The sequence below is a fragment of the Arachis stenosperma genome, chromosome 9, assembly GCF_014773155.1.
Source record: "Arachis stenosperma cultivar V10309 chromosome 9, arast.V10309.gnm1.PFL2, whole genome shotgun sequence".
Taxonomy (NCBI): Eukaryota; Viridiplantae; Streptophyta; class Magnoliopsida; order Fabales; family Fabaceae; genus Arachis; species Arachis stenosperma.
The window spans coordinates 18899010-18964640 of record NC_080385.1 but is presented as its reverse complement, the minus strand read 5'-3'; the positions used below and the strand labels follow the sequence as shown (position 1 = coordinate 18964640).

Genomic DNA, 65631 nt, shown 5'->3' with positions numbered 1-65631 from the left:
CCTTGTTCTTTATTCTTCTATTTTTCGAATTTTATGCTTATGTTTATCCATGTTTGTGTCTTGTGATCATTAGTGCCTTAGTGTCTATGCCTTAAAGTTATGAATGTCCTATGAATCCATCACCTTTCTTGAATAAAAACGTGCTTAATTGAAAAACAAAGAAAGAATTGCATGAATTTTGAATTTTATAATAGTTTAATTATTTTGATGTGGTGGCAATACTCTTGTTCTCTGAATGTATGCTTAAACAGTGCATATGTATCTTGAATTTGTGGTTCATGAATGTTGGCTCTTGAAAGAATGATGAAAAAGGAGACATGTTACTGAGGATCTGAAAAATCATAAAAATGATTCTTGAAGCAAGAAAAAGCAGTGAATACAACAAAAAAAAACAAAAAAAAAGGGGGAAAGAGAAAAAGAAAGAAAAAGAAAGAATAAAGTTGTGATCCAAGGCAAAAAGAGTGTGCTTAAGAACCCTGGACACCTCTAATTGGGGACTTTAGCAAAGCTGAGTCACAATCTGAAAAGGTTCACCCAATTATGTGTCTATGGCATGTATGTATCCGGTGGTAATACTGGAAGACAGAGTGCTTTGGGCCACGGCCAAGACTCATAAAGTAGCTGTGTTCAAGAATCATCATACTTAACTAGGAGAATCAATAACACTATCTGGACTCTGAGTTCCTAAAGAAGCCAATCATTCTGAGTTGCAAAGGATAGAGTGAGATGCCAAAACTGTTCAGAGGCAAAAAGCTCAAAGCCCCGCTCATCTAATTAATACTGATCTTCATAGATGTTTTTGGAATTCATTGCATATTCTCTTCTTTTTATCTTATTTGATTTTTAGTTGCTTGAGGACAAGCAACAATTTAAGTTTGGTGTTGTGATGAGCGGATAATTTATACACTTTTTGGCATTGTTTTTAGTATATTTTTGGTATGATCTAGTTAGTTTTTAGTATATTTTTATTAGTTTTTAGTTAAAAATCACTTTTCTGGACTTTACTATGAGTTTGTGTGTTTTTCTGTGATTTCAGGTATTTTCTGGCTGAAATTGAGGGACCTGAGCAAAAATCTGATTCAGAGACTGAAAAGGACTGCAGATGCTGTTGGATTCTGACCTCCCTGCACTCGAAGTGGATTTTCTGGAGCTACAGAAGCCCAATTGGCGCGCTCTCAATGGCGTTGGAAAGTAGACATCCTGGGCTTTCCAGCAATATATGATAGTCCATACTTTGCTCAAGATTTGATGGCCCAAACCGGCGTTCAAAGTTACCCTCAGGAATCCCAGCGTTAAACGCTGGAACTGGCACCCAAATGGGAGTTAAACGCCCAAACTGGCATAAAAGCTGGCGTTTAACTCCAAGAAGAGTCTCTACACGAAAATGCTTCATTGCTCAGCCCAAGCACACACCAAGTGGGCCCAGAAGTGGATTTTTATGTCATTTACTCATCTTTGTACACCCTAGGCTACTAGTTTTCTATAAGTAGGACCTTTTACTATTGTATTGAGATATCGGGGTAGCTATCTTCGTGTTTTATGCTATCTTAGATCATTGGGAGGCTGGCCATTCGGCCATGCCTAGACCTTATGCTTATGTATTTTCAACGGTGGAGTTTCTACACACCATAGATTAAGGTGTGGAGCTCTGCTGTACCTCGAGTATTAATGCAATTACTATTGTTCTTCCATTTAATTCCGCTTGTTCTTGTTCTAAGATATCACTTGTTCTTCAACTTGATGAATGTGATGATCCGTGACACTCATCATCATTCTCACTTATGAACAAGGTGACTGACAACCACTTTTGTTCTACAAGTAACCACGGCTCTAGTGAATATCTCTTGGATTCCTGATTGCACGATGCATGGTTGATCGCCTGACAACCGAGTGCTCGCCTGACAAACGAGCCAACCATTCCGTGAGATCAGAGTCTTCGTGGTATAGGCGAGAACTGATGGCAGCATTCAAGAGAATCCGGAAGGTCTAACCTTGTGTGTGGTATTATGAGTAGGATTCAATGATTGAATGACTGTGACGTGCTTCAAACTCCTAGCAGGCGGGGCGTTAGTGACAGACGCAAAAGAATCGATGGATTCTATTTCGGCCTGACCGAGAACCGACAGCTGAATTCCGCGTGCTGTGACAGAGCATTTGCAAACGTTTTCACTGAGAGGATGGGAGGTAGCCATTGACAACGGTGAAACCCTACACGGGCTTGCCATGGAAAGGAATAAGAAGGATTGGATGAAGACAGTAGGAAAGCAGAGAGACGGAAGGGAAGGCATCTTCATGCGCTTATCTGAAGTTCCTACCAATGAATTACATAAGTATCTCTATCTTTATCTTTTATGTTATTTTCGTTCATCACCATATCCATTTGAGTCTGCCTGACTAAAATTTACAAGATGACCATAGCTTGCTTCATACTAACAATCTCCGTGGGATCGACCCTTACTCACGTAAGGTATTACTTGGACGACCCAGTGCACTTGCTGGTTAGTTGTGCGAAATTGTGTAATGCCATGGAATTGAGCTACCAAGTTTTTGGAGTTCATGACCGGGGATTATGAGAGTTGTGAAAAAGTATTGTTCACAATTTCGCGCACCAGTAAGCAACGTGTTGCTGTTCGAAATCTCAGCCCTTATTTTCGAGTTTCATGGGTGAAATGTTGAGATTTTGGGTTCTTTGATGTTATAGGACCAAACTCTCTTGAAGGAGAAGGTTAATCTTGTCTCCTTGGACCTTGGGTGTGGTAAGATTCTCAACCCTAGTGTATTTTGTTGTTTTATGATGCTTGGGTTTTGAGATGTTGTGTATGGGTATGATGGTTGTGGCTTAGGTTGTGTATGTGTGGATATTGGAGCTTGATTGGTGATTTTGAAAAGCTTGGAAAGGGTTTGGTGGTGAAAAATCTGTTCTTGGAGGTATTGAGGCCTTGAGAGCTTGTGGATATTTGGTTTGGAAGTGCTCCGGTGGAGCTTGGGAAAATCGGCTAAGGTTTGGTTTCGGTTTTCCGTATCTAATATGTAATGTGGTAGGAAATACTTAGGCTAGAGGCCCTAAGATAGGCATTGAATTGTTGATGTTGTTGAATGATTGAGATATATGATGTGGTCATATATGTGATGATGATTATTGATGCCTTGGTGGTATGATGTATGAGAAATATGCATGTTGTGATATATGCTTGATGATTGGTTATGGTTGAATTGTGGGTTGAACCATGTTGATGGTGAGTATGATGTTGATTGTGTACAATAATGATTTATTGGAATTGGTGTTGTTGAGAATTGGCATGAGGAATAGCATATGATATGTCAATGTGTTTGAGTTTGAGCCACTTGGGTGAAGTGGGATAAAATGATGAGATAGTGATTTTGGTAAATTGTGGTAATGTGTCAATGTGTGAGTTGAGGAGGCTTGATGTTGAATTTGATACATTTTGATTGATTCCAAAGAAAAGGGATGAAATTGGCATGTTTTGATTGATTTTGAAAGGAGTTGAAAATGGTTTGTTTTGAAAATGGCATATTATGGTTTTGTATGAAAATATGGTTTTTGGGCATACTTTGACGGGACATAACTTGGACTACGGATCTCCGTTTTGTACCAAATTTGTTTAGAAATGAAATTGGATCCGGGATGTCCATACCTTTCAAAGAACGGGTAAAAAATGATTTAAAATGAGAAAGTTATGTCCTTTGGAAGATTGGGGTGTAAATCTGTGAAATTCTGCAGCTTTTAACTTAGAAAATTTTTAGCAGAATGACCCCTTGCGCGTGGGCGCACCTGGCGCGTATGCGCCGATCTTCCGAGAAGTGCCATCCACGCGTACGCGTGATGTGCGCGGGCGCGCCGATTGTGCTGCACCCAATGCCCAGCCATTTTCCAGAGAGTTATGCCAGAACTGTGCCAGTGTTGTGCCTGGGGCACGAGAACACCCGCGCGTACGCGTGGTTGACGCGTGCGCGTCGATTGGCAAAGTTGTAATCCACGCGTTAGCATGCATGACGCTTGCGCGTCGATGAGTTTTTGAGGCCATCCACGCGTGCGCGTGGAGTGCGCGTACGCGTGGCCCTGTTTTCATCCCAAAGTTGATTTTTGAGTTTTAAAAGCCAAATCTCATACTTCTAAGCCTCCGATCTCACCATTTATGTCTTAAATCTTTATGGCATGCCTAGCTATTAAAAAGGGGCTAGTGAATGAAGTAACTTGCGAGTGAAGCAAGGGAAAAATGAATGATCAATGAGGATCAAGATGATTATGTGAGATGCGGAGGATGGTGGTGGAAGTGCTTGTTATGCCATGGGCCGAAAGGCTGTAATTGTTAATGAAATGGCTGGTTATGGATTTAACCGTGAGCCGGAATAGCTGTGTATGCTATGAATATTGGCTGGTTCTGGACTGAACCGTGAGCCGGATGGCTGATATGGATGTTGATCCATGGATGAGAATTCATGCATGTTGATGCTGAATTATTGATAATTGTGAATTGCACTTCCACTATCAGAGATACGAGTTTCCCTGGGTAGTAGCATTGGCTAGCCACCACGTGCTCCAGGTGGAGGCTCGAGACTCTGTTGACCCTATGTCGTAAGTGTGGCCGGGCACTGTGAAAGACCCGGATGAGCTCGCCCCCGAAATATTCACCAGTGAGGGTGATGGATATGGATCATGTTTATGATCAAGTTTATAACGAGTATAACTCGAGTTGGGGATGCGCGACAGAGGGACAGTCCAATGGTTAGCGACCAGGACTTGTCGGGTTGGCTCTATAACCGACAAGATGATATCATCAGCCACTAGGGACAGGCATTCATCATATGCATACTATGTGAATTGTTTGAGATTGCCTATTTGACTGCATATTACTTGCTAATTGTCTAAATGTCTTAACTGCTCCTATTTGTATATTCTTTGTCTGATATAACTGTGTTTGTTACATTATACTCCTGCTGGTGGTTGGGAGGTGAGAAGGAATTGGAAAGGGAAGTATTAGTTAGACTGAAGAATCTTTAGTCAGATGCCCTTATATGGTTTAGCTTGTTTATAAGCTTTGATATTATCTGGAGGAAGTTCTAGGATTGCCTTTGGCTTTCCTCTATTATTATGTATTATATATGTGGAAGCTGTTACCATGCTGGGGACCTCTGGTTCTCACCCATGCGGATTTTGTGGTTTTCAGATGCAGGACGTGAGGTTTCCCGCTGAGGCATGCTGGAGACTTCTAGATTTGCGAAGATTCCTTGTTCTTGGGGACTATGTTTTGGTTTATATGTTTTGCTTAGATACTCTTATCTCCATTAAATAATACAAACTGTGATGACTCTTCTTATGGGAGATTTTGGAGAATAGGTTTTATGTATTTGTGTCCCTTTGGGTTTCCTTTGGGGTTTTCCTTATTTCATCATATGTATATACTGCTATGCTCGGACCGGTTATCTTCGCAGTCGGATCTTGAGTCTTGATATTCCTGTTTTTGACACTCCTTTGTATATATATAATCTCGCGTTGGTTATCCTTGTTCGTTACGTTATCGATCGGAGTGTTGCGCTTTCGAGTTGCGATTTTTTTGTTTATCCCTTTTTCTACAAAGGCTCCTAGTTATAATTAATCATTCATACTACTATACGTACTAAATTTTTATTTTTTAGAGGTCGTAATACCTTGCCATCTCTGAATTATGACTTAAGCATAAGGCTCTGTATGGTAGGGTGTTACAACCTGTCTTGTGAAGCCGACATTGCGATATGTAACAAAACCGACTCCGTCATTGAACTGAGTTAGTGCGTGGTAATCAGATTTGACTTTCATGGGTATCATAGCCTCGTGAAACATCCTCTGGAGGAGATTGAAAGTAATTATTGATGATGCCTCGGTGAGGTTAGCACCTTCCCACCCTATCCAATAAAAAATTCCATCATTGACAACATACTTGGGTCCAATTTTCTGCATGTTTGTTTCAAATGTCCCGGATTGTGTCCAATCCCTTTCAAAAGATGTGTACAAAGACCATGATAGCGTTCTCTGTGAGAAATTCTTCTTCCAGGCGTAGAGAATCCTATACTCGATCGTGTCTTCAAGAAAACCAAATGCATAGACCGAAACAGCATGCGCAAGGTGCTTGATAGATTCATCGGATGCATATCGCTTCTTGCCCGTGAGAGGATTCCATATGAGTAACCTGGAATTAAGGCCACCCATTGAGATCCTCAAGCATATATTGCCATGGTCAGAGCCGATGACAGCATAAAAACCAAATTGTTGGTTCTCTGTGGGTACGTTGAATTGCACATGACTTCCGTCATTGACAAAGGCTCTAACGAACCATAATGAGTTTTGATCACTGGAAGGGTATCCTATCCCTATGATAACACTCCTATTTCGTTCTTTATTTTCTTTGTAGTTTTCCTTCACAAATGTTGGTGTGCATAGTCTAAAGTTTCAAGCTTTGCTTAGGCTCCTGCACTTACCCACTGTCTTGGGGTCTGTCCTCACAAATATTCTCCATAAAAGATCCTCACCAAGATGGGAAAGATGAGTCTTCATGGGAAGAAAGTCACTCATTGTTGATATGCAATAGCAGAAGTTTTGAGAAATAGTCTTTAGAGAGAGAGAGAAATATTTTCATTTGGTATTCACCGATCTCTTCTTAGCATTGTTTATATAAGCCATTATGAAGATGATTTTCTTAGACCTTCCTATAGATGTGCTTCAAATTATATAGTAGCCATACAATGTGATTCCTTAAAGGATGTATAGGGCAATCTATTTATTGGTTTCCTCCAAAACCATTTCTTAGGTCATACTAATGACATACCAGTCATTGTCACATAGAGTATTGTGTGCATGAGTATCTAAAATATAATCGCTTCGATCTCATCGCTCACATAATTTTGCTAACCTTGATGATCAAATTAATGTGTAACATTATAGTAACACCCATTGTTCTCCCGTAATAAAGTTAGCTCACATATAAAGTATGTAACTATGTATACACTCTTCTTTTCCCCCAATTGTAAAGCTCATTATCCCAAAATGGCACTTCTTTTTCTTTCTTTCGGTGTTATCGGTGTTTTTAGGGTCGATGCATTTTTTATTTGTTGATAGGTAGCTAGTCACCAATAACTATACACATATTACCTATTTATTATAATTTGACATTTTCTTAATATAATTGAAAGAAATCAAAACAACTGTCATCATTTTATTTAATTTTATTATGTATAGTTATATGTAAAGAATATTATAATTATATATTATTATAGCACGCTTATTCTAAATATTCTAGTATGAATTTAATATCATAAAATAAAAAATTAATTATAAAATAAGGTAGTTTCAAATGCTTTAAACTTATTTTAAATTTCCTCTCAAAATTATGTTTTTTTAAAGAAATAAGAAATCTAAATTATTAGCAAATCTATTAATCGATTCATCGGTGAAAAGAATAGTAATATGGGTATGTCTCATTGTGATCTGCTTTGCTGTGTGATAACACTTATTAAGTTAAGGTGACCATGTTTATATGGTTTTTTACATCTTGGACCACGAGACCTGATATTTCATATCAATAACCATTTAAAGGCTGCTATTAGTATAAGTTTTGATGAATATTTTTTAGTTTTTGACCAAAAGGTTATAATATTTACATTTTTAATAGTTTGCACGGTTTAGTCTATTATATTATGACAAAGCCATAATTTTTACTTTTTAGAAAACTATAAAATAAGCCTTAAAATTATTAGAATTCATCCAAAGGATATTATCCTATGTCTTTAAAACATTGCATCCATTTTAAAGCTGTGAAATGTCACTTGCTTCTTTCTTAATGTAATTCAAAGAAATTAAAACAAATCTACCATCATTTTATTCAAATTTTTTATAAATAATTTTATCTACATAATATTATAATCGTATATGTATATTTTGACTTTTTTATATGTATATTTCATATCAATTACCATTGAAAGACTGTTATATATTAGTATATACTTTGATGAAGACTTTTAGCTTTTAACCAAAAGGCTATTGTATTTATATTTTCATAGTTTGCACAGGTTTAGTGTATAATATGATGACACAGATATAGTTTCAAGAAAACTGTTACATAAGACTTAGGTTATTATACTATAACCAAAGGATATTATCCTATGTGTCTCTAAAAAGTTGCACTTATTTCAAATCCTGATTGGTAAGACCAGCAAGTCTTACCATATTAGGAAAATGTCCTTGTCATATTTCTGCCAAAGCAATCTTTACTTGATTTACCTTGTTAAGCATTAGATTTTGTACTCCAATCAGTCACTCAAAAAGAAAAACCTATCTTGTATAAGTGTGCAAATAATCTTCATGCTTCTGATTATGGTGGTCATGTTTTTTATTAAAAAAATATGAGTCAGGAACTATTAAACTTGTGGGTTTGGACATAAACAACTTGGTTAAATCTCTTGATATCACCAGTCTACGAAGACCTATTTTACTTGGGGCTTTGGACATAAACTACTTCCTCAGATCACTTCATATCACCAGTTTACTAAAACATAAAAATTATATGATGGAATATTCTAAAACTGAGTTATGGTTGCCTTATTTGACTAATTAACAACCTATGGCATTTCTTTAGCTTATCTTTATTAGGTAAACGCATATCAAGCTTCTCCATATTGACAAACACCCATTTGGTTAATCTCTCCTTTTGAGCAATCCTATACATGTATGGGATTTAACTTTTTGTGTCTATAAGTCAACATAGACCACATGTTTTGCTTGTTGAATATTATGATAATCATTTGCTAATAGCTTTTATTTATCTAATACATGTTTATGGCCACGGCTATTAATCTGATCATCACTCTAGTAGTAAATAATAGTAAAAGGTGAGTTTTTGTTTATATTAGTCTCATATCAGACATCATATACAAGCATGGACAAAATTTTCACTTCAGTAAGTTAATCTCTTGTATTATATTTTCAAAATAAACAGTTTCAACCATATTTTTTGGGTCTTTAGACACACATAAACTCTATCATGCCACTTTATGATAGTAATTAGATAATATATTATATTTATATAAAAGGCTTCCCTCAATCTTTGAGAAATCACCTTTTTTCCTGTACAAGTGGTCAAACTGTGCAGTTTTTTCCTCATCTTTGCAAATAATATCAAGCTTTTATGCAATTAGAATTGAAGCTTTGGGTCATATTTCCTTTGGATCTAGCCTTTGCTTGTAAACACGCTTAACCATTTTGAGATATGAGTAGACTTGCTATATATTTTCTTTTTTGATTGTGTTTAAAATCTAATACTACACCTGTCATCTTTGTTATCCATATTTGTCTCTACAGCTATTAGATAAAAAGTTACCCTTCTTTATTCATAAAACGCTTGAACCTCTTTTTAGTCTAAGTCAATCTATCAATAGTACTCAAACACTTATCCCGATGGATATCAACAGTACTCACACTCTTATCCCTATGGCTGCATGTATTCTTTCCATGTGATTTCTATTATTAATTTTTAGCTGGTATCACTATTGCTCCGTAAATTAAGGGATTTGTTCAGGGTGATGTAAAATGGTGATATGTTGTGAAACAAATATATTAGTTCAGCTTTTATGTAAAAGAAAAGCCCTTTTAATATGAGTTAGCCATGAGATGCAAGAATTCATTCCAAATTAAAGACCAAATTTTGGAGAATAACTTAAAAATAACATTAAAGTATAAAAAAAGGTTTAATAAAAATTAAAATAAGTAAATAAAAATAAGGTTAAACTAAAATAAAAAGGTTTAATAAAAACTAATATCAAGAGGTTTACTTTATATCTGTCTTTTCTTAAAAAGCTTAACAACTCACCTTATTATATACCTAATTTATGTAAATTATTGAAATTTCACCATGTGATAAAATTACCTATATTCCCCATTAATTTATCTATGTGCTAACTAATCTCTCCTATTTATCCTGTGTAGCATCGAAGCTAGGTTACTATTCTTTATTTAATCTGATACTGTGTTTATGTGCTAACACATTGCATAGCAAAGATTAGGCTTCTTTAGCATTTTGCACAATTTTTCTATGGCTATTGTTTCTCTCTAAATTATATGATGGGTTGATAACATTCTGAAAAGCAAGCTTGATTGAACACCATTATATTTACTGATCCAAAATTCAATTTCCTTATACAAATTGGATGCTTGTGTATGAGGAGTAAATTTATATTTGTGCACTTCTAATGACCTTATTATATACCTAATTGTTTAATATATCTTGAAATTTCACCAGGTATATATATTGACTATACAACTTTATTCATATACATATGTGATATATTTTCCCCTGCTTTGAGGTAATTCTTCTATGTGCTAACTTATCTTTTCTATCTATCCTATACATAAATGAAGCGAGCTTATTATTATATTTAACATAGTGATATCCCTACTGTTTTTAAATATGTGTTAAAGAACTAAAATAATTTAGGATTTTATATGGAACACCAACACTACTCAATACGAAAATTAAACTCAATGCCAGCAAATATGTAAAATAAAACACAACTCATAGATAGAAATAAATAATGCATTACAAAGTAAATTTAGTTTTCTTATATATTGCCATATATAAGATTAACCTACTATAATCATTAGCTGAGCATTTCATATTAGCTCTATTATTGAAACTGTCCTACAAAATAAGGAAACACAAAAGAAAACAACATTCCAAAGCATTGATCAAACTTAGTCTATTAATGCTAATCTGGATACTCATTCCAAAACCAAAACACCTAATGGTATCCAAACATATACTTTTAAGATTGTCAAGGTCAGTTATCACTCTCATTTATTTGAATCCTCTGCCTCTTTCCCGTTTTTCGGCTAAATTTGTTTGTTGAAAAACCAAACTCATCTTCAGTGTCAATATTAACATGCACGGACTGCTTTAGCCCCATGGGAACTCTTTTTGCAGGTGTTTTGGACTTCAGGCTTGTGACACTGTCTTCGACACCATCCTGATAACACAAACTCTGATAATTATTAAACTCGGTTCTTTCTTAAAAAATAGGTGAACCAAATTCATAAAAAGTTAGTATAATAACTCACCAAAGAAACCATAGATTCAGTATCATTATGCATATTAACCACCACTGCTGATATACCAATCGAGTCACTGCACCCGGTCTCCTACATTGATGCACAGAGGGGTGCTACTTATAAATTATAATACATGAACTTCACTGAATACAAACTAATCGGATTGTAAATTAAAACTTAAACAAAATACATACAATTAGATTAGCAGAAGCATTGTTTTGTACTGGTTTGGGGTGATTCATCTCCACAATATCTTCATCATCACATATTTTCATCACCGTGTAAACATGGTCATATTGCTTCATGTTCGATGCTTTGACATTTATTTTGAAGAGTAACCGCCTATCCATTATGCTATCCAATGTAGGAGGATAACCTTCTCCATCACTACTCTATTCAGATCCAAGAAAATCTAACATAAGTTAAGATGGCAATACACGTAAGAAAGCTCTGAACTATGATGCATATTTGACTTACTTCCTCATCCTTGATCTGCTCAGCTTGCCTCCCACACAGCTGCGCCGTCTCCCTATCCCACATCAGCAACATGATGCTCCCAGTTCCATCATATACTAATACCTCAACCTTAAACCTGAAACAGATGCTAACTTAAACTCAGTCCATACTAAAAAACAAAACATGCACCTGCTGTACTTAGTTTAAATAACACACCTAAGTGATGCACTTGCATGAGTGTGGCCACACTTGCCACACTCATATCTGTTGCCAATTGGAGTTTCTACTTTCTTCGGACACTTTCGACACGATTTATAGAACCAATCATCCTTTCCCGCATTAATTGAAACAATAGTACCAGCAATCCATATAGGTCCTTCCTGAAAACAAATTAACCAAAAAATAACTTATTAGCCAGATTTACTTTTTAATAAGATATGTTCCGTTATATATTATCTTCACCTGTGAAGAGCTCAGGGCTTCTTCTATTGTCTTGACCACGACGTCTCCATTTTTTATTTCGTCTGCACCAGATCGTGGACCATGCGATGTAACTTGACTTATCCTGGTCGAGTTAGACGGCTTTTCAGAAAGCCTCCTACATATTCTCAAGATTCAGACTTAATAATCTTATTCTTTAAGGTTTTGTTGCATACAAACTAACTGCATATCAAACTAACCTATTACGAAAATCTTTGACCTCATCCAAATCAGGGTTAATACGTAACTTTGAGACATCAAAATGACTCTGCACTGACGTTTTTCTTGCAACAAATTCAGTTTACAGTGACTCATATGAACATATCATTTTGATGAAAATAATTTCTAACCATAAAAAGCACATAATGATATAGAAATATACCGTTCCACCTGCTGGGTTTAAAAAACTGTGCTATAACTATCAATGGCTCAACCCTCCCTTCTTCAAGATATGGAAGTATCTGATCAACCATGTCTCCAAACAACACACAACCAATACTATTGTTTCTGAACAATATTCACAAATATAAGAAGGTTCCTTAGTGATATAATAATTTATGTTTAATAATATATGAAGGTTCCTTGAATCATATTGTCTTACTCAAGGTCCTCAAGAATGACAGCCAATCTTTTAGTCTCTCTTCCTTTGCTAGTTATGAGTTCTCTTGGATCCTCTTTGCCAACCACTTCCCCTATGACATCTACATCGCATTTGAAGTTGATATGAAACTAAATGACTAACACAACTTGGTTTTATTTTACAATTTATTTGAATATAACTGATAAGGTAAACTCTTACCGATTAGAACTGAATCTTCCAGCTTGTCAGCAGCAAGCAACTCCGGAATGGGCTTAAAGCTAAATGCTTCAAGAGGATAGCTTGGTTTAGAAACTGGCTGAACCGTGGTCCTATGTGAAAAACTTAAGGACCATCTATTGTTGGTTGTCTTGGTTTTTCCCTTCTTGTCGACCACAATGAAATGGGTCATGATATACATCTTGAACTCAACAATCTTACCTCTCCATTTTTTGAGTAGAGGTTTAGGGATTGAGGCTTGGATCCTTCCACCCTAAAGACCATACAGGCATAATGTCAAGAAAGTTCAGAAAAAAATTCTACAAACTAATAGAAATATATGAAAGTTTAACAAACTTGCCTGAACATCTTGAAGAACTATCTCTATGCCATTGATCTCTTTTTCATTGAATCTATTTGGAACTTCCCAAAGATGAACAACATAAACCTGAAAGTTCCATTCAAATTTTCTTGCATTCACATCCATTAACATATCAAATACTTCTGCCATTCTTATACGAAATATTTGTTCAAGCAGTTTTTTTGTATATGCTGTGTAAAATTGTTTGTTCAAGCAGTTTATCATGTACTGACTATGGCACCTTTATATAGGGAACTTTAAAATTTTGAACATCAGGAAAGCAGATTTAACCGCGGTTGGCTAGTCCTTCTTTATTAACAAATCCAATTTAGTTAGAACAAAACCACCTGTCAAGCAGCGGAAGCTACCACTTGTCGAATATATGAAGCTATCACGTGTCAAACAACCAACTACCCACTACATACTTATTATATATTAATAGATAAACCTCTACATCTTGTAATCTTATAGAGATTTATGATGGTAGCCAATTTTTACAGTTTGTAGTAATTTATGATGGTAGTCAATTTTAACATAAATCTCTATACCTTATAATGGTTTAGGTATAAATTTTAAAATTTTTACATCATGTAACAATTTATAGAAAAATAAATACAAGACCGAAATATAATTAGTTTAGAAAAATTATAATTGAATAAAACTGATTCATCTTTTATTTATTTATGTAATTTACTTAAATAAATGTTGATTTTACTTAAATGTATACCTTAAAACTAATTAGAATATCTTAGTATTATTTTAATATTTAAATAATTATACGAAATAAGTCTTATTTTCTTGTACTTATTTGTTTATTTATGTTTGTATTTCATTAAATAAAATAATACTACCTAACCGATCATGAATATTTTTAGAGGTATTTAAATTCAAATAATAAAATTTTTAAAAATATTTGTTTATGCGCAATTCGAAAAATTACATATAGAGTAATATCTAAATTCTGATGAATTTTTAGTTGGACAATTTAATTTTTAACAAATTTTAATTATGAAATTAATTTCTAACATTTTATTTTGATAGATAAATCAATTTTTATATCAAATATTGATAAAAAAAAGTTAAATAAATTAGTCTAACATAATTTAATAAAACATATAACAATTTCTATTTTTTTATTAGATAAGTTTTTTTATAAATAGGAAAAATATGATATAGAGACAGATTTGTCTTAAAAAAATTTAGAAATTAACTTAGCGAATAAAATTTAGAGAGTGATTTGTTCTCACCAAGAATAAAGTATTGAACTCACGTACTATATAATTGGAGTCAAACTCTAGTCAAATCACTAATTTGTTGGTTATGATATTATTTCTTTAAATTTTTTTAATAAAAAAATATAATTATATTTTTAATATGTCTCTTCATACAAAAAAAATGGGTTTAAATAATTTTTGTATAAGTTTTTTTTATTTGCATTATGTTAAAAAAAATTTTAGAACAATAAAAATTGAACTTTAAATTTTTAGGTGTTCTAAAATTATATCATGATATTATTTTTTTAAAAAATTTAAATTAATAAAAAAAGACATATAAATCATTATATATGTAACGGTATTCCTTCTCAATTTTCATTGGTAACGCAAGTAACACATTGTAAATTTTTAATTGCTTCTTTTTTAATTCCTCTTGGATAGGAAATATCGATGAAATTATATATGGATGCTTGTTTTTGTCCAGAATGGCGAAAACAATGTATCTTCGTACGCCCTGTCCTATCTATGCATGTTGAGCCCATTTAACTACACCATTATTGTTACAAGCATCTTTTGAAGATATCCAAAAACAAAATGCATCCTTTATTTTAAGAATTTAACTTTTATGTACTCTTAATTTTATACAGACATTTAATAATATATTATCATATTAATATAAGAATTTAATTATTAAATTTACTATTTAAAAAATTATTTAAATACATAAAATTTAATTAGATAATTGTATGAAATTTTTTATAGTGAATTAAATCAAAATTAAATCCTTTATTTAATAGTTAACACGGTAAGAAGGGAAGAGAGAAAAGAGAATGAGAGTAAAAAGTGTTTCTATTACTCTTTGATGCATAAAGATTGACACAGATATGAGACACGACATGATACACGATACGTAAACACATGAATTTTAAAATCTTATAAGACACAAAGATATGACATATATATAAAATATAAAGTATTTTTTAGATAAATTATAATAAATTTGTAATATTTTATTGGTATTAAAATGTAAAATAAATTTTTAATTATTTTTAATGTCTTTTTTTAATTATATAAAAGTATTTAAAATATTTTTTATTTTAATAAATATAATATTTATTATTTCTAAACTTATTTCAAGAATACATATTAAAGATAAAGTTGGATACACTAACACGTGATAATATTTATTGTGTCTAAATATATCCGGAGAAGAATTTTTTATTTTTTATTAAGACACGGTTGGACACAATAGACACACATATCGAATAAATGTCGATGAATATCGTATCCAAAATGTGTCCAACACAAGAACACGATAACTCAACAAAATATCCATACTTCACAGCTATTACGTACTGAACTACTGAAGTGATATTATTTGTCTTGTTACATACTCTGGTGCTTATTATTTATAGAGGTATTATTTAGACTTATTCTCTTCTAACTAATTCTATCATATATAGCCTAATATCTCCCCACAAATTCAAGATGGTTTTGTAGGCAATTTGAGCTTTGATAGAATGTTTGCAACAAACTTGCTCTGAGTTCGAAAATGAGTTACAGCTACTAAACTTTGCATCACTCTATTTCTGACTAAATACAAATCTTGCTCAAAGTGTTTCGTTCTCTCACGGAGTATAGGATTATAAGCTAGAAGAACAACTAGCATATTATGACAATACATGTTTGGCTTTATACCTAACAACTTGTCCTTGATCATTCTTTTTGAGTGCAAAAATCCATTTGCAACTCACCACTTTCTCATCTGGAGAAAGTTGAAATAAATTTCATGTCTTATGATAAAGTAAAGCTCTATATTAATCCAACATTGCCTCCTTCTCTAATGTGGATATTTGAGAGAAATCTAGATAGACTTGAGAATTCGCTGAGAGATATCCATGGTTGATTCAGAAGCTAGAGCTTGGAGTGCCTTGGGCTTTAAGGCGTTAGTTTCTGACCTAGTCTTTATAGGGTGTTGATTGTGAGTGATGGATGGAGTTGAATTAAGATGTGAGATTCAAAAGAGTAAGGTAATTTCTATAGATGAGATAGGTATAAGTGTATCAAGCTGAGAATTAGTTGATTTTCTATTTGTTGTGCAGTAACAGAATTAGAATTTGTAGTAATAGGACCTTTATTTTGTGTAGAAGTAGAAGGACTCTCTAAAATGTATGAGCAAGGGAATTAAAAACAGAAGGAATCGATGATGATGGAATTTGGCTTTGAGGATCAAAATGAAAAGAGGTAAAACTGAAATTGAAGTTAATTTCTCAAGCACAGTAGCACTAGTAGTAGATTCTGGAGTTAAAGACTTTTGAAAGAAAGAAATTGAAGGAAATTTATCTTCATGAAAAATGACATCTCAAGAGATAATCAACTTTTCCTTTGCACATAAACACTTGTAACATTTTTTATCATTAGAATAACTTAGAAAAATACTATGTTTAGACCTTAACTCAAGCATATGCTGATTATAATATTTGAGGTTAGGAAAACATAAACATTCAAAATCTCTAAACAAGGTATCATCAAGAGCTTGATTTAATAAGAGCTCACAAGGTGAATTTTAATCATTATTAGTGAAGGACATAAAATTTATAAGATAGACTGCAATTGGAAAGACCTCATCCCAATAATATAAGGGGAGGAAAGTAGTTCGTTGCAAGTAAGGTATGTTTTGTCTCGACAATGTACTTATGCTTTCTCTCAACAAATTAAAGTCATTTAGTTGTGGAGTATAGAGACATAGTAAACGATATGCAATGCCTTCTTATCTTGAATACTGGCTGTTAGTATGAATTTCAACATGTTGAAAAATTGACTAGGGTATTTACCGATTCATATGAATTAAATCGAAAATATCTAGGACGAAATCGGTTGACCATGGATGGCCAAAATGTCGATAGAGTAAAAACTCGACATGAGAAAACAGAACTCTGATTATGCGATGAGTTGAGTGTGGAGAATGATCGAAATCGAAGCTAGATAGCCATTCCAAATTAACAGCATGATATAAAACATGAGAATTTGTATTGGAACTAATAAAAATTGTGCAAGAACATCGAAGTCGAAAAATTTTCGACGGGTGAAAAACATTCCAAAAAGGTTATTGTTTCTTTTCGAAAGGTAAGATTTTTGTTTGACTCTCAAGTCGAGTTGAGAATATAGGTGCAGAACGTGAGGCTTAGAAGCCAAGGTAAGAGAAGGCGTGACATGATAAACTTAGATGTCAAGATTCTTCATGGTTAAGACAAGATCGTAATATGAGAAAAAGGAGGAAGTTAAATCGTGGAAAGAGAAAAAATATTATGCAAACCTATCTTCATGGTTTATAAATAAGAGAAATTTAAAAAGAATAGGTAACTTTAATTTAAACACTTTACTATCACACAAAAACTCTACAAATTTTCTATCACACTAACACAACAAAAACTAATAAAATGCAAATACATATGAGTGTTTGTAGTCCATTTTAATTCATTTCCTTTACTTTCCTTATCCTTTAGTTTTAATTTATTTTCTTGCATTTCCTTACTGCTCAAGCATTTTTTATTTCCTGTTTTACTTAAAGTTTCTTATTTATTTATCAACTTTTCATTTGTTTTTCATATTTTTTTATTTCTCTCTCTTCAAGATTTAATCTTATTCATTTTAAGCTACATTTTTTTTGTATAATTTGTCACAAATATTTTGACATAGTTCAATTCGACATAAATACTAAATTATTCTCAAGTGCAAGCTCATTTTTTTTCAAAAGAGTCGCATCTGCTCTTTAAATTGAGAGTTTGATACAAATTTAATTCAACACCCTATCAAAATTACAAAAAAAAAAAAGTAAAACACATAAATTTTGTATTTATATTTAGAGCTATATTTATTGGTTTAAATTAAATAGTATATATTTTTAAATTGTAAATTAGTGTTCCTAAATTATATTAAATAGTTGACTATTAATTTTAAGAGTAGTTAATATAAATTAAACTTTGGAACATTTATTTCTACTGAGCATGGAAATTTTACACTGACCTTTTATGGAAGATACAAAAGAGTATAATTTTGATGTACTAATAGTGTAAAATAATTTTATATGTGCATCCAAAAAATATTATTAATTAACCAAAAAAATAATTTATTTCTGATTAACCATTTCTTAATATTTTTTAATATTTGTATCTACCACTAACCTTTTATGGAGTATTCGATGATAACTTATTTTTGTTGCATTTATGTTATGTTTAACCTAGCTCCCATATTTCGCTAAAGAATATAAATCGTTAACATTTCTGATTTATTGTATAAATATTATGTTAACATCAGGTGCAAACGTAGGGATTAAATATCCTACTTTAACATAATAATATAAATTTGTGTTAGGAATATATATGTTATATAAGGAAAAGTCTAGGGGCCAGCAATTTTATTGAATTTTGGCCAGCATGTAACCAGCTGAGAAAGGTGAGCTATTAAATAAAATCTCACACCAATCTCATACCATTAAATTATCATTAATGGCTATTTGATGGCTACTAATCACAAAAGTTGCTGGCCCCTAGCATTGCTCATGTTATAATAATGAGGTTTTTGGGTGAAAAAACTGAAAATTGAAACGCAGTGGGTGCAAAGGGAGTCAGGAACTTCGAGAGGAACAAAAACACGAGGCACATTGAACATGGAGCAAAGGAAACACAATTCTTCATGACTTTTATAGAATAAGACCCTACATTGATTGTCCCCTTTAATTTGAATGAGCAACACACCTTCACTGAACCCTAAACAACAGCAAAGAGTAAACCATCAATTGAAAGACAAGTAAAATTAAAGGTTCACATATGCCTAATGAGTTTGATATAGCTAGGGAAGAAACAAGGTTAACAAGAACACATGGAACACTAGTTCATTCTCGATAGTTCACACTACTACTTTTCCAATATTGTATTTTTTCTCTATCCAATCGTGCTTCCAATTTGTCCAATCTTGCTGACTTTGAAAGTTGGGAATTAACAGATTTGGCTCAAGGATTTATCCAGTATTTAACTTGTTAATAACTATTGTTTAGAGATAAAAAAATGTTACCGTGGATCATTAGCTGAGTTACCGTCATTAAGGTCACACTATCACATTCAAGTAAATATTTGTCACATGTCCAATTCAGATTTGTCCTCTACCCTTAGCCACCCAATTATTCCAGCCGCCAGAGACATCACCACACACACACACACAGATATATATATATATATATATATATATATATATATATATATTAAAGTTACAAATTTTTTTTATATTTTGGTAATATTTTTTTAAGCAATATTTATTATAAAATATTGTTTAATAAAAAAAATATTTTTTTCAATTTTATCGTACTTTTTTAAATATTATAATCTCCGTAATATACTCATATTAAAATGACCCGACCCATTTCTCTATATATGATTAGATGACAGTGAAATTCATATCATCATGGGTATTATTTCAGGGTGAAATATATGGTAAAGATGTTGTTTTAAAGATGTGCTTATGTGGCAAATGTAAGACCCAGAATCTTTGAAAAGTATTTTTTTATGAGTAAGTCTCAAATTATATAGTTATTTATAGCCTTAATTTTAGAGATTATTTTATTAAAGATAATTGAGACAAGTTTTTATTTATTGGATTTGAGATAAGTTATGATTATTATCCAATTTTATAATTATTAGATTATTTTCTATATTCAAATTGTAAAGTTGGTAGTTGTGAAATAATAAGGATTTCTATATGGTTTGGATAAAATAATTAATATTTTAAATATTAATACTGCTGCTTTGGAAAATAAATGATTTAATTATATTATTTCTAGTTTTTGGATTTGGGCATTTTATTGAAAATAATTTCTAAAATTGATGAGCAAATAGTATTTTCTATGTACAAATAGTGTTGGATTTAACTTGGGTTTCAATTACTATTTTGCCCCTAAACCTAATTTTTGAAAATGAAACCCTAATTTCCTTCACCATAGCAGCCACAGCCTCACTTCCCTCAACACAGTTTTTCCCCTTAACCCTACCATGCCTTCCCTTTCACCTTCAGCAAGTTCACCAAACTTGAAACCCATAGCAGCGCCGTTACTCCCCTCTTGCACCTTCAGTTTCACCTCTTATCACACAATACACTCAGAAGAAGCAGCAACGCTGCAATGAGAAAGAAGAGAAGCTGAAAAGGGAGATCTGAGAGACGGAAGGTTCAGAGAGGAGGGAGGTGCCGTCACCCTTGTCGCCGGAGCCGTGAGGAGCGTCGCCGCCGAAACAGTGCCGTTCCTCCCCGACCAGTCGCGGTTCTGCTACCCATCTCCCCGTTCCGTCGCCTGAGGAGTATCACGAAGGCGAAAGAGAGATCGTGTGCGAAGGGAGTGCGCAGGGGAGAGGAAGGAGGCGCTGGTTGGCCGCCGCCACTCGCCGTCGTTGCAGGAGGACAGGGAGCCGCCGTCGATCGCCATTGAGCCGCGCCGAAACCAGAACTGCGAACGTGAGGGATGCAGCGCAGGAGCCTGGCGCGAGAAAGAGGGAGCGCGCGTGCGCACGCGGGTGAAGGGCGACGCTGCTGTGCTGCCACCGCCACAGCCGTCGGAAGCCACCGTTAGAACCGCTACTGATTTGGTGAGCCTTGCTCTGTTTCTGGTTCTTCCTAGTTCTGCCAATTCATTCTTGCTTTGAAGCTGTCACTGAAACTGGTTGTGTTTAATAAATAGTTATAGTGACACCGCCACTGCCATTTCTGGTGATAGTTGCTGGCTCTGTATGGAGGTTGCTGTTGCAACTAGTATTCATTTCGGGATTGTTATCCGTTGTTGAAATCTCGGTTAGCTTGCCCTGTACTGCTGAGTCACCACCGATGCTGAGAATAGGTGCTGGGAACTACTAACGGGGCAGGCTGAGTCACGGCGATTCCGGTTGCCAAGGGCGATTCTGTGGCTGTCGGAACCACCGCCGAAGCTTCTGCCCTTTGGTTCAGTCAGTATTATTTAGTTACCGTAAGTATCTCTTCCTTGAAACCTTCCCCGTTCGTATCCCGTGATGTGTTTTAAGGTTTTCGCAATATTAATGTCTTTAGGATTAAGTTACGGGGCCACATGTTGCGAGTAAAGGCTGTTTATGCTGCTGTGAAAATGTGTGGGGCTGTGCTTTGAAGCTGCCTTTGATTTCGAGTTGAGGCGAAAAGAACTTATGAGGCGTTTGGATTATGGTTTTTGCGTTTTGAGGTAGGGGCGCTTTCCAAAAACTATAGTTTACTATTGGAATTATTACATATGGATACTGATGTGAGATATTGTGTATTTAGTGATTGTATCTGCCTTATGTATTATCTGATTGACTCGAATGATTATAGATGTTGGTTTGGCTGAATTTGTTGAGCGGCTTGTGAAATGTAATGTTTGAAGTTGATTCTTTAAAGTTCTGAATATGAGTTTAATCCGTTGAGGATTGATTTGATTTGAGCCAATTATTTTAATGATGTGGAAAGTCGAATGCACTTTTGAATTCAACTTGGTTTATTTTAATTGATTTGGTTTTGGACAAATGATTTGTTATTGAACCATTTCTTTAAAGCTTTGGAAATGAGTTATATTGATTGATATTGAGTTGATTTTGAAATGATTTCCTTGAGATACGCCACTGAGGCGATTGTTGGATTTAGCTTGCTTTAAATTGATTTCTGGTTTTGAGCTGTCGAAAAGGAATGAGAAATGGTTTAGTTGGGACCCGAACCGGGTGGCAAAAGTCCAAGTTTTAGGGGAGGTGCTGCCGAAATTTCTATAAAATCCTACACTTGTTTGTAAGGTTATCTAAACAGGGTTGGATTTGAGAAATTGTATTATTGATTTATTAAAAGGATATTTATGTTTTCAAGCTTAATTTATTTGGTGAACCTTATACATTGAGTTCGGCTTATTTAGAACTGAACTATTTTTACCGTTCGAAACACTGAAGGAAAGAATGATGCTTTAATATTGATTTCAATATAAAAAGGAGTTTTTAGTGATTTTTTAAAGGAACCTAGACTTTTGATTGGGTAATCAAGTTTGAGGCATTTTGGAAGAGTTGGAAAAATGGATTCCAAAAAGAAACCTGAAAGTGGTTTGATTTGAATGAACCGGTTCCGTTTCAAATGAGTTGATTTTTGGACCGGGTTGGAACTTGTGATTTTGTATGATCGGTTTTATAATAAATTCAGTTTTAATTACTTGAACCGAGGATTTATGATTTTAAGAGTTTCAATGAATTTTAAGGAATTTATATAAGTTGACCTTCCCTAAAGACTTGGGACTCTGCCGAGAAACTTTTGTTATAAAAATCCCATTGTTGGATGGGTGGTTTTGAATACTTTGACATAAATCCTTAACTTGCCATGGTTTTGGAAGTTTTGGAAAGAGAATGCCGAGGGTGGCTTTGTTTTAAAAAGGGAACTCACTTTGAGTAAATTTGGCTTATGAGCCAGAGATGATTTGAGAAATGAGATCTTTAAAGTCAAGGCTGAAAAGAGTTGAAATTTGATTTCAAAGTGAAATGGCTTGAGAAAAGTGAGTTATGGCTTAAATGCCGATTTTATGAATTTGATGATGTTGAATATGGAAGTGCAATTTTGTTATGGGCCGGAAAGGCTGTGTATGATTATGAATATTGGCTGGTTTTGGATTGAACCGTGAGCCGGAATATTTGTGTATGATATTGTTTTATGGCTGACTGCCGAATGAGTTGTGGGCCGTATGGCTGACTATGAATTATGAATTTAAGCCGGATGGCTGAGATGGATGTTGATCCATGGTTGGAACTGAATGAATATATGCTTGAGATACCTGGGTAGTAGCAAGGGTTGTGGTTTGTCCCACTTGCTCCGGGTCAGAGATTGTGATACCTGGGTAGTAGCAAGGGTTGTGGTTTGTCCCACTTGCTCCAGGTTAGAGACTGTGACGCCTGGGTAGTAGCGGTAGTAGTGGTGATTCCACTCGCTCCAGGTTGAGCTGTTAAACACCCGCCTGGGTAGTAGCCGCAGTAGTGGTTATTCCACTGGCTCTGGGTTGAGCGGGTAGTAGCAAGGGGGTTGTAGCTCAAACTTACTTGCTCCGCGATGGGTGTTTCTGTCCATGGTTAGCTACCAGGACGTGTCGGGTTGGCTATATAACCGACAGATGATATCATCAGCCACTAGGGACAGGCATGCATCATATGCATCTATGTGACATTGTTTGGGTATGCATATTGTACTTGGTTTGCCTATGTGATTAACTGCTAATTGTTCTACTTGCAATAACTGTTTGTTTGTGTTTGCATCTTCCTACTTGTGTTTGCATCTGGAACTCTGTTGGATTGTGGTGGATTGGTTGTGGTTGGATTGTTTGGGCCTAGGCCGTGGTTGAATGAGATGGACCGATGGTTGATTTCGGTTTTGTGGTTCTGGTTTGGAATAAGATATGAAAGGTTATTTTGGTTCAGTATATATAAACCTTTTTGAAATGCTTTGATGTTTTGAGAATTGAACAGTTCCTCTTCCAGAAAAGATTTCTGACTTTATTTTATTGTAAACTGTTGTTTTTGAAAAGAGGCATAAGATGGTTATTAATCACTGGTACGGTTTATCTTCATGTATCCTATTACAGTAATTCCCAAAAACCCTCTACTGAGAACCCTTTCGAGGATGATGTTCTCACCCCTTACATTTTTCCCCTTTCAGGATATGGGCGCAGAAGTTACGAAGAATTTATTTAGTTATTGTTGTGATGTTCTGTATTGCTTTGGATTATTAGTTATTGTACCTTCGCCTTTATCTTGATATATTCTATAAGAGGGATAGGAATTGTATTGGTTAATGTCTGTAATATTATTTATATATATGTATGTATATATATGGATGTACTCTTTATGAGTTTTCGTAAGTTGTATGGTTTCTTTGGATGTACGTTATCGAACGAAAGTATTTTTTGGGAACGGTATTTGCGGTTTAAAGTTTTAAACAGGCTCATATTTTAGTATTAAATAGTAAAAGTGTCGTCGTAATGTCCGAGCTATCAGAGTCGCGCAGCCGGAAGCGTGAGCTTTGGTAGTTAGGGTGTTACAGCAAAATCTAAACCACATATTCTAAAACTACACTTTTAACTTAAAACCGTAACCCTTCACAAAGAAAAGCGTCACCTAATGGAAAAAAGTAAATTAGAAGATTTAAGAGAAGAAATAATTAAACTATCAAAACTAATAGATCAAAAATTAATGATTTTAACCAATGTTAATTGTAATGACACTGAATTCTTAAAATCAATACAAAATGATTTTTCTCAAAATTTTTATTTTACTATAAGTTTTATTGAGGGACTTCAAAAACCTGAAAAAACTTATTTTTCACATGGAATTTCTAAAAAATGCTACCATGGAAATGATTCCCCACATCTTCATCATACTTTTAACCCACAATTAAATTCTATAGTAGATATGCTTGAAGAAATATTAGTATCTATAAAATTTCAAAGAAACACTACAAGAAAAAAGGCCTATGGCCACGCTTTTTTCTTGCCACGCTTCAAAAGCGTGGCCAAAAGTGGTCAATGGCCACGCTTTTATGAGGGTGGCAATAGATTAGAGATTTGGCCACTTTTTTTATTGCCACGCTTCAAAAGCGTGGCGAAAAGCATCAACGGCCACGCTTTTGTATGTGTGGCAATTGGTTAGAGAAACGGGCACACTTTCTTTTTGCCACGCTTCAAAAGCGTGGCCATAAAGAGAAACAAGGACGTTTTGAAAGCGTGGCGACAGGGTTTCATTACGACCACGCTTACAAAGCGTGGCCATATCCTAGTACGCTTTTGGCACGCTTTAAAAGCGTGGCCAAAAGGTCCTTTTCTGCAACGCTTCAAAAGCGTGGCCGTAGAGCAAAACAGTGACGTTTTAAAAGCGTGGCGAGAGGGGCTCCAACCCATTGACCCTAACCCGGCCCCTGACCCGGCTCCCAACCCGGTCCCCAACCCAAAGACACTAACCCTAATCACTCGAAACCCTAAGCCTGAAGAGCGCCTCCCATTAGCCTTAGCCCTTCACCCTTCACCCTTCGCACTTCGCCCTGAACCCTTCGCCCTTCGCCCTTCGACCTTCACCCTTCGCCCTTAGCCTTCGTCACTCGAAACCTTTCATCGAATCCGCTCATCGTACTGTTAATCTTCGTCACTCGCCCTTAGCCCTTCACCCTTCTTCATCTTGTTAATCTTCATCTTCGTCTTCCGCTCATCGAATCCGCTCATCGCACTGTCTCCTACCTCGGCGACCTTATGGCCTCCTTCAGTTCAAAAATGTCCGTACTCTCTCTCTCTCTTTCATAAACCCTTCCTCACTTCAATTCTCTCTTTGATCGCCGTTTCGTTTACTAGCTTTTGATAATTAGGTTTTTCTTTACTTTCCTTCGTTTTCGATTGTTATTTGAAAGATGATTTGCGTGTGCTTATTGATCTGAGGAAGCTGTAGTTCCTGTTTGAGAATGACTTCTGCTTCACTCTCATCGTGCTCAATTCGCTTATCTCTCACTTGATTCCTTTTAACTTATTCTGTCATTTCCGTGAGACTCGGTAGATTACTGGATTTCAGTATCCTGCTAGGCTTCTTTAATTATAGCTAATTAAGTGGCGAACATAGTCTCTGTGAATAAAATTTTTTACTTCAGAATTTGTTAGCAACTGGAATGTAGGTATCGATCATAGTTTTTACATAAAAGGTTGAACAGTTTTTTTGTATGTGTGTGTGATCAAGTTAAAAGGATTGTGCAGAATAGTTAGGGTAAAATTTGCTATCGTAGATAGCAGTGAATCAAGTAATCGTGTTTTTAAGTTTCTCTAAATTGAAGCATAATGTGTTCTTTTGAATCTTTTCTTTCAGCTCAATGCAGAGAAGAGCCCTTTTCAGCGGACTTATGCGACTCAGGTGTGTTTGTTTACTGCTTTCTTAAGCCACTGCTTCTTGAAAACGCTTTGTTTTTAGTTACTGGCTTGTTCTTGGTTGATTATTGATAAAAAAATGGCTTTGGTATGCTGCTGCTGCTGTTTTTGAATTTCTGGCTCTATTGTTTTTGAATTTTTGTTGATTTATTGATTTCATGGTTTTTATTGATTATTTGTTGCTGTTTTTGAATTTTTGTTGATGATTTATTTGATTTCTGGTTCTGTTGTGTAGCTGGTGTTTTTTATTGTGTTAATGAGAGCTGCTATTTTTTACTGTGATGTTGATTTATTGATTTCAGTTATGGATAATTATTTGCTGAATGATTATTTGATTTCTGGCTCTGCTGTGCTGCTGCTGCTCTGATTTAATAATAAAATATTTTGTATTATATATGCTTTCCACTCTAGTTCCAGTTGTCATCCCTATTTGACAATGAGAAAATCCAGCTTTACCACCCCTAATTATATTAATGTATTCAATACACTTGTAACTTGACTCTAAATAATAAATTTTAATAACTCGACAGTTGGTAAGGCTTACGCAGCAGATTGCTAACCTTTAAGGTAGTCGAGCTCAGATGAGAGGCATAGCAACTCACACACAGGTAACGAACAAGCATTCAGAAATTGTGCTATGTTTAACTGTATATAGCATGCTGATAACTCTGACTCCGATCTTCTACTGTGGAGATCTAAGATCTGGTTGAACTTGACTGATTTTATTTAATGTGCATAGCTTGTGTGTTTATTTTTGGTTTTTCTTGTTGTCTTGACTGTTCGCCGACCTTATTGTCTGATCTAATTTTTCTTCTGATCTGGTTGCTGGACGGCCTTTTGTTTGATAGAGTATCATATTATGGTGTAGCTCATATTTTTCTTAGCCAATATTAAATGATGGATTTAGGCATTCATTTCTTCCTCTTTCACACCCTGCAGGTTTTGACAGCTACTAAAATTAGATATTGGAGGTTTTGTTCAATTAGATGCTAGGTTTTGACAAGTCCCCATGAGATGTAATGGCAAAAGAGAATTGATAGGCACACAGTTTCTTCTTGTTATCATGCTATATAAAAAACATGTCTCAGTTGTGGTGGTTTGGTTTGGTTTTTGTTGTTTTCCATTGCAGGAATGCTATTGATTCCTCTTTATTCAAGCAATGGTTGCATAACTTGCAAAGTGAGATTGGGATTCTAGCTAATGGCACCTTGGCTCTGAGACAAGTTCTAATTCAGGTAATTGCATCATCAGTGTTTAAAAAGTGGATATGATTTCTGATAATTAGGCCTTGTTAAGTGGTAATTTAAGTAACTGACTAACCTGTTAGTCTTCTAGTCTTATTCATGTTCTCAAATCAAAATCAACAAAACTAGTTGGACTCTTTTTGGTGTAAACAGGGTGTAGACATGTTTGGAAAGCGCATTAGGTTTCTCAAATTTAAAGCTGACATTTATAAGCCAGTCTATGTTTCCATTTTCTTGTTTTAATTTTAGCAAGGGGCTATGAACTAGTATGTGGTATCTAAAATACACAACTATTAGGATCTTTTGCTTCTTACCTTATGTTTTTAGGCATCCATCATTTCTCTTTTGCTTGTAATTTCTGTGCACTTGCACCTGATGCTGATTTCTTTCTTTATATATAATAAAGTAAACCGTGATTAGGTTCCAGGTATTGTATTTGCAAGAGGACCTGCTGTGACTGTGTTGATACTTCTGGAATCAGATGGTGAAACTTATGTTGTCCTTACTGAACAGGTTCTATGATGTTGGATCCTTGCAGAGAGAACTATGTTTTTTTTCAAACATTTTAACTAGAGTTCCATATTATGCTTATTATTTTTTATTTATCAGGCAAGGGTTCCTACTGGAAGAATTATTTTGGAATTGCCTACTGGAATGTTGGATGATGACAAGGGTGATTTCGTTGGCACTGCAGTTCGTGAGGCTTCTCTCTCTCTCTCCAATTCTCTTCATAGCTTAGTTGTGCCTCTGACAGGTTGAAGAGGAGACTGGCATAAAGTTCAAACTTGAAGACATGGTTGATCTCACTGCTTTCTTGGATTCTTCAACAGGATGCAGATTTTTTCCCTCACCGGTATACCTTAAGCATTCTGCATCAACCTTATTGCTTTATTGGTTTTGCAAATAAATAATTTTGTCGCTTAAAAAAAGAGCTAATAATGCATCTGCTTTATAGTTGTTCAATAATTTAGTTTGGTATTTAGATTTGCATTTACCAATCAGTGAGCATTCAATTCAATTTCTGGCTTTCTGTGGTTCAATCTAACAGTATTTTATCGTAGAATGTGAAGCTGGTTTAATTTAGAATTGTTAATACATGCATAAATTAGATTATTTCTTATAATATTTTTATATATATCATTGTTGTTGGTTCAATTTGTTCTTGATATTTTGCTGCAGGCTAGTATTGGAATGGATAACCTGAACGCTTAATGCACAAAGTGGAGCAGTTTTAGGTTGATTTTAATCTTTTACTAAGTATTTAGGTTGATGATCATCTCTATTAGTGTAATTTGATATATTATGAGCAGTTCTAACTTGTATTGTTTCTGTATTTTTCTTCGGTTTTTAGTTTTGGAATTTGAACTCGAAATTTATTTTGTATTTGAGTAATAGTTTTTTAATGTATAAAATAATTATAGTAAATATCTCACTAATTATTGTTTGATTTGTCTTGTAATAAAAATTGCATACTATATTTGTAGGTTTGGTAATAAAAAAGGATTGAAAATTTATATTGTGTAGCAATGAAAGATCAAGTAACAAAAAGAAATTTTTTTTTAATTTAACAAGGCTTTCGCCACGCTTTTAAAGCGTGGCTGTATATTTTTGCTATGGAGCGTGGCCGTATCTCTACCTATCACCACGCTTTAAAAGCGTGGCCGAATCTCCACCTATCGCCACGCTTTAAAAGCGTGGCCGTATCTCCACCTATCGCCACGCTTTAAAAGCGTGGCTGTATCTCCACCTACAGCCACGTTTTAAAAGCGTGGCCGTATCTCCACCTACAGCCACGCTTTTCCAAGTGGCCGTTTGTAAAAAAGCGTGGCAAACAAAAAGCGTGGCAATAGGCTGCAAAAAGCGTGGCGATAGAGCAACCGCCACCCTTTGATAGGTCACCCTTTCAAAAGCGTGGCGGTAGCTCAAAAAGCGTGGCGAAAAGCTATTGCCACGCTTTTTTCAGCTTTTCGCCACGCTTTAAAAGCGTGGCAAAAGACGTGTTTTCTTGTAGTGAAATAAGGAAAAAGAGAATCCCAAAGAAGAAAATTTTCAAAATATAATCAATATAACAGAGTTAAAAGTAAAACCACCATTGAAATTATGAATATTGAAGAAAAATTAGAAGAAGTTACAATGCTTTTTAAACAATTAAAAATGGCTCAAGAAAATAATATTATGGAACATGGTTTTCAAATAGAAGAAGAATTAGTAAATGATGAAAATATAGAAAATGAAGAACACATTCTAGACTATTCAAGTGACGAAGAACCAGCAATTCCAATACAAGTAAAAAATGAAGCTGGAATATCTAAGGATAATCAATATCAATTTAATTGGGAAACAGGTTTTGATAATTATGCTTTTAAAAAATGATTTATAAATAAAGATTCAAAATATACAAAAATACCATCAAAATACGTTCCTAAAATCCAGGAAATGGAAGGAGAAAGAATGCTCGATTTAGACTGCAAAAAGAACGAAAAAGAAATTTTCGAAAATTGGTTGAATTCCTTCTTATTAGAAGCCTTTACTAATCCAAAACTTAGTGAATTGTCTGGAAGAGACATTTGGAATTACATAGGATTTCATACTAAAGGAACTATAAGAGATTATATGACATCAATAGAAAACCAAATAATAGAAGAATTAGAAACAAAAACAACAGCTTATGATAAGATATTATATATAATGATGATTCTATATAAAGAATTTTTTAGAAAAAATATTATAGATCATAGACAAGAAGTCTATAATAAAGAATATCAAGAAGCAAAAAACCATTTAGCTAATATTCAGATATATGATTTATGTAATGTGGAGTCTTATATATGTGAATATAGAATACATTATTACAAATTAAAAGAAGAAGATAAAAATCATTATCTCAGTATGTATATAACAAAACTTCCATATCCTGCTAATGAATTTATAATGGGAAGATTTATAAGAGAAATAAATAGAGGAACAATTGAAAATAATTTTGGTGGAGCAACCTCTGCAATAAGAGAGGAAATAAAAGAACGTTGTATGCAAGAAGCAACTCAAAAAAGATTTGCAAATATAATTAGAATTTGCTGTCAGGATAATGAAGAGATACCTCAAAAATATGGTCTTAATAAAAATTTTCAAAGAAAAAGAAAATATCAATTTAGAAGAAGAAAATACTATCCAAACTGGAGAAAAAAGAGATATTTTAGGAAAGAAAATAACAATAAAAACAAAAGACAAAGAAATAACTATTGCCCGAATAAAAAGAAAATTGTAAATGTTGGTATTGCCAAGAAGAAGGACACTACGCAAATGAATGCCCAAAAAAGAAGGATAAAAAGGATCTTACTAAACAAATAGAAATTGCTAAATCTTGTCTCATGGAACCACTAGAAGAATCTGATGATAACTTAGACTATATTTTTGAATATGTCTCAGAAACAGACTCAGAGACTGAGTAATAATGCTACATTTATTACTATAAAAATAACAGAAAAATTTATAAATGCTTTCATAGACTCTGGAGCAACACAATGCTTTGCTAGTTCAAATATAAAACTTGATTGGAAAAAATTAAAGAAACCATTAAGAGTTAGAATAGCTGACAAATCAATACATAAAATTGACCAAAAAGCAGAGATGGTTGAAATTTTTATTCAAATTATAGATTCATTGTTCCATCTATATATATGTTAGATTCTGGAATGGATTTTATCATAGGAAATAACTTTTTAAAGCTATATCATCCATTCATTCAAGAATTAACATATATAGTTTTAAAAGCTCCACACGATTCTTCAATAAATCAAAAATCAAAACGTATAAAAATACCAACTACTACTATAGATAAGATCTTAAAATTTAAAATATTTTCTATATTAGAAACATGTTATTTAAATCTATACTTTCAGATAAATATTCCAAAAAATAATCTTGAAATAAAGATAGAAGAACTTTTGAATGAAATTTGTGCTGAAAATCCTTTAGATATTAAAAATACAAATAACGAATTAGTAAGCATTAAATTAAAAGATCCCACAAAAGAGATAAATGTTCCAAATAAAATTCTTTATTCCGCAAGAGATAGAGAAGAGTTCTCACTAGAATGTAAAGATCTTTTGGAAAAAGGAATTATAAGATTAAGTAAAAGTCCTCATGCGGCTCCAGCTTTTACGTTGAAAACAATAATGAAATTAAAAGGGGAAAACGAAGAATGGTAATAAACTATAAGAAAATGAATGAAGCAACTATTGGTGATGCTCATAAACTTCCAAGAAAAGATTCTATTTTAGAAAAAATCAAAGGAGCAACTTGGTTTTCATCTCTTGATGCAAAATCAGGATATTGGCAACTTCGTTTAGACGAAGAAGCAAAGAAATTAACTGCTTTTACTTGCCCAACAAAAGAATCAACAAGTGTGTTGCTCTATGAATGGAATGTATTACCATTCGGATTAAAACAAGCCCCAGGTATTTATCAAAGATTTATGGAAGAAAATCTAAAGGAGTTAAATGAATTTGTTTTAGTGTACATTGATGATATACTAATTTTTACAAAACAGGATAAAGAAGATCATCTTCAAAAATTATTAATAGTTTTAGAAAGATGTAAAGAAAAAGGATTAGTTCTTAGCAAAAAGAAAGCAAGAATAGCAAAACAAGAAATAGAGTTTCTTGGATTAATTCTATCCACTGAAGGAAAGCTAAAACTACAACCAAATGTTCTAGAAAAAGTAAATTTATTTCCTAATAAAATAGAAGATAGAAAACAATTACAAAGATTTTTAGGGTGTATAAATTATATTTCTGATCAAGGATTTTTAAAGAATATAACAGAATATACTAAAAGCTTATTTCCAAAAATAAGTACTAAAAAAGAATGGAAATGGGATGAAAAAGATAGTATGCAAATTCAAAGAATTAAAGAATTATGTGAAAAACTTCCAGAACTTTATATTCCAGAAGAAAATGACTACTTAATAGTAGAAACAGATGCCTCAGACATAACCTGGTCAGGATGTCTAAAAGCTAAGAAAGCTATAAGAAGCTTAGAACAAGAAAAAGAATCACTAGATTCTAAATATCCCCCAAAGGAATTACTTTGCAGGTATATTTCAGGAACTTTTACTCCAACAGAACAGAGATATACCACTCATGAAAAGGAAACTCTGGCAGCAATTAAATCTCTTAAGAAATGGAAAATCGATTTACTACTCAAAGAATTTACATTAAGGACAGATTCAAGTTACCTAACAGGTTTTATACGATATAATTTAAAAGTTGATTATAATCATGGACGATTGGTAAGATGGCAATTATTTTTGTTACAATATCCAATAAAAATTGAATATATTAAGGGTGACAAAAATGTTATTGCAGATACATTAACAAGAGAATGGAGTTCGTCTACAACGCATTAGATCAAGAAATTCAAAAATACGAACAAGAACTCGAAAAATGCAAGCATTGTCAGCAAATAAGGATACAGATCCAATCCCTCAAGAAGGCCATCGAAGCAATGAAATCAACACAACAACCAAAACCATCAGAGTTCAGCCAGCTAAGCGTGGTGGACAAATCAGGTGAAGAAAAAATTCCAGAAAACAAAACAATTGCTGAAATTATCAAAAAATCCACCCAAGATAAAAAATATTATGTAATTTATAATGGCCCCATGAAAGGAGTATATGATGCCTGGGAAAAAGCAGCACCATTTACACATCAATCAAGGATAATTCATAAAGGAGGGTTTTTAACACTGGAAGAAACAAAGGAATCTTTCAGGGAATATGAAGCTCTTCATCCAGAGCAAACCCTAAAAAGAGCAGATAAAGCTCCAATTCAAACCCAGAGAACAGGAATAATAAGAAACATTCCTACAAGGGCTGAAATCAAGGAAAAGAAAAGGGTCTGTAGATCAAATCTCAGAGAAACTCTTAACATAGTCCTGAATTGGACTGAAGAAAAAAGGGCAATCTTGGGATATTATCCTATTGCCAAAGAACAGCTAACAAAGCTGGTTATATTTCCAGATGCTTCCCCATCTGACACCTATCAGTTTTTCCAGTATGGATTAATTGATACAATTTTAATTTTTAATGATCTGAAAATTATTAGTGAGTTTCTTGCAGGATTCATTGATGCAGTAAAGAGATTTAAAAATATGATTGACAACGTAAATCCAAGGGATATATCCCTAAAATTTACGAATAGTCAACCTATTTTAATGAAGAAGAAGAATGCTTGGTTCCAGCACATCAAGTAATCTTCATGTCCGTCTTCCCAGGAAATTTTCAACCAATTGATCAAGTTCAAGATTTAACAATCTACAGTCATGAAGGAAGACTAGCCAGCACACTAGCAAGGGTCTTCGAAAGAACTCAAAAGATAACAAGGGAATCTCACACAAGAATCAATTATAAAAGCAGAAATACTTTGCTTGTGTCCAGTAAAAGGAATGAAATTGAAGAAAGAGAGATGAGACTCTTAGTGGAATTTGAATCAGCATTCTACAACTTATCTGGACTCTTAGAAAAGCTCCCCGAAGGGATAAAGAGGAATCTCTGCTATCTGATAAAAGACAGAGAAGACCACAAGTGCCAGCTATGTGTTTCAGAGTTATCTGAAGAAAGCAATAATAAAACGGAATCAACCCACATGATAAAGGAAGAAGACAATGCATCTGAAGGTCACATGATGAAAGAGGAGGACAGCACATCTGAAGCATCTTGTAACACCCTAATATGCAAATCCTTATGCTCGAGTCATAAGTCAATGATATTATGGTGATACGACTCTCTGGTGGATTTTTAATATATAAATATAGGTAATTTCGAAAGGAGTATTAATCGAGAAGCCTGAAAAGAGTAGAAATAAAATCGCGAAGACGTATCACTCACGTTTCCACAACGAAAAGATAGAACGTGAAGCCGAAAGCACATACAGACAAGGCATAAAGGAGATTAAGAGATAGATAACAGATAGATATATATAACATAAGTAATAGCCACTAGTCGCGACCCGCGAAGTTTAGGCCGGCTAGGGTACAGTATGAAAGTAGTTGACAACAGTACATCCTAATCTCTCCCAAAGGAAACATAAGAGCCTCTATAGGCAAGTTCCAAAAGAGTTCAACACATAATATAATCCTTTCAAAACAAAGGTGGAGAGATTCTAAGCAAAATACAAGTAGAGCAAATAAATATCTTCGCCGTCTCTCAGACGAACCGCAGCTCACTTCTGAGCACCTGAACCTGTATCTGAAAAACAAGAGATATATACGGAATGAGAACCCCGGGCCCATGGGTTCCCAGTACGGTAAAAGTGCCAAATAAATACAATGCACTGCAATAAAAACTCACTAAGCATCCTAAACTCCTTTTCACCAAGTATCCAGCCTAGATTCTCACTAATCCATAAATAGGCATCTGTCGTAAGGGGATACTAAATCTAGTTCATGTTACACATGTTTCCCAATTTGCTGATTCTTTCACGAATCAGACTCAGAATTATAAGCAAAACCATTACCAGTTGTTCTGCTTCAGCAACTTTATATCAATACATCATACCCTCGCCTGGAGCTAGTGAAATCACATCACTGCGTCTACCCAGGGGGCTCAAATGATCTCATTCAAAAATCATCATCATTATGCAATCGCATTATCAACTCATCTCATCAAGAACAGCCCCCAACATCCACCGACACCATCATGAGGGATTTCTCAGTTGTACAAACACAAGCAATACAGACAAGTAATACACAAATAAGGTACAAGTAGAACAAGTAGCATGTAATCAGGTAACATAGCATATATGATATAGAAATCCAAAACAAATAGGCAAACCCAAACAATTCAAACATATGCAAATGATGTATGCCTGCCCTATGGCTGATGATATCATCTGTCGGTTATATAGCCAACCCGACACGTCCTGGTAGCTAACCATGGACAGAAACACCCCTTGCGGAGCAAGTAGGTTTGAGCTACAACCCCCTTGCTACTACCCACTCAGCCCAGAGCCAGTGGAACAACCACTACTGCGGCTACTACCCAGGCGGGTGTTTAACAGCTCAACCTGGAGCCAGTGGAACAACCACTACTGCGGCTACTACCCAGGCGTCACAAACTCTGACCTGGAGCAAGTGGAACGAACCACAACCCTTGCTACTGCCCAGGTATCTTAAGCATTAACCCGGAGCAAGTGGGATGAGCCACAACCCTTGCTACTGCCCAGGTATCTTAAACATTAACCCGGAGCAAGCGGGACAAACCACAACCCTTGCTACTGCCCAGGTATCTTAAACATTAACCCGGAGCAAGCGGGACAAACCACAACCCTTGCTACTGCCCAGGTATCTCAAACATATATTCATTCAATCTCAATTCATATTATCAATCCTCATTGTTATCAAATCTCAAACATTAACCTGGAGCAAGTGGGACGAACCACAACCCTTACTACTACCCAGGTATCACAAATACATTCATTCAAAACTCCATAATTAAACCCATTTATCATAAACATCCTTTTTCGTCTCACACCCGGAGCAAGTGGACAACGCCACTGCCTACTACCCGGGGTTACACATCACATTTCAACATCTTCCATTATTATCCATTTAACACATTCATTCATTAATCATATATGCAATTATTCTCAGCCATAATCAATAATGGCTTTGCCGTGACCCGGCAATGACTCAGCCATCCGGCTCATGGTCCAATCAGGAACCAGCCATTTATCAATAAATATAGCCCTTCGGCTCATGGCATACACGGTACTCCTACCGTCATCCTCCATATCTCATATAATCATCGTTGATCGCCATTGATCATAACTTTTCCCCTTGCTTCACTCGCAAGTTACCACATCCCATAGTTCCTTTCTCATTACTAAGCATATCATAATGATTTAATACATAAGGGGTGAGATCGGAGGCTTAAAAGTATGAGATTTGGCTTTTAAAACTCAAGTATCAACTTTGGCATGAAAACAGGGCCACGCGTACGCGTACTCCACGCGCACGCGTGGATGGCCACAAAACTCATCGGCGCATACGCGCCATTCACGCGGACGCGCGGATTGAAAAATAGACAACGACGCGTACGCGTCAGCCACGCGTACGCGTGGGTACACTTGCGCCCCAAGCACAAGACTGGCACAACTCTGGCACAACTCTCGGGAAAATGGCTGGGCAATGGGTGCAGCGCATCGACGTGCACGCGCACACCACGCGCACGCGTGGATGGTGCCTTCTTGAAGAACGACGCGTACGCGCCAAGTGCGCCTACGCGTGGAGGGTCATTCTGCTAAAAATTTTCTAAGTTAAAAGCTGCAGAATTCACAGATTCAACCCCCAATCTTCCGACGGACATAACTTTCTCATTTTAAATCGTTTTTCACCTGTTTTTCGAACGGCATGGACATCCCGGATCCAATTACATTTCTAAACAGATTTGGCACAAAACAGAGATCCGTAGTCCAAGTTATGTCCCGTCAAAGTATGCCCAAAAACCATGTTTTCATATAAAACCACAAAGTGCCATTTTCAAAACAAGCCATTTTCAACTCTTTTCAAAATCAACCAAAACATGCCAATTTCAACCCTTTTTGAAACCAGTCAAAATATATCAAAATTAACATCAAGCCTCCTCAACTCATACATTAACACCTTACCACAATTCACAAAACCGCCATATAACCATCTTTACCCATTTCAAACAAATGGCTAAATTACAAACATATCAACATGTCATACATTCTTCCTCATCCCAATTTTCAACAGTACTAGTTCCAATCAACCATCATTATACATAACCAATATCATACTCACTATCACGTGGTTTCACCCCCAAATCAACCTTAATCATTTCTCAAGCATATATCACAACATACATATCTCTCATGCATTATCATACCATCAAGGCATCAATAATCATACTCACATATATGACCACATAATATATCTCAACCAAAATCAAACATACCTCATCTATACAATTTCACCCAAAATTACCAATTTCCACACTTCAACTCCTCAAACCTCATTATCCAATAACCAACCCAATCATTCATATATTCATTATATGAAATTCATCCAATCTCTTGTGTCATCATACAATGCACACATCAACTTACCTCCCTTACCTCTTTCCGGCCTCCAACCCAAAATTTACGGCCTCCGGCCCAATTTCACAATTTAAATGCATAAACCACAAATTAATACTCATTACCCAATACATCAAATTTTCAATACACCAAACATACAAGGCCACACAATTCTCAATCCAATCATTAATTTCACATTACATACCAACTATGCATATTAGCACCAACCATTTACACAATCCAAACTTAATCCTAGGGGCATCTAGCCTAGGAATTCTCATCACACCACACGGTACTTAAATGAAACTTAAACTGTACCTCTTGTAGCCAAATCAATTGAGCCTCTTCTATGGAAGTCTCCACCAACCCTTAGCTCAAAGCCTCACCAAAGCTCCACAAGCAATACCAACCTCCCAATTGTGCATCAAAATCACCAAATACACTAACATAACCAATATCACATACATACATCAACCTAGGGCTCATAAAGATGATAAATCACAAGGGTTTGAGCACTTCTTACCTCAGCCCATATGAAGTAGGGATAGAACCCACTTAGAATCCATGTTGGAGTATCCCTAAACACCCAAAATCACAAGATTTCAACACTAACTTCCCAAAAACGTGTAACAGTGGGGAATTTCGAAAACTGGACAGAGATGAATGGGATACTCACCACAAAACTTAGATAGAATTGTAGAGGATGAGAAGAGCGACGCGTGGCCGCAAACGGCTCGTCAATCGGAGCTCCGTAGCTCAAGTTATGGTGGTTTGAAGATCAAAGAGAGTTAGGTTTTCTCTCTTCTCTTCTCTCTTCTCAATTCAGCGCCCCACACACCTTTTTTAGGGCAAAATGAGCTGAAATGCTCATAACTAATGTTTATATATGTTGGGTCTTGGGCCCACTTAGGCCCAGTTCACTTATTTTTATCCGTTGGCCCAATTTTGGACCAAAACCTTTAAGATTAGCGCTCTAAATCGCACTTCAAATATTTCTACCTCCCCTAATTATAATTCCTCATTTGTTAATCCTATTTACTCATAATCAATTTTCTCAGCTGCAGTACCAGACAGGTCTCAGCGGTACTGCCGGTCAAAATTCCACTGCGCGCTTTTACGCAGAAAACTATGTCTTCCGACTCAGAAAAATTCACTGAATCCAAATATCATATTGAAATCATCAAATTCCAATTGCCAAATCTTCCAACCATATTCGCTCCTACTTAACTCATTATTTAATTAATTTCGGTTAGATCGGGTATTACACATCTCTCAACATTATTGCATAGTGACGTAAGCGCTTAGGTCATAGAGCACCAACAATGTAGCTGGTGCAAGATAATAAACAATGACGTAAGCAATGACGTCATAAGAAGGGTAAGGATGGGAATTGTCCATCAGACCCAACCATTATAAATAGGTTGCTTAGGCAATTGTAAAAGGCATCAAACCATAGAAAGCAGGAGGCTAAGAGTACTCATATGCTAGGAGAGTAAGGAGGAAGCTGCCGAGGCGATTCTATAGTTTGAAGAAGAATTCCCTTAGGAAAAACCAATTCTAAACTCCCCTCTGGAGTTAGTATCTACAATCTCCCCTCTGGAGATAAAAAACATCTTATGTAAAATATTCTAAATAAAAGAAGTTTTTCTCCAGAAAGGTATGCCTTTATCCTAATCTCTTAGTTATGAATTATTTAGAAAATTTAGAATTAACGGAAGAATCTGACTATTATAGATTATCTGCATTATTAGATAATGAAAAACAGGCTGTTCTAAAGACAGAATTAAATCTCAAATCAAATGAAAATTTTAATAAACAAAATCTTTTAAAAGAAGTTTTTAATAGAAAAAATATAATATACTATGGAAAAATTCAACTTGAAGCCCCTATAAAGATAAAATCTGCCAATGGAGAACTTGAAATAGCCTTGATAAATGATGAAGAATTGAGTAAACAGATTGAGAAAATTAAGGATCAGCAAAAAAGATCTAAAATTGGATGGATTCATATTAGTACTATACAAGTCTTAATCAAATCTACATATATGAAAGGAATTAATTCACCAATAAGCTTAGCAATCTGTGACAAAAGAATTACTGATGACCCAATAGATCAAATAATTGGAATTGTTCATGGAAACTTGGCAAACGTAAATGTTAAATTCAATGCCCATCTTGGATATGCTATACCTTTGTCAACTGAAAATCTTGGAAGATCTATAAGTTTGGCTTATAAATTTCACAGAAAGAACCTAATGGAACAAGATGATGAACCATTTTCAATTACATATGCAATAAATTATGCTTTAACAAATAGCCATCATAGTATAATATTTAAAAACAGAGAAAGAATTTATGTTGATGAATTATTTCAGAAAATTGTAAAGACAGAAATACCAAAATATAAAGCTATTAAAAACCCAGTTCTTTTACTAAAAGAACCATCAGGAAAATTAGTTTCATCGAATTTTCAAATAAGAGAATCCAAAATTAATAGCCCTTTAAGTTTATCTAAGTTAAAGTCTAAAGAAGAAAATTCTGAAATAAAAGAATTAACAAAAAAGGTCGAAAAATTAAATGAAACCCTAAACACTAAGTTATGACAATAAATAAAGAAAAAATATATGTAACCTATCAAGACAAGAAACAAGAGCTCTTCGGAAGAGAAAATCGGTTGAATTATTTACATTTTTCTGAAATAAATCAAGGAGCATTTAAAGCTCTAAAAATAATCTATGACAAATTGAAAAGAGAAGTTGAAGAGTTAGAAAAATTAATAGAATCTCTAGAAAATAGTGATGAATAGATGATAGAATTTGCAGAAATACTAAGATAAATAATGAGGTATACAAAGATTGAAAGACCAGAAAACAAAATAAAAAGAAAAAGGGCGAAAAAATTAAAAAGTAAAATAAAGGAGTATAAGAGGGAATTAAATAATCTTCAGTTCGAAATTAATGACCTTATAATAAAAAAGATAGAAATAAGAACAAATATAAACAAGTTGGAGCTAAACTTAAAAAATTTATAAATGCCTGAAAAACCATATTATGACTTAAAAGAATTAAAGTCGTTAAAAGAAAAAATGGAGAATGAAGTTGAAAAATTAAAAAGATATTTAGAAACAACAGAAAATGTAGAAATAAAAGAAGTTTTTGAGGATTTTAAAAATTATATTAAAGAAAAAGACAAACAGATAAAAGATTTTATTTACAATGATCCATGCAAAAAAGAATATTATAAACTAAAACAAGATTGAAAAACTATAAAAATGAAATCAGAAGTAGTAAAAATGGTTAATACTTTTGATTATGAAATTATAAACTATAAAGTATCACCAACCAAATCTATACAAATTATAAACTCATATGAAAAGAGTTAATGGAAATTTTGAAAAAGATATTAAAAAATTGGTATCAGAGCCAAGTTAACGATTAAGGGTAACACTTTCTCTTTAAGTAACACTTTTAGTGACACGCTTTCAAAACCATAAAAGACAAAAGTCTTTACAAGTGCATCTGTACACTAGATGCCCCTTATTTCAGGCTTACGTCTAGCAGTAATAAAAGAGTGAATCAACTTAACTTATAATAAGATTTGTGTATTTTAAAAACACATGGATATTTTTTTTGAATGATAAATAAATGGATATTAATATATAATCCACACCGAAAGGTAGGTGATTGAAATTTAACAGGCGATACATATGATGACAAAACTTCAAAAAAATTAACGTCTTTCGTTTAAAGTTTATGATATCACGTTTAGCATATGGATTTTTTTCAAAAAATAAACCATTGGAACTCTTTAGGACTACAAGAACACTTTCGGTCGTTGATTTATATTTGTCACTTGGTCTATAAATAGCACAAAACATTCGTTTGCATCGTCGCAAGCAAGCAGCTTCTTCCAATATAAGAGTTTTGTGTAAATTGAAGAAAGAACAAATTGAAAAGATGTCATTTCTCTTCAACAAGGGTCAAAAGATCAAGGGGACTGTGGTGTTGATGCCCAAGAATGTCTTGGACTTCAACACCATATCCTCCATCCCCAACGCCGGCGTTTCTGAGGCCGTCGGCGGCTTCTTTGGCGCTGCCACTGGCATTATTGGTAACACAGTTGATAATGTCACTTCCGTCTTCAGCCAACAAATTTCCCTTAAGTTGATCAGTGCTACCAAGACTGATGGTGTGTTCATGTCTTTCTCATCATCATTTCTTTGATGAAATAAATAATCTAAAAAAATAAATAATTCTTTTGAAAACAAATTTTTTTTTTTAACGTTAGGAGCGCAAACAAACAAAGTTCAATATCATTGCAAATTCATAGTTTATTATAATTTGTTGAGAACACTATAAATAAGTCTCTGATCTCAATAAACAGAAGACACATAAGTTATTCAATCCTAGATTTAGATTTAGGATCTGTTTGATTGAATTTTTAAGATTTTTTTTGAGTTATTTTTTTTATTAAAAACATCTAGTAAAAGTAATTTTATATTTAGATATTTTATATAAAAAAATCTTTTTATTTATTAATTATGTTTGGATATAATAATATAAAAATATTATTTATTTATTTATTATATAAAATGTATAAATTATAAATTCTCAAAAAAATATTTTTATTTTTTTATGTTTTTATTTTTAATATTTTTTATTTTTTCTACATGTAAACGGTTTTTCTATAGACATGATATTTGACAGAGCTCAATAATGTCGTTTAATTCATGTAGTTGACTCCACCTAATGGGATAATGCTTGTTGTTATTATTGTTTGTAGTGTTTTTATTTTTACTATTAAAAATTTATCAAACACGCTAAAAAATAATTTTTTTTTTCATTATCAATTTAATGTGACCCAAACAAACACTTAAACTATTGCTAGCTAGAGGACTTTATATGTTTTTTTTCCAGCATTTACAAAAATAAAAATTTATTTATAATTGAACTTAATAAAAAATTTATTTTTTTAAAAATGAAAAATAAAAAATTTATTTATTATTTTCTCCGTTTTTTTTAAGAAAAGGGAAATGGAAAAATTGGAAAGGAAACTTATGTAGAGAATCATCTTCCAACCTTGCCCACAATGGGAGCAAGGCATAAGAAGCATACGATATTTATTTTGAATATGATGCTGAGTTTGGAATTCAAGCAGTATTTTATCTCAAAAACTACATGCAAACTGAGTTCTTCCTCGTTAGTGTGACTCTTGAAGACATCCCAAACCATGGAAGCATTTACTTTGTTTGCAACTCGTGGGTCTACAACTTCAATAATTACAAAAAGGACCGCATCGATCTTCTTTGCTAATGAAGTAAGTAGCCTTTCTACAAGGGTTAAAACTGTTGTCTATATTTTTTTTTTTAATAATGCTAAAGAACTAACATTATAACATCAATTTCAGTTAATATTATAATAGAAGATTGTCAAAAAAATATAGTATAAAGTCCATTTTTTTTTAGTTTTAATTTTGAATGTTTTTTCTAATTAAGTTTTGAATTTTTTTTCTTATATTAAATATTGGCTACAATGTAAATTACTAAGAATTTTAAAAAATTTGTAAACAACAAATCAGTTTTTCTTTACATTATTTTATAGATTTAACAAAATAACAAAATATTAAAATCTTACATCCATTAAGGATATAATTTTGCGGTGTTTATTATTATTGAGACAATTGTTATCTCTCTAGAATTAGCTTTTAATAAACTCTTACCTTTGGAACTAACTATTAGCTAATAGGATTGAGTTGAGTTAATAGACTTAGACTCGGTTTAGGTAAATAACTTAAATAAGTTCTTTTGGAAAAGGAGCTTAAAACATAAGGACTTTTATTAAAAGTAACTTATAAATAAGTTATTTTGTGTTTGGTTTTTTAGTTATAAAAGTACTTATTTTAAAGTTGTAGCGTTTGGATAAATAACACAAAAGATAAATTTTTTTTATAAAAGAGAATGAATATTAAAATAACCATGATAACAAATATTTTCCAATATTGAAGGTTGATTTTACATAACCTAATCACTAATATTGTGTATGATATGGTAGGTGAAAATAAAAAATAAATATAAAATGTGTGTCAATGTATATTTTATTACTGTTTTTTATTTTTTATTTTTACTCCTATTATAACTCTCTTCTCCTTTATTGAGGTCAAGAACTTGTTATAATTAACTATGAAAATAATAAGAAGCTATAAAATTACATATGAAAAAAATAAAATTAAAACTGAAATTTCATACCACACTTGAATACAAATTTAATAATAAAAAATAGTGATAAAATGATAAAAAAAAATACTTAGAAGGAATATATGCAGTAAGTTGTTTAGATGTAATATTGTCTGAAAATGTGGTGGAGGATCAATACTTCCATCAGATGTTTCATTACGTAAAAATGGTGAGACTTGGAACATCGCGTGAGAATGATGCTGGAAGGCCAGTGCTTCTAGCAGACCTTGTGTGAAAATGGTGATGAAGGGTCAGTATTTTTCATAGAGTTAAGAAGGAAAGTAGATTTTTGTTGTTTTAAAATTAATTTTTTTAAGTAAGTGGTAGAATGACTTCTCGAGAAGCAAGAAGTCATATATTTTTACTTCTTCAAAAAGCTGCAAATTAACTTTTCGAAAAGTTAAAAGCTTTTTTTAAAATAGTGCCAAACACATAGATTATGACTTTTTATAATCCAAAAATTAAAAAAAGTAACTTCTGCTACTTCCCAAACGGGCTCTTATTCTTTCTTTTTTTTGTCAGGAGTTAATAGACTTATTCAATTGTAATACTTCACAACAAATGAATGTTTTATATCGGGCTTTTTCATTTAACAAAAAAAAATCCGACTTGTGTAATCATTGATTCTTTCTGTGAATTGTACATGTTAAAAATTTGGTCGTCAATGTATACAGCAACTCATTGGTCAACAACAAACCATTAAATGGAACTCCAATCTGCGACAGATTAATTTTTTATTTGAAGGATACTGTGAAAAATAAAAAAAAAAAGAAAAAAATTGGTCGCCAACAAAATATAAGTAAATTAATCTAGTTAACTTAACAAGAAAATACAGTAATAATAAAAAATAAAAAATAAATATCTCATATTTAAAAAAAAAACATAAATAATAAATTTTTTATTTAAATAAAAAATCTTTATAAGGCTCGTAGTATTCGGGCCATATCAATGGCAAAAAATAATTATCTATTTTAAACGATTTTTTAGGTCACGCTGTTTGATTGAAGTTGTTAACTCTATATGTGAAAATTCAGGTGTAATAAATATGAAGCTGATAGCTTAAATTTATTAGATAATAATTTAGTTAAATTTATTAAATCATTTAACATCTGTATTTTCACCTAATAAAAAAAAAATTGAATATACTACATTTCAGGTTTATCTTCCAAGTGCACTATTAAAATACAGAAACGAAGAACTGGAAAATTTAAGAGAAAATGGAACAGGAGAACGCAAAGAAGCAGATAAAATCTATGATTATGATGTCTACAATAATTTGGGCAACCCTGATGTGGATAACAGCCTTGTTCGCCCCATTCTTGGAGGAACTTCCGAATATCCTTACCCTCGCAGGGGTAGAACTGGAAGAACAAAGACAAAAAAAGGTTAGCAATGTTTATTATTTATTATATTATTATCTAAATTTCTTGAAAAAAAATATATATAATATTTGATTTTTTCACGCTTTTAATTTTTTGAGGACATTTTATCATTTTAATTTTTTTAAAATATTTTTATTCGTAATTGAATTTTAAATTTAATTTTGATATATATTAACATTATAAAATATCATTATATCTGTATTTTTTAGATGATTATTAATATAATTAATATAAAAAAAATTATTTTTGATGACATAATTTTACGTGATTAAAAATACATATAAAATAATTTTAACATTAAAATTGAATAAGTTTTTTTTATAATTTGCTATTTTATTAACGGCTTCTGTATAAAATAATTGCTTAATTTCATGGTAAAATTAATAAAAAATAACATATAATAATATAATACTGCTATATAAATAAATTATTTTAATAATTAAAATTTAATCAAGTTGATCTAATAATTTAAAGATGAATAATCATAAATTTTAGTTAAAAAAAAACAAAAAAAAACATTTAAAAAAATTAATTAAACTTAGTTATAAAAATAATTTATTCATCAAACATTTTCCGCCTCTGTTAGCGGTGTAGAAGTGTAAGCTAGTGTTCTTCTTGTCTCCTTCGAACACCAATGTAATAATCAAAATAAAATTGTGAACAGATCCCAAGAGCGAGGCACCGAGCTCAAGTACTTATGTTCCAAGAGATGAAATCTTTGGTCACTTGAAGTCATCAGATTTCCTTACATATGGAATCAAATCTTTGGCTCAAAACGTGTTACCAAGGTTCCAATCAGTGTTTGGTTTAAACAGTGAGTTTGATAGCTTCGACGATGCTCGTGCATTCTTTGAAGGTGGAATTTACCTCCCTACTGATGTCATCAGCGATATCAGCCCCTTACCAGTTCTCAAGGAAAATTTCCGTACAGATGGTGAACAAGTCCTCAAGTTCCCTCCACCTCATGTCATCCAAGGTCCATTATTATTTATGCTTTGCCCATTTCCATTTATTTAATTCAATGTAAATAGAAAATAATTTAGTTTTTGTGTTATCGTGAACTAGTTACTCAGTTAGTAAGTCTGCATGGATGACTGACGAAGAATTTGCCAGAGAAGTGATTGCTGGAGTAAATCCAAATGTTATTAAACGCCTTGAGGTAAGTACTCTTTAAAAGAATAAATTGTTTCTCATATTCAACCATGTCTTATGTAAGATTTATACTCTGTCAACAAAAAGAACTGTTTATTTAACGGTGAAAATTCAGGTGCAGTCGACTTCACGTGAAGTTGATAGTTGAGAACCGTTAGATGAAAATTTAGTTAAATCAATCAAATCATCTAACGGCTCTCAAGTATCAACTTCACATAAAATCGACTGCACCTGAGTTTTCATCTTATTCAATTAATCACTTGTACATAATATATATTAAAATATAAAATATATATTAAAAATGAGTTAAACAAGTAAACAACACATATATTAATAACATGAAAGACTAATTTTGAATTTATAGATAATACTTTTGTGTATCTAAAATGGAGGCAACTGTTTCTGATTTTTTTTTTCTTGTAATATTAGGTGTTTCCACCACAAAGCACACTGGATCCCTCAATTTATGGTGATCAGACGAGTGCAATTACAAAAGGAACCCTTGAGAGTAACCTAGAAGGACTTACCGTTGATGAGGTAATTAATAATTAATGACATATATTTCATAAATATATAAATAGTTTTTTTACTCAAAAACCAAATATATATTGATACATGTAATGTAACAGGCGCTTGAAAGGAACAAATTGTTCATCTTAGATTACCATGATGCATCATGCATTCATGCCATACTTGAGGAAGATAAACGGGCTTAAGAGTTAAGACTTCAAAGGCTTATGCAACAAGGACAATTCTGTTCTTGAAAAATGATGGAACATTGACACCATTGGCCATTGAATTAAGTGTGCCACACCCTGGCGGAGACATATTTGGTGCTGTTAGCAGAGTTGTCTTGCCTGCTAAAGGTGCTGAAGGTACTATTTGGCTTCTTGCCAAGACTTATGTCGTCATCAAGTAAATGGGTCACTCATCTTATAAACTCCTCACTTTTTTATGCTTTTTTTGATGTGGGACTAACTTCAACATTCCTCACACTTGCAACACTAACAATTCGAACTGGACATCGGATTCGAGGGCCATACAAGCCTTCAAGAAGTTTGGAAACAAGTTGGCGGATATCGAGGCAAAAATCAAGCAGAGGAACAAAGAGCCAAGCCTTAGAAACAGAATTGGACCTGTTCATATGCCATACACTCTGCTCCGTCCTACCAGTGATGAAGGCCTTACTTTCAGAGGCATTCCAAACAGTATCTCTATCTAAAATCAGTGCCTGCGTGTTCCTTTACAGCTTGTTACTTTTCTAATAATCCGAGATGCAAGTTTATTATGCATTTCTTTGTGGTATTGTCATGTGCATTTTGGGTAATCCTGTGTTGTATTTAGAGATTTCAGATAGCATTGTGCTTGGATGTGTATCATCAGTTTGCTCCCTTCTTAGCTATGACTATGGGGATTCATATTAGGTGTAGTCTCTGGTGCCTATGTCCATCTGGTGGCTAAAATGACTATGGGCGTGACATATATGATATTTTGAATACCGTGATTATGATTCGTTTCTGTCTATTTTATAAATGTACATTCTCCTCCCTTCTAATTTTTAAAAAATCTTATCTTTAATCTATTTTAAATTTTGATAAAATTTCATTTTCCTCCCCTGCGAGATGCTAAAATGACATTTTTCTCCCCTCTATTTTATAAATGTACATTCTCCTCCCTTCTAACTTTTAAAAAACCTCCTCTTTAGTCCATTTTAAACTTTTTGTGTTAACTAATGTTAATTTTATAAATTTTTTAAGAAAAAATTATTTTTTAAAAATATACCCATTAACAAAAATTTTATTTTTTATCATTAAATTTTACTTACCAAAATATCCTTTAATAAATTATTTTTTATTGATTAAATTATATCTTAAAAATTTAATAATTATATTATTTTTTCTAAAATAACCTTCAATAATTTTTTAATTATTAAATTATAATTTTAACAAAATTTTCGTTAACAAATTTTTTTATGTTTTACTATTAATTTTTCGATATCTATATATATTATTTAAACATTAAATAAAAAAAATTTAGTAAGATTATTTTTCAATATTAATATATGTTCATTGTTATACATATTAGCAATAGTAAGATTTTTCATTTAATGTTAAAATAATATATATTGATATCAAAAAATTAATAGTAAATATAAAAATAATTATTAACAAAAATTTTAGTAAAATCACAATTTAATAATTAAAAAAATTATTGAAGGATAGGTATCTTAGAAAAAAATAATTTAATTATTATTTTTTAAAAAAATATTTTTGTAAAAATATAATTTAATTAATAAAAAAATAATTTATTAAAAGATATTTTGGTAAGTAAAATTTAATGATAAAAAATAAAATTTTTGTTAATGGTTTTTTTTTAAAATAATTTTTTCTTCAAAAATGAATAAAATTAACATTAATTAACACAAAAAGTTTAAAATGGACTAAAGAAAAAATTTTTTAAAAGTTAGAAGGAAAGAGAATGTACATTTATAAATTAAAGGGAAGAGACGTGTCATTTTAGTATCTCACAGAAAAAGAAAATGAAATTTTCTCTTAAATTTTTTTGTATTAACTAATATTAACTTTATCATTTTTAAAAAATAAAAAAATTTCTTTCCTTATTGTTTATTGTTCGTTGTGTTGCTGGAATTTGGGAATGAAACCTTTATATTATTGGACTATCTGATTATATCCTATTATCATCTATGATAATCACAACACTAAGCAATACCACGTATCATCTCTTTATTGATTGATCAATTTCAAACCACCAATAGGTACAAGAAACATAGGCACGAGAGACGTGGCCTTCATATTATTGCACCTTTCAGTAACAGAAAAGATATGCTTGCTTCTAAGCGATAATTAGCGAGATAAAAAAAATTATCAACTTGTTTTATTTAGTATTTATTTATTATATATGCATTAATTAAAGTGAAGTAATATTTTTTAACAATTTTTTACTAATATTTTTGTGTAATCAAACATTTTATTTTCTATGTGTAATTGTTGTGAGTGTGTGTCTCTAGCAATATTTTTGGGTAACCTAAATAAGCTAAAAAAAAAAAGATAAAAAACTATTTAAACAAATGAGAAGTCAATGTACGTCAAGTTAGACAAAGTTGCTACGAATAAATGCTTAATTTAGACATTTTTATTAAAGGAAAAAATTTGATAACAAAAAAATTTCAGTCATAATTAGTTAAAACTTTTTATAATATACTTTATTTATATTATTTAATAACAGTTTTATTTTTTAGTTCACTCTCTTATCATTCTATTTATCATATTTTTATCAATTTCACTTATTAATAATATTAATTATAATATCATATTTCTTACTATTAGACATTCTTATAATTAATATTTAATATTCCCTTTTATAATTTAATTTTTATATTTAAGAATAAAATAAAAATGATTATATGACATTAATTGTCCTAAAACACACGTAATAGCATATATAATTCTTCTGGTATGTTCATGTAAAGATTAATAATAATAATTAATAACGGTTATGATTTATCATTGTAATTGATTCTTACTTTATTCTTTCGCCTAATAGAAATACAATAATATCACATAAATTCAATAATTGTAATTGATTATTATCATATACGCTTTTTTATTTTATTATTATTATCATTATCATTTTTATTGTAATTAACTTTCTATTCTTGTTAAGTCATTTATCATTATTCAATGGAGAGATACAAAATCTACTACTTTAATATGATTTTGTTTATGTTAATTCAATTATTTTCATTCAAAATTTACAACTCTAATACCATTGCAAGCACAATTAGAATAGGTCAAGAAATTTTATAAGAAATCATCTTTATCATTACAAATAGTATGCATTTGAATTCGACCTTAATACGGTACCTATGATAGAAAGTGTTGAAGAATTTGAACAACAAATGGACTCACCCGACGAGGTTATTACCAGTCAATCAATTTTTTAGAATATGAAAAACTACTCTAGTTTTGATGAGGTGTGATAAAAACTGTTTTAATTTTTTTATGTGCATTTATAATTATATTGTACTAACTAAGTTCATGCACATAACATTCATACGTTTATATACATAACATTCATAATTACATACAACTAACATCTATAAATTAAATTCATGTTTATTAGATGTTACATCCATACACATATCATTTTCTAGTTATTGCATAAGTAACTATAAAATTAACACATGTTTTAAAATTTTATCATAATTGAATTTAAAAAATATCAAATCCTTAAATTAATTTATTCAATTGATAAATTTACTCATAACATCTATACATTCATACACATAACATCCATTATTTCATGTTAATAACATCCATAATTTGTACTCATAATATTCATAATTTTATACCTATATGATGTCTATAATTAATAAATTTTTATAATTAATATTATCAAATTTTAAACTATACGTCTTATTGTATTTTTCAAATTATCTCATATGTGCACTAATAGGTCATGATTTTAATTATTTTAATATTTTTATTTAATATTCATATGTATGCTTATTTATTGATTTTAATATAACGAGTTAATAATTATTTTTAAAAATTTATTTTTTAATTTTTGTTTATATTTTATGTTTTATTTTTTAATAGTCTATATGTAAAATATAAGTTGTATAGTAGAAGTTGTTAAAAATTTTTAATTTAATTTTCATAATTTTTGCAGAGAAATATTGCATTTTAATGGATAATAATGTGATTGAGAGATGTTAGGGATTTGATTTGGGAGAAACTGAAATTGATTTTGGAAAGAACATTAATAACTCTAAACATGCAGCAAAATAGTAGGTGATAAGGAGAATAAGTGCTAAAGAAGTATATATCACTTGCTTATCAAGAGAATAAAAATTTTTATATAAAATTTCCATATTTTAATTATTTTTTGGTTATCTAACATCACTCTAAAAAAACCATTTAATAAGAGGAAGCTAATTACAGTTAGCCCATGAAATGGTGTAAATATAAAAAAAAATAACACTTTAATAGGGGCACCTCTCCCTCTCCTCTATATTTCTCTCCTTGTTTGGTGTACACAAGTTTTTTTTTTCCAAAAAATACATAAATTTTGTTATAGTAAATACGTAAATATTTTAAATGTAAATACACTAAAAAAACATAAAAAGTAAACGCAAAAAAATTTGAAGAGAAATATAAAAAAATATAAAAAACATTTTACGACCAATTAGAAAGACAATGAGAAGAAATAATAAATTATTTATATAAATTTTAATATTTTTTATGCTGATAAGAATTTAATTATAAAATTAAAAATAGTGTAAGAATTGATTTATAAAAAAATATAAGGATCTAAGTATAAATTTAATAAAACTATAAAGACAAATAATTAAACGTAATAATTATTCCAAAAAAATAGAAAATGTAATTGTTCAGATATGACTTTATTTGATATGAATCTTAGAAAGACAATGAAAAAAATAATAAATTATTATTTTTATTCATAAATATTTAAATTACTAACAAAATTATTTATTAAAAAACAAAATTAATATAGTACACACTAAAGATGATTTCATTTGATAAAAATACTTAAAAAAATAGAGTCTGGAGCGTCATCTCAATGCTCGCTAGTAACCTATATTAAATGGCACCCCTCCAAAAGACTGGGTCAAAGTCAATACGAATGGAGCAGCCAACAACAATCCTGATAAAACTGGGTGTGGTAGCGTAATTCAAAATAGTGATGGTAATGGGTGATAGGTTTCACCAGAAATTTGGGAGCGTGTTTTGCTTATATGGCAGAATTATGGGGCTTTGTTTAGAGTTGGAAATGGTGTGGATCCTAGGTTTTAAAAGGGTGAAAAGGTGGAGCTTGACTTACAAGCGGTCATCAGTAGTGTTATTCAAAGTAAAGACTCCATTGACGCTGAATCGATGCTCTACTGCAAAATTAAAGAACTCACGGGAAAAAATTAGATGATCCATTTGGTTCATATTTATAGGGAGGTTAATGTATGTGCGGATTGATTAACTAATTACAGCCTTCAATAAAATTGTAGTACTCATTACTGGAATTTTTTCTCGACAAAAATTTATTTTTTGTTATTTGATGATGAATATGGAGTGTCTCATTCTAGAGATGTTCGATCCTTTAACCCCTCTGTTCACAAAAATAAAAAATGAATACTACCTATTTATAATGTCAAAAACAAATACAAAAATACAGAACCATGAGTCACGCATGCCAATGATATCATTTTAGGATCACAGGTTGACACACCAATCATGAAATAAAGAGGAATAAACAAAACTAACTTGTCCACCTCGGGGAATGAACTTGGGCTTTTTAATACATTTGGTGATCAAGAAGAAGATGATAGACCAACATTAAAATAAGGGTGCAGCCCGTAGCAATAATATATATGTTGATGACTACTTAATGTAACGTTTATGTTTATCTTGTTTTGTATATATAGCATTAAAAAATATATATATGCAGGTGTTGGGTTTGGAGTATTTTTTTTTTTAAAGAAAAAGCTCAACACACAAGTAGAGTAATGTAAGACAAACATAAGAACGATAAAGGCTCAAGAACACTTATATCATCTTCGATATAGCTATCAACAATATGAGTTATTTATAACACTACTCTGTAGTACATAAAAACGATTGTTCCATAGAGTCATCAATTCCTGTTGTCTTGCTGTGAAAAATGACATCATTTCGGCATAACCAAATAATCCATATAACTGAGAAGAACCTAATTAGCCAATACTTGCGCCTTTCTTTTTTCATCGGCACGGATCTCCAGCTCTCAAAGTGTTCTTTCAAAGTACCAGGGATAATCCATGTCTGTCCAAACGCCGAGATCCAAGCACACCACACCTGCCAAGAGTACTCACAGTTGATAAATAAATGTTGTATATTTTCAACATCTTTCTTACACAACACGCACAAATCATCATTCTGTTGTAGGATTTTCAGTCTTTTTAGCCGGTCCTTTGTATTGACCCGACCTATCAATGCAAACTATGCAAATAACTCCACTCGAGGCAGAACTAGGCCTTTCCAGATTTTTTTGTGAACCTGTATCTCAGAAGCTCCTCATCTAAAGTCTCTTCTTGCAAAACCTGCACAAACGAATTAGTAGAATAAACGCCTTCTTTGTCAAATTTCCACACCACTCTATCTTGCACATCTGCTATCAATCTAACAGATTGCAAGACATGAAACAGTTGGTTCAATGTATCTGTCTCCCATTGTCGTAGTTTTCTTCTCCATTGAAAGTGCCAAACCCACTCTATCCCATTCCAGAACCCACAATTCCTAATTACTGATCCTTTTTTGTTTGAAATCAAGAAGAGTCTCGGAAATGAGTCTTTCAGCTTTCCCACTTGGAGCCATATATCCTCCCAAAATATGGTGGATCTTCCATCTCCTACTTCCATAGCAAGGCCATCAATCATCTTCTGTCTGACATGTTACTCCCTTATTTGTACTTGACATATGTCTCTCCACGGACCGCCCCTCCTCGGTAATGTCTGAGTTGACAACAAGTAATTTGGGTTCAAACTATTGCAGGAGCATACAATCTTCTTTTATAGAGGACAGTCCTCCTTAGAGAACCGCCACCACCATTTAAACAATAAAGTCGTATTACGGATCACCGCATCACCCACCCCTAAACCTCCTAGCTTCCTTGGTGCTTGGATCAGCTCCCACTTCACAAGGGCCATACCAGGTCTACCATCATCCTTCCCCCAAAAGAACCTCCTCTGCAAGGATATAATTCTTCATGCAACCGTATTAGGCATCTTATACAAACTCAGGTAATAAATAGATAGGCTGTTAATTACCGACTTAATAAGTACCAGCTTACCAGCCTTACTAAGGATCTTTGCTTTCCATAAACTGAGTTTCTCCTCCACCTTATCTATAACCAGCTTCCAAATTTTTACCAACCGTGAATTCGCTCCTAGGCTAATGCCAAGGTACCTCACTGGTAGAGCTACATCTTGACAACCTAGTAGCTGACACATCCGATTAACTCACTCCTGGCTGCAGTTCACTAGTATCAAGTTAGACTTCTCAAAGTTGATGCTCAAGTCAGACATCATTTCAAAGCACCTCAGAAGCCTCTTATAGTTTCTCACTGTCTCCTCCTACAGCGGACAGAATAATATAGTGTCGTCAACAAATTGTAGATGTGATAACTCTATATTATCCCTACCGACTAAGAGTGACGATATCCGACCATTTCTAACTGCCTCCCCAATCATTCTGTTAAGCATATCTACCACCAGAACAAACAAAAACGGCGATAATGGGTCGTCCTGACGTAGTCCCCTCTCCATTTTGAATGGTTTCAATGGAGACCCATTAACCAAAATAGAGATAGATGCCGATGTAACACATTCCCTAACCCATTAACCAGAATTTTCCGGTCCGCTTCTGTTTCTTTGCAATTTCTAATTATGCCTTCAACATTACCTTGGCTCATAGCTCCTACAATCCGCGTCCTCATCGATTCGTCGGAGTCGCAGGGAGTCCGTTGCATAAGTTTTGGTTCGGTGATCAAGGCTGTCTCCTTCCTCATATGCCTTCATTCACTCTCGTCAATGGTGGCTTGCACTGCGAAGGTCATCCCTTCATCACGCTGATAATGAGAACTATTACCGGTTTGGAATCGATCAAAACAAGCATCACTTCGTTGGTAGCATAGTCCAAACCAACCACAACTCTCACAATCAAATATTTAAATTCAAAAGATGTCACAAGTCAAAACCAATTCAAAATTGGGAGTGTTTAATTCCCGGGTCGTCTCCCAAGGACACTTGAGATCAATGAGTGTACAATTCCGGTTGTAGTGATCAAGGAGTTTTCAATAAAAAAATGAACATATAAAGCAATAAAAGAACATGCAAAATTGTAATGCTTGAACTAATGAAGAAATTAAAGAACCGACTATGTACTATAAACAAGTAAAGTATAAAAGAGATTAACATAAGTGTGTGTAAAAGATTGAAAGCATAAAAAGAGTCTTGGCTTGGAGTGAGCTAAGGGTCCATTCCTTGTTGGAACCACAACTATGACAATCATAATGAATTAGTCTCACTTGATCAACCCTCACATCGAAAAGTAAGTTAAATAAGCATAAGTGTTCTTAACCCACAAATCCTAAATTGATTGCTAATTGTCTTAGCAACAAATTAGCGTTAGTGGGAACAAGAATAATTAACAATCTAAGAATTGACATTAAATGTTGGACATTCCAACTCTAAGAACCTAATTGCTCACTTTCTCCAAAGCAAGAACAAAAAATTTAGCCTAAAATCATGGTTGACATTTTGTCAAACACTTAGTGGGCAAAAACATTAAACATGAAAAATTTAAGAAAAGGCTTGAAACTTAAAGCAACAAATGGTCTCAATCAACAAGAATAACACAAGAAAGTATGAAACAAACATTAAACATCAAATCCATCAACAAGAAATTAAAATTGCAAAAGAGAAGTAAAATTGAACTATAACTTGAATTATAAGAAAGAGTAAGAACAATGTAACTATAAAGAGTAATAACAAAGAGATACTTACAATGGAAGCTAGAAAATCCAAGATAAAAATTAGAAATGGCACTTGAATGTAAAATCCTAATATAAACCCTAATAGAGAAGATGAAAAACTTAGAGAAAAACTAAACTAAAAGCTTCCTACTACTACTTCTAAGCTATACTAATGATATGCTATATTATGGTCTTCATTTCCCCTTCAATATGAGCTAAATGGCTTCAGAAATGGGCCTCCAAACCCCCAAAATCGTGAGTCACGTGCCATTTTAATGAAGGCATGTGCGAACACCTGTGCGTACTACGCACAGACTTGTGCGTCCGCACACTTTGCGAAAATCTCTTCCTGTGCGTACGCACAAGTAGCTGTGCGCACGCACACTGGGTGATACTCCGAATGACCGCGCGATGCGCTTGAAGCAATCCACGAGCTCTGATTGCACGGCTGTGCGTACGCACGCAGGTCTGTGCGTACGCACATGTCTCTGTGCTCATCTCCTTTGATTCTTCATGCTTCTTCCACTTTGCATGCTCTTCTTCCATTTTCTCTAAGCCATTCCTACTTTATACACCTGAAATCACTCACAAACAATATCAAGGCATCGAATGGAAGGCAAATGAAATAAAATAGATTAAATTAGGCACAAAAGAGCATATTTTTCTAATCAAGCCCAAATTGGGAGGAAAGTTCAAAAGCATGCTATTTAAGGGAATAAGTGCAAGTTTATATGATGAAATCCATTCAATTCTAACAAAAAATCATCATCAAATATAGATTCATCACACGTCCGCCAGCCACTGCCTTCGTTGCACCCTCCACCGTCTCGCGTCACTGCACACAACCTTCTTCTACCTGGTGTCGCGACTCGCCCCCTGCACCGTACATGCGTCCAGGCTCAAGACACACGGTTGCTTGCCTCCTTCCTTACTGGGTTGGCACATCGAAAGCCCTCCTTACCTCCGGTGCGAGACCTCCCAGACCCTGCTCTCCCTCATGCCGCGTCGCATTGTCTTCGTTAACAAAGCTTGGAGCCACCGTGTTCAAAGGAACCTGATTTAGAGGAATCAAATTCTGTCGGGTCAAAGTTGAAGCCGGGTCAGACCCAAGCCGGATTGGAAGTCCTGCTGTAGCCCTAGTCCAACGGGCCCTGTCCCTCACCCCACAATCTTGCTTCATAGTAACCTTGTTGGGCCTAAAGGTTCCCAACCCACTATCATGCCTTGTGCCATCATATATTTGGCAACCAAAACGTTCTTCATAATTATTAGATACCGTTTCCTCTGAGTCAGTATCCTTATTAATTTCATATGATCCCTGAGAATCTTTCTTGTCCATTAATGTCGCATAATTACCATTCCCGTCATATGAATTTGAATTTTTGTGTTTCCATTCATTCATATCAAGACATGAAATTACCAGTCTGCCCTTATCTTTTTCGTCGTTCCTATGGTCTACCGTCATCAGTACCGCCGCCTGATTCCAGTCCACCGCCCTTCGTTCATCTGCATGATTCAAAATGCAACTAGAACCTCCATGCTGCGTCTGTTCGATATTTATCATGTGCCTGTCTCCTGCCTCTGCCTTACTCTTTCGAAAGCATTTCTCCCGATACACCTCTCCACCGACTTCTCTTACAAGGACGTCAAATCCACTTGTTCCTATTGTAACGTGAATCCATTCATTAATCGTATCGAAAACACACGTATTACCCACACTGAATGAATTACACGATTCCATTAGTTTATTGCATTCCACCACTTCGCCCCATTGCTCCCCTATTCTGTGAAAGGTATTCCTTGACCATGCATGTAATGGAACTCCATAACACTCCAACCAAACCCTTCTGGACCCGCTTTTCTCAGTCTCGTCCCATCTCCACACCATATAAAATAATTTTAATAATTCATTCATTCTAAAAGTGTAAGCTTCTTCAGCACTAAGCACCGTGTCGAACGTTATTATTACTTTATATGCCCCCAATTTCCTTACCTGTGTTACACATGGCCAGTCCCTATAGATCTTTTGCTGCAGTAAACGAAAGTCAATTGCCAACTTTGTACCTTTAACAATACTTTTCTGTAGTTAGACAACATTCTCACTTGCTATTGGTACTTCTAATTTCTTAGTCTATCTATTACTATTTGGATCTTTGATGGGTGCATTTGGCGTTTGCCTACTCACTTTCTCTTCTACTGCTCCCATACTTTTTTTTTGTGGATGGCTTCCTCCAGCATTATGAAATAATGATTGTTTTAATAACTAAACATGTGAACTAAGTTGGGTTGGTTTAGTAGTTAGTTCATTAGTCTGCTTAAATAAATATTTGGGATTCGAATCCTGCTTTGTGCACGCAGTAATCTATTGGCTAATAGCAAATCTTTAAATGGAGTTCAATACCGCGACAGATTAGTCTTTGACTTACTGAGTTAAAAAATACTGTAAAAAAAAAAAACCTAATGATGTGTCATTATTATTATTATTATTATTATTAACTTTAAATCCATTTCGGAAATTTTGTTCTTAAGGTTTTGAATTTTAGATCACTCCATAATCCATATGCAACCGGAGTTCTATTTTAATAAAATTATTTTAAAAATATTCTGGTTGTGTCATTGACAACGAAAGGCACCAAATGAAAATGACCAAAATTAAAGAAAACATCTTAATAACATTTTATAGGCTCAATTGGTCAGGGTAAGTAATTTAGTATACTTCTTTTTAATTAAGTCCTGAACTCAATTCCCATTCCAATCACCAAATAAAAAAAATAAAAAAAAACATGTCATATATTTAATTATGTAGAAAATTTTTTTATTTTTAATTTTATTTTAAAAAAAATTCAACTCTTAATCAGTTCCATGAGTTTTTTATTTTAAAAATACTATTTTCCATCTCAAAAAATGTTTGATTTTACTTAAATGTATAAGTATCATTTTAATATTTAGATAATTATAGGAAATTAGTCTTATTTTTTTGTACTTATTTGTTTATTATGTTTCTCTTTCATTAAATGAAAAATATTAGTAACCGAGCGATTCATGAACATTATTAAAAGTATATAAATCCAAGTAAAATTTTTCAAAATATTTGTTTGCACGCAATTCGAGAAATTACATATATTATATCCTCACCAACAAAGTGTTGATGAACTTACGCTCTAATATAATTTGAGCCAAACTCTACTCAATTCGCAAATGTACCTTATTCTTATTGGTAACATGAGAATCACATTTTAATTGCTTCTTTAATTTTATTTCGAGTTAAGTTTTAAAGTAGTTTGTGAAATTACATTCGAAATTTAAAGTAGTCTCTAAAATTAATAATTACTCATTTTAGTTTTTAAAATTGTATTTCAAAATTTAGAATCGTTTTTTAGGTACATTTCATTCAAGTACCACTGAAAAGTTGATCGGGACTCCTCTACTAGTTGTTATGGGCGCCAAATAAATGGAACGTGTTTGAAGAACGATTTTAGATTTTGGAGTACAATTTCAGGAATAAAAATAAATAATTATTAATTTTAAGAATTATTTTAAATTTCGAGTATAATTTCAAAGACCACTTCAAAACTTAGCTCGTTTTATTTCTCTTTATGAAATTATATGGATGCTTTTTTTTGTTCGGCAGAAACAATGAATCTTCGATTCGCCTTGAGTCCTTGCCTTATGCGTGATGAGCCAATTTAATTACACCATTGTTACGCTTATAAGCAAGGAAAAACGTGTTTACGAATTCCGTGGATATGTGTAGAAATTATAGTTAAGAATAAAATAATAAATAAATTCTGAAAATTTATATTTTAGACAGAATAATTTTTGTAGAAAAAAATATTAATAAAATTATAGTAGATGTGAATATATTATTTTTAAATTAGTTTTTGAATAAAATGTCTTATTTTAAACTAATTTATCTATATTTATTATCTTATAAGATTTTATCGGTATTTTTTTTAAATATTAATATATTTAAAATATAAATTTTTCAGAAATTTATTTATTATTTTACTCTATAATTAAATACTAATTCCATTTTTATTAATATTATATATTTTGAATTAATATTTTATTTAAAATTTTAATTTTTATGTACCATCAATTTTATATACAAATTAAATATCCAATTAATATGTTTATTACATTAATTTTATATATTTCTTCCACTGTATATGATAAGATGACGGTGAAATTCATATCATGTTGTGTATTTATTTATTTAAGCCTTCGTCCAGTAGTAATAAAAGAGTGAATCAACTTGACTTATAATAAGATTTGTGTATTTTAAAAACACATTGAAACTGTGTTTGGAATGATAAATAAGTTAAATGGGTACTAATAATCCATACCGAAAGGCATATTCAATTTAATAGGCGATATGTATGATGACAATTAACTTTATTTTTTAAAAACTAAACCTACTACGTTGGAAGTTTATGATCATCACGTTTAGCATATGATTTTTTTTTAAACTTAAAAATAAACCATTGGAACTCACAGGACCAGGCACGGACCTACTTACTAAAATGGGGGGGGGGGGGGGGGACACTTCTTCCCACTCTCATTTCAATTTTTTTATAAAAAAATATACATATATAATGTGTGTTCATTTTAAATTTTAAATAATTTTATTATAAATAAATAAAATTCAATTATTCAAAATTTTAAAATTTTTTTTTATTTTTTTTTATCATTTTGAGTATTAATTAATCTAATTAAATTTAGTCTTCTTAGTCATTATTCTTTTATTCTCTTAAATCGTTTTTTAGTTTTATATTTTTAATCTTCTTTTCCTATTCTTTGTCTATTGATCATCTTCTCTTCATCAAAAAATAAATTTTAAATTTTTTATATTTTTTTATATAGCTCTCTATGACTTTATGTATCTTCTAATTTTATTGTTTCTCTTTTTTGATATTTTTAATTACAAATTTTAATTCAAGCAATTATAATTTAGATATTAATCTAATTTTTTATTTTTTTTCATGAATTTATATATGTTATTTTATTCTCAATTTATTGATCCTTATTATTTTGGTTTTTTATCTTTCGTTTTATTCTATTATATATAACTATGTCGCATATAAATTTCTAAAGTGAATTAACCAATTTACGAATTTAGAATATATTTTTTTTATTTTTAGAAATAATAACAAAAAAATATTCTAAAAAAACTTACCATTAGAATTTGAAGTCACTCTATTAGTCTCTTCAATGTGAAAAGTTTTGTAGTTAATTTTAGACAACGACTCAATTTTAAATTATGATCCAAATGATAAAGATAAAGTTAGACGAGCATTTTTTTGTATTAGAATAACTAATGTGCACTTTTATTTTTTTATTCTAAATTAATATATTTTTTGATAGTAATGTATATTATTTTTATCCTCTAACATAAATGTTCTAGATCTATCATTATTGTATTTAGGAGTGTACGTACAAATTTAAATTCAGTTTCAAAAATTTGTGATATTTATTTGTATTTGATTCGAAATTTATAAATGCACAATTCGATCTGTTTATCGAATCAGATCGGATCAATTTTCAAATAAATAAGTTTGGATAACAAATTTTAAATATATATTTGCGGATTCGATCTAAATATGTAGATATGAGTAAAACTTAAAAATAATAAAAAATTAAACTTAATTGATTTATTTTTATTATTTAAAAATATTATTTAATAATAATTTTAAAACAAATAAGTGTAAAAGAGCGAAAAAATAATTTTTATGTGTAAAAGAGTAAATAGGTATTTTCACCTTTTTTAATCCAGTAATAATCAATATCTGAGTCTAAAAAATATAATAAAAATATTATGTATATATTAAAATTAACTACTAAAATTATTTATTATATATATTTTTATATAAATACATATCTTGTTTAATTCATTTTTAATATGTATTTTGTATTCTAATAAATATTTTATATTAGTAGACAATAATAGATCCAAACGATTTTGACAGTGGAAATAATTAAAGTATATATAACATAATAATTTTTATAACATATTATGTATACATAAAATTTAGCTACCAAAATATAATAATAAATACATATATTATTGAATTCATTGTTAACATATATTCTATAAAAGTGGTTATTTTTTATGTACACGTAATATGATTATTGTTATAAATATATTTTGTTATTGTAAAATATGATTAGTCTTCAAAATATCTAATTAACAAATTAAAATAGTAATTTAAAATAATAACATATAATATTTTAATTTTTTTTAAGTTTTATATTTTGAAAAAGATTAAATAATCTTTTGCTTGACAATACAATTAAAATGTTTCTCTTTCTATATATTTACTAAACAATTATTTAGAAATTTACCTCCTATATAATTAGAAGTAACGGATTCTTAATGATATTCATAATTGAGAAAGTTCTTTCAATTAATGCAATTATTAAGACAAAAATTAAAGTTAACTTTAAGAAAAGAAACACTAATAAATAAATAATATTTTTTTAAATTAATTTTTAAAAAAGAATACTAATCTCGTTTAAATTTAAGAATTGATCTTTATAACAAATATCTAATATAAAATTTTTAAATTTACTATCAAGTATTTAAAAATGAATAAAAAAATATTTTAAAAATTAAATTTAATAATTTAATAAAAATAAATAAATAAATATTATTATTATTATTCGAAAAAATTTTAAATTGTAGTGAAAGTATTTATACTTCTAACAATATAAATAGAACTATTTTGTTAGTAGATGATTTTGATGATTTAGAATACGAGGAGTATTAGGGGGTAGTAACTTTTGTGATTTATAGCTATTAAGTAACCATCAATAATATTTTTAATGGTGTAAGATTTCATCAAATGATATAAAATTACTTACTTTTTTTTTTAGTACATGTTGACAAGAATTTAATAAAGTTGTTGTCTTAGACTTTTTCTTTAGAATACACCTAATATAATTAATAATATAAATATCTAATCAAATCTAATATTTTTAGTGTGAATAGATTTTAGTGTATCTAATTTGATTAATGTGGACCATACTTTTGGTCATAGATTGTACTTGTTACTTGGTCTATAAATAGCACAAAACATTCCTTTGCATCGTCACAAGAAACCAGCTTCTTCCAATATAAGAGTTTTGTGTAAATTGAAGAAAGAACAAATTGAAAAGATGTCATTTCTCTTCAACAAGGGTCAAAAGATCAAGGGGACTGTGGTGTTGATGCCCAAGAATGTCTTGGACTTCGACACCATATCCTCCATCCCCAACGGTGGCGTTGCCGGGGCATTCGACGGCCTCCTCGGCACTGCCACTGACTTACTTGGCCATGCAGTTGATGATCTCACTGCCATCTTTAGCCGCCAAATTTCCCTTAAGTTGATCAGTGCTACCAAGACTGATGGTGCGTTAATTTCTTTTTCATCATCATTTCTTCGATGAAATCATATTTTGATAAGGGAAAACATATTTTCTACTAATACATAATAAGCACTAAAAGTTGCTTTTTCTCACAGAATTTTTTGTTGGTCCTCTTGATATATATATATATATATATATATATATATATATATATATATATATATATATATATATATATCATTTCTACCTTTAATTTTAAATTTTGTAATATGCAAAAAGATTTTTAATTTTTTAAAAAGTTAGAAAGATTTTTTTTTTTTGGAAAATGTTTATAAGGCTGGTTGAATTGTCTAAATTAAATAACATAATTCCTTTTTTTTAGTCTACTATTTGGATTACTCTGTCTTCTTGTCTTTCAAGTTCTTGTGTTTGACAATCAACTCTAACTGGCCTTTTGAAACAAAGAATTAATAATATCAGAAATTAGTTTAAAAATGATATTTACTTTTAATATATTATAATTTTATATTGTTAATTAATCATATATATGTAAACTAAATCTACTTAGTGTGTAAAAAAACATATTTGCATTGTGTAAAAACCTTGTAATATTATTTATCGCAAAAATTTAATATAATATATATATATATATATATATATATATATTTATAAAAAATTTAGTTTTAAATATATTGCAATTTTGAAGAGAGGGAAAGGGGGGGGGGGGGGGGTTTCTTAACTCATTTTAACTAGTACTTCGAATACATTGATTACCTATACTCTTTAAACCTTATATGTAACACTTTTAAGATAATGAATATAAAAATTGGAAAAGAATTTTATACTGAATTAGTGAATTAGGTACGTAAACTATGCACAAGAAAAAGTTGACCAATAATCATGATTGTATTAAATATATTTAAAAAATTTTCCATTCTTTAAGATAGGGTCATATCCAATAATCATGATTGTTACCTAACCACCGAAAAAAAAAAAAACATCATTGTTACCCACTCTTGTTGTTATGCTAATTTATTCACTAATTAAATGACAATTTTATATATATTACTACTCTTTAGTTTCATCAACGCATGTTGCTAATATTTTTATAAATAGTTAGGGCATAAAATATTGTGCAAGGAGGAATGCCCTATTTTTTAAAATTTGAAATGGAAGATAAAAAAATATTTTATGTTTGAATATATTATAAAAATGTGTCAGAATTAGAAACAGTTAAATTGTTTAAATATAAAAAATATGTATGTACTTTTTTTAAATAAAATTACAATTAGGATCATACATAATAAAATACTACTTTATATTATCATATGATACTTTTAAAAAAAATTAATGTATTATTTATATATTTCTATAAAATAAAATAAATGATTACATAAATTATTAAGAAAAAATAGTTATATTATATTTTCTATATTATTTTAATTAAAACATTTATTTTTAATAAGAATATGAAATATAAAAAATAAAATTTTATACATACATACATCATACATGTAATGAGGACACACTAAAATAAGAAAAGATTATTCTAAAAGACAGTTAAAAATATATAATTATTAAAAAAATTAATATTAAAATTATTAAAAATGGCTAAATTTTTTTATAATATTTATTATACTTAAAAAAACCAAATTCTTTTATAAAAAGATAAAATATATCATTATTTATTTTTCATAATTAATAATTTTTATTTTTCCTAATATTTTAGTAATTTTTATTAATTAATTATTTATTTTTATTTATTTTTCATTTTTGTAATCTTTCATTTTTTTTTTCTCTCATTGGGTATAACAACATAAGCTCAATGTACAAATCATGCTTGGATACGCCAATAGTGCAAGCATTGAACATAGATCAAAGGAAAAAAGTCACATGACTCAAAATACATGAAATTTTCGGTTTCAGTCTAATATATGATGAAAATTATAAGATTTCACAAGAATGATCCATTATTTATTGCAGACAAAGTGAAGGACAATCATCCTAGGATAAAAATGTCACGTCTAAGTAATTTTATTTTTAGGGAACAGGCTTTTTTTTAGTGATGTACATTTTTACGATGGTTATCATTCTTTTGAGATGTTTATAACGCAGTTGGGTTTATATATTGGGTTTCTATTATTAATGAGAAAAAAAAAGGATGAAAGATCACAAAAACAAAAAATAAATAATTAATAAAAATTACTATTATTTTAGGAGAAATAAAAATTGTTAATATAAAGATTATGAAAAATAAATAAATAATTAAAGATATATTTATTTTTT

The 65631-nt window shown here is 31.9% G+C and overlaps 3 protein-coding genes and 1 pseudogene across 3 annotated transcripts in view; 3 read left to right on the top strand and 1 right to left on the bottom strand.

The window, feature by feature from the left end:
• Nucleotides 1-10827: 10827 nt before the first annotated feature.
• On the bottom strand, nt 10828-20874 carry LOC130949197 (uncharacterized). The gene is made up of 13 exons (XM_057877987.1): nt 20723-20874; nt 20446-20520; nt 13189-13429; nt 12831-13101; nt 12633-12732; nt 12414-12538; nt 12232-12304; nt 12014-12149; nt 11801-11931; nt 11573-11687; nt 11290-11487; nt 11105-11185; nt 10828-11013 (listed from the first exon to the last, which is right to left on the bottom strand). Exons 1-13 carry the CDS (start codon nt 20872-20874, stop codon nt 10828-10830), a joined length of 1884 nt encoding a protein of 627 aa, XP_057733970.1.
• Nucleotides 20875-27274: 6400 nt separating this feature from the next.
• Nucleotides 27275-28790, top strand: LOC130951696 (nudix hydrolase 14, chloroplastic-like). Its single transcript, XM_057880402.1, has 4 exons — nt 27275-27584; nt 28014-28106; nt 28203-28446; nt 28773-28790. Exons 1-3 carry the CDS (start codon nt 27429-27431, stop codon nt 28350-28352), a joined length of 399 nt encoding a protein of 132 aa, XP_057736385.1. The 5' UTR covers nt 27275-27428; the 3' UTR covers nt 28353-28446; nt 28773-28790.
• Nucleotides 28791-41597: 12807 nt separating this feature from the next.
• Nucleotides 41598-47226, top strand: LOC130948047 (linoleate 9S-lipoxygenase 1-like; annotated as a pseudogene).
• Nucleotides 47227-63105: 15879 nt separating this feature from the next.
• LOC130948046 (seed linoleate 9S-lipoxygenase-like) overlaps nt 63106-65631 on the top strand; it is a 7526-nt gene continuing 5000 nt past the window's right edge. The window contains exon 1 of the mRNA XM_057876756.1: nt 63106-63388. Within this exon, the coding sequence (XP_057732739.1) occupies nt 63157-63388 (232 nt within the window). The 5' untranslated portion in view covers nt 63106-63156. The remainder of the gene's footprint in view (nt 63389-65631) is intronic.

What these genes read in the sequence shown, in the direction of transcription:
- LOC130949197 (XM_057877987.1), bottom strand. Translation starts at nt 20,874, where the DNA reads ATGGCGATCGACGGCGGCTCCCTGTCCTCCTGCAACGACGGCGAGTGG. An exon ending in GTCATTCTTGAGGACCTTGA is followed by an intron (nt 12,539 to 12,632) that starts GTAAGACAATAT and finishes AATATTGTTCAG; the next exon opens with AAACAATAGTATTGGTTGTG. An exon ending in TAAACCCAGCAGGTGGAACG is followed by an intron (nt 12,305 to 12,413) that starts GTATATTTCTAT and finishes GAAAAACGTCAG; the next exon opens with TGCAGAGTCATTTTGATGTC.
- LOC130951696 (XM_057880402.1), top strand. Translation starts at nt 27,429, where the DNA reads ATGTCTCAGTTGTGGTGGTTTGGTTTGGTTTTTGTTGTTTTCCATTGC. An exon ending in TGAGACAAGTTCTAATTCAG is followed by an intron (nt 27,585 to 28,013) that starts GTAATTGCATCA and finishes AACCGTGATTAG; the next exon opens with GTTCCAGGTATTGTATTTGC. An exon ending in ATGTTGTCCTTACTGAACAG is followed by an intron (nt 28,107 to 28,202) that starts GTTCTATGATGT and finishes TTTATTTATCAG; the next exon opens with GCAAGGGTTCCTACTGGAAG.